Below are 72,089 nucleotides of genomic sequence, written 5' to 3'. Positions count from 1 at the left end.
GGAGAAGAGCTGTGAGGTTCCATTAAAGAGGTGCAAGCAAGTCGAGTGGGGTCTCCCTACGCCCGGGGTACAGGTGGCAGAAGGAGACAGCAAACCACCACCAAGCGCGGGTGTTTCAGAAAGTTGCCCCGCGAAGAGTGACACTTTCCTGAAGAGGTCGGTCAGACAATGTGTTTGTTGGTGCAGAGCAGCGTACTACGACGATGAACAGGCAGGGCTTTGTAGCCGAGGTGAGTGAACCCTTGAGAGCAAATTTGCTCATGTGTGAAGATATCGCCCCTTTTGTGGAGAAAGTGATCAGCCTCTCTGAAGCCCTGATGATCTTTCTGAAAAAGGGCAACGCGGCGGTGCAAAAGCCGCAAAAACAGGAGGGCTGCGCAACAAGAGGCAGCCAGTGTCATGAGTGTCATGACAGACTCAGCGTGTAGCGAGGTGGTAGAGGCGTGAGCGTCAAGCCGGGAGATCTGCCTGGGCCCTCTGCAGAAAGTTGACTAAGCTGCAAAATTCGCAGCGAGACAACCGGGCATGCAAGAGCGGTGTTCGCCAAAGCTGGGACAGCGCAGAATGTCTGCGGGTAGTCGATGAAGTGGTCCTATGAAAGCCAGTCAGCTGTGGGGAGCACTAGGTGGTTGGTGAGGACCACGTTGGCACCACAAAGCCTGGCTATGTGCGTGTGAAGGAGCTGTGCTGGGACCAAGGCCGAGCAGACAAGGGACTAGGGTGGCTGCCTCGGCCCCCGAGAATGCCGCCATGGCGGGCTACTTTGATTGTCCCTGCCCCAGCAACCAGCGCTGAGCATCCAGGACCTGAACTCCTGACTGGAGGCACATTTGGGACAGCGTTGGACAGTGGGACATTTCTAGGGCAGGTCGAAGCAGGGATGCTGCTGTTTTTTTGATGGGGGGAATGTAATGACCCACGTTAAAGTCAAACCCTGCCTTCCCCCTCTGCACATGACCAACCACATCCAACAGCTGCAGTACCCCTTTTACACTTTGAACCATGTCTCTAGGGTTCCACCCCCCTACGTGTCCTTACTGACAGTGTCAGTGTTATCTCCAAGCCCACTTAAGCATGCTTATACTCTTTGACTAAACTTGTCACTGGCTTTTTGCATTGATGTATCAATCAACCTGCCTTCAAATATGCCACCAAACTCCTTGCCACAAAGCTAAACAAACTTTTTCCTTCCACATTGACAAGGATAATTGGCCTAAACTAGTCTATCCCAACAGCCTTGTTCTCCTTTGGAATTCAAATGCCTCCCGCTCTGTGCCATGATCTCAGAAGAACTCGTTTCCACACAACAGCCATCAACCTCCACAAAAACTTCAGCACAGTGCATTCCAGTGCACTTTTGTACACCCGGTAGGGAACTCCATTTGGGCAAGGTGCCAAAGAGGTCCTTGCTCACCGTACAATATCTGGCACCACTATCCATCTTGGTGGATACACATCCATCTGCCATACTATCTCCCATACTTAAGCTTGCTATCCTGTTTTCCAGCTCAGTACATCTTATGCAGATAATCATCCAGCTCCTGCCTATCTACATCCAATGTTCCAGATTTTTCCTTAGCAAACAGAGCCTTTATAAACTAAAAAGAATCTCTGAAAAACGTCACCCTGGGCTGCTTCTTTTTCCACTTCCTTCTAAGAGCCTCTGCTCTTCTTAATATAGTTAAGACATATGTTTACTTTTCCATATCAGTTAGCGATGTAATTCCTGTTTTCTGTGTTTCTTTTTTTATTCTGTATAAAAGTCTCTAATATCATTATGTTATCAGTTATTAACCCTTTTTTTTCTTGTTGAGCATTGTTTCTCATGATGAGCCCTGAGGAGGCTGGCTGTGATACCAGCACTCCATGTTAATGGAAGCTGATAACTGCATGATAGGGTGAATGAGCATGCTGATATGCAGGGCACAGTCCGTTTCAATGGGTCAACGTCTGACGCTTTTAGCATCAAAAGTGGTGTCAAGCAGGGATGAGTGCTCGCTCCAACTCTTTTTGGGATCTTCTTCGCAGTGCTGCTGAAGCAAGCCTTCGGAAATTCCACAGAGGGGGTTTACCTACACACCTGAAGTGACGGGAACCTGTTTAACCTCGCAAGGCTTAAGGCCCGGTCGAAGGTACGAAAGGTTTTCATCCGTGATATGCTGTTTGCTGATGACGCTGTTCTGGTGTCACACACACAGGAAGAGCTTCAGCGGCAAATGGATTGCTTCTCTCGCACAGTTGAGGCCTTTGGTCTCAAAATAAGCTTGGAGAAAACCAATGCTATGGGACAAAGTACCCCTCAACCTCCATCAATCTCCATCGGCAACTACACTCTTGAGGTCGTTCATGCATTCAATTACCTCGGGTCGACCATCACAGATACCATGTCACTGGAGCCTGAGCTCAATAAAAGAATAGGAAAAGCCGCCATGACTCTGTCCAGTCTCAGCAGGAGAGTGTGGATGAATGGCATGCTCTCCAGGCGTACTAAGATCAAAGTTTACTGCGCTTGCGTTCTTGGAGTTCTGCTCTATGGAAGTGAAACATGGACTTCGTATGCCCACCAGGAGAAAAGATTGAACACATTCCACCTGCGTTGTCTCAGACGCATCCTCCAGATCTCGTGGAAGGACAAAGTTACTAATGGTGATGTCCTTAATCAGGCTGGATTGCTAAACATGCAGACCATCCTCAGGCAACGCAGGCTACGGTGGCTAGGGCACGTCTGTCGGATGGATGATGGAAGGATTCCGAAAGACATCCTGTATGGGGAACTGGCCTTTGGTGTACGTCCAACCGGACGGCCCCATTTGCGCTTCAAGGATGTGTGCAAAAAGGATTTGAGAGAGCTTGACATTAATGTGAACGGCTGGGAGGAGCTGGCAACTGATCGTTGCAGCTGGAGGCGGGAACTTCATCAAGGTCTGAGACGTGGCGAACAAAAGCTGCGACTACAGGCTGAAGAGAGGCGAAGACGCAGGAAGGTCAGGCTTCAAGTGGAACATATGAACAGCACCCAGCACATCTGTTGCAACTGCGGCAAGGACTGTCATTCTCGTTTGGGCCTTCACAGTCATGGCTGGCGATGCAAACCACCGTGAAGTGGACAAAACCAAGGCGCAATTCCATGGTCTTTCTAGACTGATGGATGCCAATGATGATGATGAGGGTGAATGAGATTTGCCTATGTGAACCGGGATATCAAGTTATTAAAATTTAACTAGAATACCATAAATAGCTGTAAATTGGCTTAGAAGTATTTTGTTTTTAATGTACAACGCCCGGGAGGAGTGGTCTGTCATGGTGTTACCCCGGCGCGGTTGCGTCGGACCCAAGTGTGGAGCACAGGAAGCTTGGTCATGGGGCGGTTCAGTAGACATTGTCAGAAAACAGGCAAAATATGTAAACAAAAACCAAAGGGGCAAATCCGAGAATTATAATCCAAGAGACAGGCGAGTGATCGAGGTAAACCAAGGGGTCAGAGGCGAGGAGCGAGGAGGCTGAAGAAGGTTCCGCGCCTGCGTGTGCTCTGGGGCATCTTTTTATGCAATCGCTCCCTGAGCCACCGCAGATGCTCCTCGTTGCGCTGAGGGGGGCGTGACATGGTCAGCCGCTGGCACTCTAATCACCAGAGATTCTTTTTTTTAAATGTATAGCCATTTATTTATCTCTCTAATCATTTCTTCATTTCTTCTTCAGCACTACGAGCCACTGCGTGAGAAGAGTGCTCTGTAAACATAAACTGAATAATACACTAATAAAGGGAGGCTGTGGTGGCATGATGGGTTCAGCTGGTGCCTGCTTTGGGGCAGGTCTGGGATTTGAACCCTGCTTGGGCTGCCTTGTGACAGACTAGCATCCCATCCTGGGTGCGTCCCCCTCGGCCTTGCATCCTGTGTTGCTGGCTGGGGCTCTGGCTTGCCTTGACCCCACTCAGGACAAGCAGTTGACGACAATGGCTGGATGGGTGGACTATACTAATAATATATCAATTTAGGACTCTACTGAACTGATATATTATTAACTTTGATAACAAAGTTATACAAAAGACAGGAAGAGTGACATGAAGGAAAGTCCAAAGAAAACATTGTGTGATGCTACGAGACAGATCATAAATAACACATGAGATATGGTTACTCAGTTTTAAGACAGAAGCCAAAAGAAAGTCAGAAGACTAGTTGTTACACTCCTGATTTTGGCTGCAAGTTCGCAGAAGAGGAAAGAAGCTATTCTCACATTTGTGCTTTGGGAGAGGAGGCACATAGTGAAGATAGGTAGAGGTGAAGGAGAGGTTAATCTAGAGAGAGTAGGCAAAAATAACATACACAGACAATGCTTGGCTGAAATTCTGTTGTACATATCTTGCCACAAGCATCGACAAAGAAAAATCCAGTGTTTCATGTGTATGTGACTTCAACAGTCCCTTGCATCTTAGATTTTAAAAAAAAAAATGCCACCGAAGGTATTACAGGTATTCCGATTTGTTAAGGATGTGAGTTAAAATCGAAAACAGGAGTAAAGTGGCATGCATACTCTTTGACTGATTCACAAAGATGTGTGATGATAATTTACTTTCACCTTGGAATAAAATAATGTGGGAGGGCTTGTTTTCTCTAGTTTAACAAGAAAATTGTTTGCGGATCTGTGAATTTCAGATGTTTCTTCTAGAAAACTTTACACAATGTTTTATATTTGTGTTTTCATACTGTGGTTTGTTTGTTAGAAATTAATCATAAATAAGCACTGACAAGTCTGTTTCATCAAAGCAAGTCAGCACATCATTGAAATATGTTCTACTTTCACAGCTGCCATACACATGTCTTCTGTGGGCATATCTATTGATGCAGTGCCCAGATAGCTCTCTGGTCCTTTTTCTGGCTGCTGGCCCAGAACTAAAGCCCTCACAAGCTCTCAGAAAATGAAATGTTGTCTTGGCAGGGGGGGACTTTTCAATCTCATGGTGTCTATCATGGCATCTGGTGTTCTAGCTATTTGTTTTAAACTACTCTTTTACCTCATGCTAAGGTTCTGGTGATCATCCAGGCCCATTTCTTGAACAAATCACAAATCTGTCATATACGGACCACTATAGATAACACAAATTCTACACGAGGAAACTGAGCAAATTTTAGACTATACAAAAACAATTAGCTTACCTCAGACCTTTCTGAATGCTATATGTATATATATATATATTTATACTCCTCCGCGAACTGCCACCTTAACGTGGTGGAGGGGTTTGAGTGCCTGAATGAGTCCAGGAGCTATGTTGGCTGGGGCTATATGTCCCTGGTAGGGTCTCCAATGGCAAACAGGTCCTGGGTGACAGACGAGACAAAGCACGGTTCAAAACCCCCTTATGACTATAAAATCAAGGCTCTCATTTACTCCGCCCGGTATGGGGTCACCGGGGCCCCACCCTGGAGCCAGGCCTGGGAGGGGGCTCGCATGCGAGCGCCTGGTGGCCAGGTCTATACCGACGGGGCCTGGCCGGGCTCAGCCCGAAGCCAAGACGTGCAGCCACTCTTCGGTGGGCTCACCATCTGCCAGAGAGACCGTAAGGGGCCGGTGCATTGTGATTTGGGCGGTGGTCGGGACCGAGTGCCCGGCCGACCCAAACCTCGGGCGCCAACTCTGGTTTTTGGGACTTGGAATGTCACCTCATTGGTGGGGAAGGAGCCTGAGGTAGTGCAGGAGGTTGAGAGATGCCATCTAGATATACTCGGGCTCACTTCCACTCACAGCTTGGGTTCTGGAACCACTCTTCTCGACCAAGGGTGGACTCTCCACTATTCTGGCGTTGCCCAGGGTGAGAGGCGGCGGGCGGGTGTGGGCTTATTAATAGCCCCCCAGTTCAGCCGCCATGTGTTGGAGTCTACCCCGGTGAATGAGAGGGTCATCTCCCTGCGCCTTTGGGTCAGGGAATGGTCTCTCACTGTCGTTTGTGCTTATGCGCCTAGCGGCAGTGCAGAGTACCCGGCCTTTTTAGAGTCCCTGGGGTGCGTGCTGGAAAGCGCTCCCACTGGGGACTCTGTCATTCAACTGGGCGACTTCAACACCCACGTGGGCAGCGACAGTGACACCTGAAGGGGCATGATTGGGAGAAACGGCCTCCCTGATCTGAACCCAAGTGGTGAGTTGTTATTGGAATTCTGTGCTAGTCATGGTTTGTCCATAACGAACATCATGTTCATCCATAAGGGTGTCCATCAGTGCACTTGGCACCAGGACACCCTAGGTCAGAGGACGATGATCGACTTTGTAGTCGTTTCTTCTGACCTTCGGCCATATGTCTTGGATACTCCGGTGAAGAGAGGGGCTGAGCTGTCAACTGATCACCACCTGGTGGTGAGTTGGATTCGATGGCGGGGGAAAAAGCTGGACAGACCTGGCAGGCCCAAACGCATAGTGAGGGTCTGTTGGGAACGTTTGGCGGAGGCCCCTGTCAGAGAGGTCTTCAACTCCCACCTCCGACAGAGCTTCAAGCAGGTCCCGAGGGAGACTGGGGACATTGAGTCCGAATGGACTATGTTCCACGCCTCCATTGTTGGGGCGGCAGTTTGGAGCTGCGGCCATAAAGTCTCCGGTGCCTGTCGCGGCGGCAATCCCCGAAGACGGTGGTGGACACCGGAGGTAAGGGATGCCGTCAAGCTGAAGAAGGAGTTCTATCGGGCCTGGTTGGCTCATGGGACTCCTGAAGCAGCTGACGGGTACCAGCGGGCCAGACGGAACGCGGCTCTGGCAGTCGCCGCGGCAAAAACTCGGGCTTGGGAGGAGTTCGGGGAGGCCATGGAGGAAGACTTTCGGTCGGCCTCAAAGAGATTCTGGAAAACCGTCCGGCGACTCAGGAGGGGGAAGTGGTGCACTGCTGACCTCAGCTTAGGATGTCCTCGGGCGGTGGAAGGAGTACTTTGAGGATCTCCTTAATCCCTCCGACACGCCTTCCGTAGAGGAAGCTGAGGCTGGGGACTCGGAGGGGGACTCGTCCATTACCCTGGCTGAAGTTGCTGAGGTAGTCAAAAAACTCCTCGGTGGCAAGGCTCCGGGGGTGGATGAGATCCGCCCCGAGTTTCTCAAGTCTCTGGATGTTGTGGGGCTGTCTTGGCTGACACGCCTCTGCAGCATCGCGTGGAGTTCGGGAACGGTGCCTCTGGACTGGCAGACCGGGGTGGTGGTCCCTCTTTTTAAGAAGGGGGACCGGAGATTGTGTTCCAACTACAGGGGAATCACACTCCTTAGCCTCCCTGGGAAAGTCTATGCCAGGGTACTGGAAAGGAGAATCCGACCGATAGTCAAACCTCGGATTCAGGAGGAGCAATGCGGCTTTCGCCCTGGCCGTGGAACACTGGACCAGCTCTATACCCTCACTAGGGTGCTGGAGGGTTCGTGGGAGTTTGCCCAACCAGTCCATATGTGTTTTGTGGACCTGGAGAAGGCATTCGACCGTGTCCCTCGTGGCATCCTGTGGGGGGGTACTTCGGGATTATGGGGTTCGGGGCTCGCTGCTACGGGCTGTTCGTTCCCTGTATGACCGGAGCAGGAGCTTGGTTTGCATTGGCGGCAGTAAGTCAGACCTGTTCCCGGTGCATGTTGGACTCCGCCAGGGCTGCCCTTTGTCACCGATTCTGTTCATTATCTTCATGGACAGAATTTCTAGGCGCAGCCAGGGAACGGAGGGTGTCTGTTTTGGTGGCTGCAGGATCTCGTCTCTGCTTTTTGCGGACGACGTGGTCCTGTTGGCTTCATCGAATCAAGACTTACAGTGTGCACTGGAGAGGTTTGCAGCCGAATGCGAAGCGGCGGGGATGAGAATCAGCACCTCCAAATCCGAGGCTATGGTCCTCAGTCGGAAAAAGGTAGATTGCCCCTTCCGGGTTAGGGGGGAGTTGCTCCCTCAAGTGGAGGAGTTTAAGTATCTTGGGGTCTTGTTCACGAGTGAGAGAAAAATGGAGTGGCAGGTTGACGGACAGATCGGTGCGGTGTCCGCAGTAATGCTGTCATTGTACCGATCTGTTGTGGTGAAGAAGGAGCTGAGTCGTAAGGCGAAGCTCTCAATTTACCGGTCGATGTACGTTCCTACCCTCACCTATGGTCATGAACTTTAAATCATGACCGAAAGAGTGAGATCGCGGATACAAGTGGCAGAAATGAGTTTCCTCCGCAGAGTAGCTGGGTGCACCCTTAGGGAATAGGGTGAGGAGCTCAGTCACCCGGGAGGAGCTCGGAGTAGAGCCGCTGCTCCTCCGCATCGAGAGGAGCCAGCTGAGGTGGCTCGGGCATCTGTTCCGGATGCCTCCTGGACGCCTCCCTGGTGAGGTGTTCCAGGCATGTCCCACTGGGAGGAGGCCTCGGGGCAGACCCAGGAGACGTTGGAGAGACTACGTCTCCCAGCTGGCCTGGGAACGCCTTGGGGTTCCCCCAAAGGAGCTGGTGGAGGTGTGTGGGGAGAGGGAAGTCTGGGGGGGCTCTGCTCGGACTGCTGCCCCCACGACCCGGCCCCGGATAGCGGAGGAAGATGTTATGTGATGTTATATTATGGTTACACAACTTCAGATTTTTTAAAGTCAAGAGTTATGTGATGAAAGTCGAGTCGACCTTGACTAATCGCTGATGGCGTCAGTGCAAATCCCTATTGCGCTGAATGACCCCAGTCTCACCGTCTCTGTGGCACTTGTGAGAAAAACTTTCAGGCAAGTCAACGTTCGCAAAGCTGCTGGTTTGGATGGAATTTCAGGGCGAGTTTTAAAAACATGCAGTGAGCAACTGGCTACTGTCTTCACAGACATATTTAACACCTCCTTAAAAAGCTCAGCTGTACCCACCTGTTTCAAAAACACCACCATTATCCCCGTTCCTAAGAAAAACAAAGTGAACTGCCTTAATGACTATCACCCAGTGGCACTGACCCCCATTGCAATGAAATGCTTTGAGAGGCTGGTGCTGGGACACATTAAGGACACCGTCCTAGACACTCTGGACCCACTGCAGTTTGCCTACCGCCACAACAGATCCACTGAAGATGCAATATCACACACCCTTCACACCACTTTGGCTCACCTGTACAATAAAAACTGCTATGGAAGGCTATTATTTGTGGACTACAGCTTGGCATTTAACACTGTCATCCCAACCAAGCTGATCTACAAACTGCAAGGACTGGGACTGAGTGCCACATTGTGGAGTTGGATCCTGGATTTCCTTACCAACAGACCCCAGCATGTGCGGATTGGCAGTAATACCTCCTCCCCACTGACCCTCAACACTGACACTCCACAGTGAAGCGTCCTGAGCCTGGTGCTGTATTCCTTGTTCACACATAACTGTGTGGCCAGGCACAGGTCCAACACCATCATAAAGTTTGCGGATGATACCACCATTGTAGGTCTGATCACCAACAATGATGAGACAGCCTAGAGAGAGGAAGTGAGGCTTCTGGAAGAGTGGTGCCAGAACAACAACCTGTCTCTCAATATCAGTAAAACTAACGAGTTAGTGATTGACTTCAGGAAACAGGAAACGGATCATGTACCCATCTGCATAGGAGGGGACGGTGTAGAGAGGGTCAACAGCTTCAAATTCCTAGGAGTCACCCTCACTGCCAAACTCACATGGTCTGAGCACAGAGCATCAACCATCAAAAAAGCCCATCAACGTCTCCACTTCCTCAGGCATCTGAAGAAAGCCAGGATGCTACTATAGTCTTCACCACTTTCTACAGGTGTGCTGTGGAGTCCGTTCTCACAGGATGTATTACATCCTGATGTGGCAGCTGCTCCATACAGGACAAGAAAGCCCTACAGAGGTTGGTCAAAACAGCTCAGGGAATCATCGACACACAGCTACCAGCAGTCCAGGATACCACGCTGCCTCAGAAAGACGATGTGCATCATGAAAGATCATAGTCACCCAGCACAGGCACTTTTCTCTTCTCTGCCATCTGCAAAGCGGCTCAGGTCTATTTGAACCCACACTGCTAGGTACAGGAACAGCTTTTACCCAAGTGCTGTAAGAGTATACAACAATCATCAATGTACCACCTTTAGCAAATAGAGTTGGACTGCTCCTTCCAAGCACATTGGTAAATTACACTGTCACTATAAGCATTCGCATTCTCGCTCTCACGTTCTGAGTTCTCTGGCTGTCTACTGGTATTACTGTTATTACTGTTACCATTATTTATTGTCCTTGCTATTAGCATTACTCACTGTCATTGTCACTGTTTTGTTTGTACAGTATTTGTATTGTCTCTCTCTTGTCCATAGGCTGTGGAGAAGCATTCAAGAAGAATTTCATGATACTTATGCATGGTACTTGTACCTATGACAATAAACTTGAAACCTGAATAAAAACACAGGAGAAGGGAATGCTTTGAAACATCCGACAATCTGTATTCTCTGCATGCATATGCTGACCACAGACAGCTCTAACATAGCCTATATTCACATTTACATTTATTCATTTAGCTTCACTTTTCTCCAAAATGATGTACATCTCAGAGATATACAATTTGTGCATTACATTAGGAGAAAGACAGATGTAGTTTCAGACATGTGATTCTTAAGTAAACCCAGTTTTTATATTTTTTCTGCTAGTTAGTTCATAATCTGTTTTTCACTTTTAAAACAAAAATAGCGAATGAAGGCATCGTAATTCACATTTTGTTTTTTTCAATTTCGAATCAAAAACGATTGAATGCAATGTACACGGACTGATTTGGATCATTACTCTGCTAGTGGTAGCGGATGCCTTTTCAGATAAGTGTGCATTGCACTTGTACTTTTGTTGTACTTCAGGATGGACATGCATATTTTGCGAATGACAGGAGCACAGGCTTCATCTTAAGTGAAGTATTTCCGCACACTTGATGAACTGCTGCTGGTTTGCTACAATGACCCAGCAGGTTCCTCATGTATTGTCTTCTCGGAGCCATCCATGTTGTTAGTGTCAATCATGTGATCAGCGACTAGTCGAAGTTAAGCTTAAAGTGTCATCGCAGAGCAGTAAAGTCGACAAATCAACTAGTTTATGCAACCCCTAGTACACACCTGCATTTGAGAAGTTCAGTACAAGATGACAGTGGGTCCCCATCCTCTAGTGGAATTTTACTAGTAGCAGAAACACTGCTTTCCAAAAACTTCTACAGTAGGCGTTATCAAAGACACAAATTAAGCACATATAGTAAAGTAGAGCAAAGTAGATCATTAAATAACAATCAAAAGTAAATTGTATTACAATAAGGGAAGTAAACTTTGTAAGAAAAAAGTTACACTTCAACAGTACATATCATTATTTACATTATGTACGCCCATCCCCCATTATACTTATTTGGACTTCTACCAGTCATTTCAGTATAAGGACTCTGTCCCTGGTTATACAAACTTTCCATAAATGCATACAATCTAACTTTCTTCAATTCCAGAAATTAATGTTAGAAGTGCATGATTATTCAGATAAATTCTGGAATGTCTGGTCTATTTTGGGACTTCTTGTGTAGTGTTACATGACCACGTAACTGTATGCATTAGCATTTTCTCAGTATACCGTTTCTGTCCCTATGCCGTTGTGGCCCAGTTCTGTATTGTTGTTGATTAATTTAAAAACAAATGATGAAGATCATGTGACACCATTTTAGCCTATCAGAGTCACCTTTTCAAAATTATTCAGAAATTCAATTAAATTCTAACCCTTGGCAATTTGTGAAAGACTGCTTGTGTGTTGAAATATAATTCAGAGCAAGTTGTATTCACGAATGACCCCATAATTCACTGAAAAGCACTGGCTTTCTGTTTGATGTAAAGCATCAGTCTTGAAAATTAAACTTGTAACTATTAAACCTCATTTCTACTCTGTACTGCATCTCCATTTGTCTCTTTTGAAATCAAGGATCCCAAGTGTCTCTAAAATTCCCACTGAGAATGTCTGGCTTGTGGAAAGAATACAGATTAAAATATGTATATTTTATAGTAATTGGAAATATAGGACACAAATAAATTTAATACATTTTCCTTTTAAATTGTTCAGAGTAACAGAAAAGACATCTTCAGTAAAATCATTAAAAATTTTATTTGCATCTTCTGAACACTGAAAGTTTTTGAGGTTTTGAAAGCTGGAAAGTACTAGTGTAGTATGCCTCATTATGTTAACATGAAATCTACCATCAAAAGAACTTTAAGGAAAAATATTTTAAGCACCAGTTTCCCTACTGGGCAAAGCGCTCCACAGAGGAATTCCACCACAACAGCTCTGCACACCGCTCTGAAACACTTAGAGGAACCAAATTGTTATGTGAGGATGCTATTCGTGGACTTTAGCTCTGCATTTAACACTGTCATCCCTCACAAACTGGTCAGCAAACTGAACAACCTGGCCTAGGTTCCTCTCTCTGTTCATGGGTCATGATCATGAACTTCCTCACAAACCGACCACATCAAGTCAGAATTGGCAACCACACCTCCTCCACCCTGATCCTAAATACAGGTGTAAGGACAAAAACCTGGTCCTTAACACCTCTAAGACAAAGGAGATGGTTTTGGATGTCAGAAGAACAACGGAGATAGACTACCTCCCCCTCCGCATACATGGAGAAGCAGTGGAAAATATAGAAAGCCTAAAGTTCCTTGGAGTCAATGTGTCAAAGCAGCTGACGTGGACCTGTAATACCTCATGTCTGTTCATAAAGGCCCAACAGAGACTCTTTTTCCTCGGGAAACTGAAACAGGTCCAGCTCCCACAGAAACTGCTGCTGAATTTTTACAGTACCACCATTGAGAGCATCCTGACTCACTGCACCTGCTAGCCAACTGAGGAGGAAGGCTGGCAGTATCACCAAGGACACCAAACACCACAGTCACTCCCAGTTTGAGCAGTTCAGGACAATAAAATCCTGCACCAATAAGCAGAGGAACAGCTTCTTTCCCAGAACTATGGACTCCATCACACCCTCGCTGCCCAACCAGAGAACTGATCACAAAAGCCAGTTGCCCCTCCATTACTCCCCCACATCCACCCTCCCAAGGAAGTTTTAAAATAATTTTTATTTATTCATATTTTTATTTATTTATTTATTTATTGAAGTGTTCTTTCTGCTGCTGCTGTTATGAGAGCTGCCATACAAAATTTTTTGTATTGCATACATTGACAATAAAGGATCTTATCTTATCTGAATATTTTTTTCTTTCCTGGCACATGCATTTTTTTATGTTTTTCAAATGAAAAATGCCTAACGCACACAAACATAACATCACTTTTTGATACAGTTCTTATTAAACCCTGCTACTGTAGTGTTTGAACCTGTTATTTTCAGATCCAGAGTTTACAGGTTTTAGTTTCACCAAGGGCTATAGGAGTCTTGAGCCAGGAATGCACCTTAAATTGCTCCTATAAAAGTAAAATCGTAGTGTATGAAATTTGAACAAATATTTATAATTATATTTTACAAATGCAAATTCCAGTAATGTGCTATTAAAGAGAAAATTCAACTTTTAAATCTGGACTTGTAACATTTAGACACTGCAGTCAATAAGTTCCAAAGCTAGTCACCATGTGATGCTGCTAGGCCACATGCCCTGATGGCTTTTCATCCAGAACAGCAGCACATGATAGCCAGTCTTAGAACTTGAACCATGTAGATGTGTCTCATTTTTATCTGGGTTGATCTAACAAACTTCAATAATCTTAGGCACAAAAAAAACTAGGAGAAACTTTAAGGCAATATCCGAAAAATCCTCGTCGCCAACTGTCGTGTTTTACGGGTGTATTAATTACACTCGAACATGAATAAAAATAAGACACTATGGATTATGTTTTCTCTTTCTTTACTGAACCACGTGTAGCCACAACTCTTCTACACTTTCTGTATATATTACCTGGCCAACCAAACTCTAACCCACGTTACTATTAAGAGTGGCCTATTTACACTTATCACTGGGTTTATACAATATTCAACACACAACAAGAGCACCTGATTTCATGGTCGCAAATCTGCACAGAGAAAAGAAACTTGATTTGCTTTTCATATGATTATAATGGTGAGAGGGAATACATCATGCTAAAATGAATAAAAGTGTCAGAGAACAAGAAGAAAAATAAATAAATAAATAAATAAATAAATAATGTCAATAAAATCTAGCTTTGTAAGTCACATTAGGTGAATAAGGTGTTGGCTGATAACACTACACAGTGTTCATTGGAAGTTGCTGTAGAGAAAAGCAATGTAAGTCACTGACAGCTGTACCAATCAATTCAGCCTACAGAATATGTTAACATCTTGCTGCAGGTAATGTCAACCTGTAAAACAGTAGTTGAAAAGATAAAGAACAGAACTGGTTTTAATAGGAGCTGAAGAAGAAATAAGCCTCTTCATCGTATAAGCGTTGAGAGTTATTTGATAAATATGCTCACCTTTACTAACTGAAAGCATTTAAATTAAGACCAGACAATGACATCTTCAAATATTTTTTAAAAAAAATTAAACTTTCATGAGGATTTTTTTTGTTTTTTTTTTGAGATGTTTAAAATGTGGGGGGTGCGGTGGCGGAGCAGGTTTGGCTGGGTCCTGCTCTCTGGTGGGTCTGGGGTTCAAGTCCCACTTGAGGTGCTTTGTAATGGACTGGTGTCCTGTTCTGGGTGTGTCCCTTTTGCCCTGTGTTGCCAGGCTAGGCTCCAGCTCACCACAACCCCACTTGGGACGAGCAGCTTCAGCAACTGTGTGTGTTTCAAATGTTTAATTAGCAGTTTTAGCATTACTGTCTGAAATGTATGTCACTTTGGATAAAAGTAAAAGCTAAATGAAAAAAAACATAAATATAAATAGCACAATTGAAGAGGCACATCATGTTGAATATTTCTTGTGGTGCATTTTATATATCATTGCACAGCCTTTGTCTCGCAGGTTGATTATTATTGAACAATACTTGACTAGATTTTGTAGTTCAAAATCAGCTGTGGTTGCAGAAGCAAAATACAGAGCATGGGATAAATTTGGAAAGGCTATGAAAAATTACTATCGGTTGGCTTCAAAGAGGTTCTGGAGAACCATCCGGCAGCTCAGGAGGGGTCAGAGAAGCTTTGCTCAAGCTGTGCTCAGCAAGAGTGGAGAAGTTCTGACCTCTAATGAAGACATTGTCAGGAGGTGAAAGGAATATTTTGAGGAACTCTTAAACCCAAGAGATATGCCTCCCTTACAGGAGTCAGGGCCAGAGGCTTCCGGGCTATCAGAGTCCATTTCAGTCAGGCTTGTTCAGTGTGGGTGTTGGACTCCGCCAAGGTTGTGCCTTGTCTCCACTCCTGTTTGTGGTTTTCATGGACAGGATATCAAGGCGTAGTCGAGGTCAGGAGGGCATTCTGTGTGGGAGTCAGAAGGTGACGTCTCTGCTTTTTTGTAGATGATGTTATCCTTTTGGCACCGTCACATGGCTGCCTCCAGCACGCACTGGAACAGTTTGCAGCCGAGTGTCAAGCGGTGGGGATGAGGATCAGCACCTCAAAGTCTGAGTCCATGGTTCCGTCATGGAAAAGGATGGTCTGCCCCCTCCTGGTAAAGGGAGAGTTTTTGCCCCAGGTGGAGGAGTTCAAGTATTTGGGGTCTTGTTCATGAGTGAGGGAAGAAGGGAGCGTGAGATCGACCACAGACTGGGAGCAGCGGCAGCAGTAATGCGGTCGCTGTACAGGACTGTAGTGGTGAAGGGGGAGCTGAGCCATAAGGCGAAGCTCTCCATTTAACGGTTGATCTCCGTGACAGGGTGAGGAGTTCAGACATCCGGGAGGAGCTCAGAGTAGAGCCGCTACTCCTTCACATTGAGAGGAGCCAGCTGAGGTGGTTCGGGCATCTGATAAAGATGCCCCCTGGACGCCTCCCTCTGGAGGTATACCAGGCACGGCCAACTGGGACGAGGCCCCAAGGTCGGCCCAGGACCCACTGGAGGGATTATATCTCACAGTTGGCCTGGGAATGGCTGGAGATCCCCCAGGTTGAGCTGGAGGAAGTTGAGGGGGACAGGGGCGGCTGGGCCTCTCTGCTCTCCCTGCTGCCACCGCAACCCTTTTAGGATAAGCAGGACAGAAGATGGATGGATGGATACATCTTATTTCTCTGTAATTCTTACTTTTCACTGACTTATAGCAGCTGATGAAAAGACATTTCATTAAGCATATGTTTTTAAAATAGCACTGACACAGTTGCTAAAATGATAAAATCTTAGTCTTGACGTTTAAGGTAATAAATGAGATTACTCCAGCTTACCTTAGTGAGATTATTGATTCTTAGGTCCCATAATATTGTCTTCATTCATCAGATGCAGGTTATCTTAAAGTACCTGTAGTCCTTAGTTACAGAGAGTTGAAACTTTGGAATAGTCTGTCAGAAGTTTTGAGGAATCCCCCATCTGTCTCAGCCTTTAAATCCAGACCTAAGACACATCAAGTTCAAATTCAAGTTGTTTTTATTGTCATGCCTCTGTGCAGCTTGTGTACAGTGGAATGAAATGTCGTTTCTTCAGAGACCATGGTGCAACACAGAACACATCTGTTCACCTTGGGATATGAACTTGAAGAATTTTGATTACTGTTTGCTGCATCTCTGTGTCTTCTCTTTAAGTGTAGAATTGTCTAAAATGTCTTTCTCATTACATCACATTAGGGTGGCACAGTGAGTAGTACTGCTGTCTCATAGCGCCTGGGTGGTGTGAAAGGATGTGGGTTCAATTTCCCCACCCAGTCTATGTGGAGTTTGCTTGTTCTCCCTGTGTCTGTGTGGGTATTCCAGTTTCCTCCCCCAGTCCAAGACATGCTGTTCAGGTTCACCTAGTGTGTGAGTGACAGAGAGTGTGTTTCATTGCTGTATAGATGAGTGACCCAGTGTAAGTAGTGTATCTAGCATTGTCAGTCATCTTGGTGAATAAGGTGTGTGAGCTGATAACACTACATAGTATCCATTGGTTGTTGCTTTGGAGAAAAGCATCTGCTAAATATGTGAATGTTGTCAGTTGCTAACCCTGTTTTGTTTTTTTTTGAACATTGTTTCCGGGGGTGTGGTGGCGCAGTGGGTTGGACCACAGTCCTGCTGTCTGGTGGGTCTGGGGTTTGAGTCCCGCTTGGGGTGCCTTGTGACGGACTGGCGTCCCGTCCTGGGTGTGTTCCCTCCCCCTCCGGCCTTACGCCCTGTGTTGCCGGGTAGGCTCCGGTTCCCCTGCAACCCCATATGGGACAAGCGGTTCTGAAAATGTGTGTGTGTGTGTGTGTGTGTGTGTGTGTGTGTGAACATCGTTTCCCTCTCTGACAAGACTGATGAGACCAGCTCTCCATGCTGACAGGAGCTGATGACTCCATGCCATGGTAGACAAGATCATCATACCTGTGCTTAGACATCAACTTATTAGTTTCTTGTGACTGTAGCAATGTCATCAATAGCTTTATTGGTTTTCTTCAGTTAGCTGTTTCTACTGGCATTCTTTTTCTATGTAGAATCCTTAGGTTTGGCACCCACTGCCACTTGGACCCTGAGAGATTTACTTTTCTCATTGCCTTTCATTTGGAGGCTTTTTGTTTTCCTTTCCTCCATGGCCAGTTGGCATAGTCACAGCTTTAATAATTGCACAGCAATTGAATGTATAGCCAGCATTTTATTTACATTATGCCTCTGATCCTTTGTTAAGTGCTCTGTGTCACTGTGTCAGAAGAACACTCTATTAAAATAATTTGCATTGAATTGAATTCATATATTGAGACTAATAATTAAATAAGTAGCACAGGTTTTTAAGCTCCAGGCTTAAAGCTTCATTGCTCAGCTCTGTGAGAATTCAACCCCAGCCCTGCCAGCATCCTGCTTCCACAATCCTTAGTTCAATTAAAATAAGATCTGCCCTCCTGCCAGCAGGAATTCATCCAACCATATGTACATTACTGCTGTTTATTCTCTGGCTTCAGGGGAATGAATGCATACCTTTATGCAATAATGTGTGTGGTACAGCTGGCTAATGTTACTGGAGCAATTTTAGGATAAGTACTGTGTTCAGGAGTACTACAGTCGGAGGTGAGAATCAAACCAGCACTTTTTGGGTCTCAAAACAACAGTTCTCTCCACTATGCTATCAACTGTCCCTATACAAAATCCATATATTGAAATAAATATATGCTCCATTGTTACCTTAAATTTTCATGACACAGACATAGAAATGAGCTATTCCTGATAAAAACACAGTGGAAAATAAATCACACATCGAAGACTATATCAGAATTTGTACTTAAGCAAACTGTATGCTAAAGTAAGTCTTTCCTCTGTTACTGCATTAATTAGTATTTCTTGCATCCATCAAGAATTCATTTGTTGCAGTATCTCGCCCTTGTTTTACAGATTTCCACATTTGCAGACAGAACAAATTTTGTAAGGTTTGCATTCATTCACATTCTTAGGAAATAAAAAGCTTCTAGAAAGTGTGCTAGCACAGGAGAAGGATATGTTTTACCAGAGGTGCCACCATGTCTTTAGATGCAAACAGAAGAAATGAGTGGGGTGCAGGTCTGACGGTGCCATAGTTCTTCAGGCCCATTACCCATTCATAGATGCATTTAACTGGTCCCCTGCCCCCTAGAGGGATGTGCTGATATCTCGTTGTAGTGAGAGATAAATTTACTTGATTGGTTGGAATTTTCCTGCCTGAGACTGCACAGCAAAGACAGCTGCTAAACATTTATCTATGGAATTTCTTTAACAGAGATTAAGACTAAGAAATACATGTCACCAGGAAAGGGAAACAATTACAAATAAAACTGTATGCTACTTTGAAGGAAAATGCATGCTAAATGAATAAATGTAATGCAAATTAACCTCAGTGATAGACTTAAGCCCCATCCTCATAGGCTGTCCTATTCTGTGCAGGGCTCAGAGAACACTGGTTGTCTGCACTCACAAAATCTCCACCAATTTCCTCTTGAAGACAGGGCTGTAGCCTGTCATATAGATACACCAGTAAACTTGAGTGATTATGACCAATATATACTTGTAGGCAAACTGAATATTAACAATAGCATTTACATCAGGTTGTACTTTTACCATATCAAAGATGATAATATTTTTTTCTACACAGTGGCACAGAGAGTAGCGCTGCTGTCTCACAGTCTCTGGGTGGTGGGAGAGGAAGTGGGTTTGATCCCGACTCAGTCTGTGTAGAGTTTGCATATTCTTTCTGTGTGGGTTTCCCCCCACAGTCCAAAGACATGCTGTTCCAGCTCACCCATAGTGTGTGAGTGACAGAGAGAGTGTGTTCCACTGATGTATGGATGAGTGACCCATTTTAAGTAATGTATCTGGCAGTGTAAGTCACCTTCGTGAATAAGGCGTGTGGGCTGGGAACATTACATAGAGTTCATTGGGAGTAGCTTGGGAGAAAAGCATCTGCTAAATAAATAAATAAATATATAAATATATATCCATCCATCCATCTTCCTCCGCTATCCGGGGCCGGGTCGCGGGGGCAGCAGTCCGAGCAGAGCCCCGCCAGACTTCCCTCTCCCCACACACCTCCACCAGCTCCTCTGGGGGAACCCCAAGGCGTTCCCAGGCCAGCTGGGAGACGTAGTCTCTCCAACGTCTCCTGGGTCTGCCCCGAGGCCTCCTCCCAGTGGGACATGCCTGGAACACCTCACCAGGGAGGCGTCCAGGAGGCATCCGGAACAGATGCCCGAGCCACCTCAGCTGGCTCCTCTCGATGCGGAGGAGCAGCGGCTCTACTCCGAGCTCCTCCCGGGTGACTGAGCTCCTCACCCTATTCCCTAAGGGTGCACCCAGCCACTCTGCGGAGGAAACTCATTTCTGCCACTTGTATCCGCGATCTCACTCTTTCGGTCATGATTTAAAGTTCATGACCATAGGTGAGGGTAGGAACGTACATCGACCGGTAAATTGAGAGCTTCGCCTTACGACTCAGCTCCTTCTTCACCACAACAGATCGGTACAATGACAGCATTACTGCGGACACCGCACCGATCTGTCCGTCAACCTGCCACTCCATTTTTCTCTCACTCGTGAACAAGACCCCAAGATACTTAAACTCCTCCACTTGAGGGAGCAACTCCCCCCTAACCCGGAAGGGGCAATCTACCTTTTTCCGACTGAGGACCATAGCCTCGGATTTGGAGGTGCTGATTCTCATCCCCGCCGCTTCGCATTCGGCTGCAAACCTCTCCAGTGCACACTGTAAGTCTTGATTCGATGAAGCCAACAGGACCACGTCGTCCGCAAAAAGCAGAGACGAGATCCTGCAGCCACCAAAACAGACACCCTCCGTTCCCTGGCTGCGCCTAGAAATTCTGTCCATGAAGATAATGAACAGAATCGGTGACAAAGGGCAGCCCTGGCGGAGTCCAACATGCACCGGGAACAGGTCTGACTTACTGCTGCCAATGCGAACCAAGCTCCTGCTCCGGTCATACAGGGAACGAACAGCCCGTAGCAGCGAGCCCCGAACCCCATAATCCCGAAGTACCCCCCCACAGGATGCCACGAGGGACACGGTCGAATGCCTTCTCCAGGTCCACAAAACACATATGGACTGGTTGGGCAAACTCCCACGAACCCTCCAGCACCCTAGTGAGGGTATAGAGCTGGTCCAGTGTTCCACGGCCAGGGCGAAAGCCGCATTGCTCCTCCTGAATCCGAGGTTCGACTATCGGTCGGATTCTCCTTTCCAGTACCCTGGCATAGACTTTCCCAGGGAGGCTAAGGAGTGTGATTCCCCTGTAGTTGGAACACAATCTCCGGTCCCCCTTCTTAAAAAGAGGGACCACCACCCCGGTCTGCCAGTCCAGAGGCACCGTTCCCGAACTCCACGCGATGCTGCAGAGGCGTGTCAGCCAAGACAGCCCCACAACATCCAGAGACTTGAGAAACTCGGGGCGGATCTCATCCACCCCCGGAGCCTTGCCACCGAGGAGTTTTTTGACTACCTCAGCAACTTCAGCCAGGGTAATGGACGAGTCCCCCTCCAAGTCCCCAGCCTCAGCTTCCTCTACGGAAGGCGTGTCGGAGGGATTAAGGAGATCCTCAAAGTACTCCTTCCACCGCCCGAGGACATCCTAAGCTGAGGTCAGCAGTGCACCACTTCCCCCTCCTGAGTCGCCGGACGGTTTTCCAGAATCTCTTTGAGGCCGACCGAAAGTCTTCCTCCATGGCCTCACTGAACTCCTCCCAGGCCCGAGTTTTTGCCGCGGCGACTGCCAGAGCCGCGTTCCGTCTGGCCCGCTGGTACCCGTCAGCTGCTTCAGGAGTCCCATGAGCCAACCAGGCCCGATAGAACTCCTTCTTCAGCTTGACGGCATCCCTTACCTCCGGTGTCCACCACCGTCTTCGGGGATTGCCGCCGCGACAGGCACCGGAGACTTTATGGCCGCAGCTCCAAACTGCCGCCCCAACAATGGAGGCGTGGAACATAGTCCATTCGGACTCAATGTCCCCAGTCTCCCTCGGGACCTGCTTGAAGCTCTGTCGGAGGTGGGAGTTGAAGACCTCTCTGACAGGGGCCTCCGCCAAACGTTCCCAACAGACCCTCACTATGCGTTTGGGCCTGCCAGGTCTGTCCAGCTTTTTCCTCCGCCATCGAATCCAACTCACCACCAGGTGGTGATCAGTTGACAGCTCAGCCCCTCTCTTCACCCGAGTGTCCAAGACATATGGCCGAAGGTCAGAAGAAACGACTACAAAGTCGATCATCGTCCTCTGACCTAGGGTGTCCTGGTGCCAAGTGCACTGATGGACACCCTTATGGATGAACATGGTGTTTGTTATGGACAAACCGTGACTAGCACAGAATTCCAATAACAACTCACCACTTGGGTTCAGATCAGGGAGGCCGTTTCTCCCAATCATGCCCCTTCAGGTGTCACTGTCGCTGCCCACGTGGGTGTTGAAGTCGCCCAGTTGAATGACAGAGTCCCCAGTGGGAGCGCTTTCCAGCACGCACCCTAGGGACTCTAAAAAGGCCGGGTACTCTGCACTGCCGCTAGGCGCATAAGCACAAACGACAGTGAGAGACCATTCCCTGACCCAAAGGCGCAGGGAGATGACCCTCTCATTCACCGGGGTAGACTCCAACACATGGCGGCTGAACTGGGGGGCTATTAATAAGCCCACACCCGCCCGCCGCCTCTCACCCTGGGCAATGCCAGAATAGTGGAGAGTCCACCCTTGGTCGAGAAGAGTGGTTCCAGAACCCAAGCTGTGAGTGGAAGTGAGCCCGAGTATATCTAGATGGCATCTCTCAACCTCCTGCACTACCTCAGGCTCCTTCCCCACCAATGAGGTGACATTCCAAGTCCCAAAAACCAGAGTTGGCGCCCGAGGTTTGGGTCGGCCGGGCACTCGGTCCCGACCACCGCCCAAATCACAATGCACCGGCCCCTTACGGTCTCTCCGGCAGGTGCTGAGCCCACCGAAGAGCGGCTCCATGTCATGGCTTCGGGCTGAGCCCGGCCAAGCCCCGTGGGCATAGACCTGGCCACCAGGCGCTCGCATGCGAGCCCCCCCCAGGCCTGGCTCCAGGGTGGGGCCCTGGTGACCCCATACCGGGCGGGGTAAACGAAAGCCTCCATTTTATTTTCTTCATACGGGGTTTTTGAACCGCAATTTGTCTCGTCTGTCATCCAGGACCTGTTTGCCTTGGGAGACTCTACCAGGGGCATGTAGCCCCAGACAACATAGCTCCTGGACTCATTCAGGCACTCAAACCCCTCCACCACGGTAAGGTGGCGGTTCACGGAGGGGAAGTTGTGTAACCCCTAGTGTTTACTCCTTTTTGAGAATCCACAGTGTGTGCATTTTGAACTCCTTTTATCTTAGACGAGCTAAGGTGAGCAGGTGATAAAGTGCAGGTATAAGGGGCTGGTCTTGTAGATCTACAGAAAATGTCAAGTTGAGTTTGTGACAATATTTGAATTTAAGGAAATAAAAGATTTTGTACATGCATAGCCTTCACTTAATTGCTAATGTCTGGATAACTTTTAAAATTTATTTTATTTAGAAGTTTTGCATAAAACTACTTTTTTGCGATGGGGGGCGCGGTGGCGCAGTGGGTTGGACCACGGTCCTGCTCTCTGGTGGGTCTGGGGTTTGAGTCCCGCTTGGGGTGCCTTGCGACGGAGTGGTGTCCCGTCCTGGGTGTGTCCCCTCCCCCTCTGGCCTTACGCCCTATGTTACTGGGTAGGCTCCGGTTCCCCGCGACCCCGTATGGGATAAGCGGTTCTGAAAATGTGTGTGTGTATTTGTGTGTGTGTGTACACGTGTACTTTTTTGCATGCTTACATAGAAGCGGAGTTAAATTAAAGGCAACATTTGCTGCGCAGTGGAAGCATTCACTCTTCTCCCAAGAAGTTCCAAATTTTTCCTTAACTCTCACTGAACTTCCCTTGGAGCATCTGCTTTCCTTTAAGTGCCTTCTGTAGAGGACACAAGATATATACCCCAGTATGGTTTCCTTGATACAGTTGAGTCCCAGTTAATGGCTGGCTCTTCCAAAAAATTCCCTACTGTCTTTATGCTTCTACCAGGATACGAGTTTCACTACCTCTTCACCTGTAAAGAGAAGTGTGAGATTTGGTATTAAGAGCATTCTTTTTGTTTCTCAAGTCTTCTTGGATATGATGTGACAAGCTTCACACATCTGAATTAGGGGATTTTCTGATATTCTTCTCTATAGATCCTCTCAAGCTCTGTCAGGTTGAATGCAGACCATTAGTGGACAGCTATTTTCCGGTCTCTCCAGAAAGGTTTGATTGGGTCCAAGTCCGGGCTCTGGCTGGGCCACTGAAGGACACTCACAGAGTCTTCCCTAAGCCACTCCTAGGTTGTTTTTGCATTGTTCTTAGGGTCATTGTTCTGTTGGAAGGTGAACCTTCAGCCCAGAGCACTCTGGAGCAGGTTTTCATTAAGGATATCTCTGTATTTTGCTCCATTCAGCTTTCCCTCAACTCTGACTAGTCTCTCAGTCCCTGCTGCCAAAAAGCAACCCCGCAGCATGATGCTGCCACCATCATGCTTCACTGTTGGGATGGCATTGGACAGGTGATGAGCAGTGCCTGATTTCCTCCAGACATAATGCTAAGAATTGAGGTCAAACAATCAAGTCTTGGGTTCATAAAGTTTAATTTCAGTTGCTTCTTTTCAACCAGATAATCTTGTCTCTCACAGTCTGAGAGTCCTTTAGATGCCTATTTGTGGTTTTTGCTGAAAAGAGGCTTCAATCTGGCCACTTTGCCATAAAGCTCAGATCACTGGAGCGTAGAAGTGATGGTTGTCCTACTGGAAGTTTCTCCCACCTCCACACAGGATCTGTGGAGCTTCGCCTGAGTGACTATCAAGTTCTTGGTCATCTCTTTTACAAAGACCCATCTCCCCCAGTTTGTCAGATGTTTCAAACGTCATCCATTTAAAAGTTATGGATGCTGCTGTGTTCTTTGGAGCCTTCAATGCTATAGAAATTTTTTTTTGTAGTCTTCCAAATATCTATGCTTTAGCACAATCCTGTCTCCAGGTTCTATAGGAAGTTCCTTTGACCTCATGGCTTAGCTTTCACTCTGACACACATTGTCAGTTGTAGGACCTTAAACAGACAGATATGTGCCTTTTCAAATCATGTCCAATCAAACTCAATTTACCAGAGGTGGACTGCAAACAAGGTGTAGAAACATCTCAAAGATGATGGGATGCACTTGAATTAAAGTTTCATAGTGTTACGGCTATGGTCCAAAGGCCTGTAATATTTTATTTGTTGGTATGTGTGTCACAGGTAAAGCTGGGAAGACTAAGTGACTAATTGACTGTTATTGCCCAACAAAAATGGAAGAAGGCTAAAAAGTCACATGGCCACCTGAGTGATTTGTGTTCTTTCTGTTGCTACCAATGTGCTGTGGTTCAACTATATCTGGGCATTAGAACCTGTATGTTTTTGCAGAGGAAATGTAATGCTTTGTAAATGGTGGTAAAAGCCTCAACTTTGTATTTTGTATAAAATGTATGTAAATTGTTCATTGTAAATAAGTATAAACAAGCAACTGCCAGACAGGGGTGAGCACCGTTTCTCCTATTTTTCTTTAGTCATAAGTCAGGTTAGACTGGTGTATTTTTGTTTGTTATACAGTATTTTAATACGGTACAGAGTGTCACAAAGGACAAGGTTCACTTTTGTCTGTTGTGTTCGCATGTCTCACCCCTGCAGAGATGGCTTTTGGTTATCAATGGTAACTAAAGCAAACTCCTTTGCTTTCTGAAAGAACTGGTGTGCATCTTTCTAAGGGTAGTCAATCTCAATAACCCTGTGTTGCAGCCAACCCTAGACTGATCTTTAACATGTAGCACAAGGTCTGAATACTTTTGTCAATGTGATATTTCAACTATTTATTTCCAATAAATTTACTAAATTTCTAAAAATAATCTAAAATCCTGTTTTCACTTTGTCATTATGATGAAGTATTGTATAGGTTGTTTAGGGAAGAAATGATATATTATTTTAGTATAAGGCTGTAGCATAAAAAATGTGAAAAAGTGAAGGAGTCTGAACACTTTCTGAATGCACTACACACACACACACACACACACACACACACACACACACACAGATTGTACATGAGGAACGTAATGATTCTTAAAAGCTAAAAAGGACAAATTCCAACAGATCACTCTTTAACTACAAAAATTACAGCAGAGTATTGAGGAACAGTGGCCTTAAATCCATGAAAAGAAACTACAAATAAAAAATCCTTCGGAAGATAAAAGAAAGGACCACTTCAGTACTCCCTACTCTGGGGATTCATTTGATATTTCTGCTTTCTTTCCTTTGTTCATTTCTCACTTTATCTTCTTCCCACAGCACATTAATTATGATTTTTGAGTAGCAGCATAGTGTGCTACATTTTATGATAATGCCACATTTTATGGACACATCATCAGTCTTTCATAATGTCTTTGTTAATGTGTCATTAAATCTGCATTTAAGATTTGTACTTTTAGATTTCTGACCTATCTGAGTCATTCCATCTTAGATTTAAAGTACTGAAATTGCTAAAGAACTAAATTCCAGATTTGATTTTTTTTTTAAATAAAGAATGGAACACACACACACACACACACACACACATTTTCTAAACTGCTTGTCCCATACGGGGTCGCGGGGAACCGGAGCCTATCTGGAAACTCAGGGCGTAAGGCCGGAGGGGGAGGGGACACACCCAGGACGGGACTCGAACCCCAGACACACTGGAGAGCAGGACCCAGTCCAACCCACTGCGCCACCACACCACCACACCACCACACCACCACGCCCCCCCTAAGAATGAAACAATTCGAAATATTTATGATTCAGTAGTGCCTCACGTATATATTTGCATGACCAATTGTGTCTCGGGCATTGCAAAATTATATACCTTTAATCAGGTACTCTCTTTACTCCTTGAATTTAATTCTCATCTTATTGTTTTGTAAATGATACTTCCATTTTATTAATTACAGTCCCATATCCATCTGTCCATCCATACCTTTCGAAGACACAATGGAGGACGGCTTCGAGCGGAAGAAGTTGAAGTACGCTGACTTGGCTGCTGAGGTGAGGGAGCAAGGCTGGCAGTCCTTTATTAGACCAGTGGAGGTAGGTGCAAGAGGGTTTGTTGCAAAATCAACCATGTCGCTGTTGTTGGACTTGGGTTGTAGTGGTCGGTCATTAAAGACAGCACTAATAAACTTGTTTAAGGCAGCGGAAAGATCTTGCCAGTGGTTGTGGAGCAGAATGCTTGGAGGAAGCAGACCTAAGCTTGTGGGTATTTGCTTCTGCGAATATTGAATGTCAGCTCTTGTTCTCACCTCCATGCGCTTATGTTGTGGGTTGGCTGTGTGCTGCTTGGAGTGTGGCAATGGGTGGTTGGTATGGGAGGATTTTGGTGGATTGAATCATTGGGATTGCGCCGTGAGCATGGAGGGGGGTGGGTCTGGGATGTTAGAGCTCGCTGTTGAGCCTTCTAGAGATGTCGTAAACTCAGTTCAATGAAACACCGACGAAGGAAGGTACCCACCTGACAACCCCTGCAGAGTGCTCCCACTGATCCCCGGTGAGGAGGGTAGCATTTATCCATAATATGTGCTGGTCTGCAGGTGGATGGAGATATTCTGAAGAGGTATGAGTGGTGTGGATAGTTAGTTAAAATCAAATAAGACAGTTGGTGTATTGAGGTAGCTGGTATAGGTATTCAGAAGAAAATGAGTACTGTTGGCATGGTTAGTTTGTGTCCAGGCCCCAGAATTTTAGCACAAGGGTTTTAACATCTTACCCTGTGTATTATTGTATCAGCAATCAAATCAAATACAGAAGGAGTGTATCAAATAATCAGCAAAATTGTCAACCACCTTATACCAGTTAAAGACAGTATTCTTCGTAATAGCCCTAATGAAAATATAGTTTGTTGTGGTAACCATTCTTTTAAAATTCATGACACACACACACACACACACACACACACACACTTTCTGAAGCGCTTGTCCCATACAGGGTCACGGGGAACCGGAGCCTAACCCGGCAACACAGGGCATAAGGCCGGAGAGGGAGGGGACACACCCAGGATGGGACACCAGTCCGTCGCAAGGCACCCCAAGCGGGACTCGAACCCCAGACCCACCAGAGAGCAGGACCAAGTCCAACCCACTGCACCACCACACCCCCAATTCATAATATGTAACATTTTTTAATATACATTATATCTTAAATATTACACTTTTTTTTTTGGTAAAACTCAAGAGCCAGTCCTGATTATTTCTTTTGATGCAGAAATGGCATTAAGCAAGGTTGAATGGAGCTTTTAACTGCTGCTATGAAATACATAAGCTATTTAAAGAGAGAGGGAAAAAAAAAATTATTAATCTAGTGAATTTTTTTTTCTCCAGTCCTATGAACAACAAGTAATAGAAATCATTTACTCTAGGTATATTTTATGGAGGAAAGGGCTGTCGGGGGGTGTTCTGCTTTCTTCATTACTATTTACACTATTGAAACTTTGGTTGAAGCTTTTAGAACCCATAAAACCTTTTTGCTCCTTATGTGTTCACATTTTCTATAATCTGAATTTATATTTGGGTGTATTCAGAAGTGGAGACCAAGCCCCAGGGGTTTTCCTACCCATGTCTTCATCTCAATTTAGACAGTCTCCCATTTCTGTAATGTTTTCATCTGTCTTGCTATAAGCAGTTCTTTCATTTGAAAAAGTCCACAGAAACCCACTCTTAAAACAAAAACAATAAATGAATGAATTGGAAAAAATATGATGTAGAATCAAAAGTTCTTGATTTTGTTTCTCTCTTCTGAGTGTTCTTACTATTTAATCATAAGGAAATACATTTTTCCGTTTAGGCTTGATTAACATATGTTACTCATTACGCCTTCACAGAAACCGAAAATATTCATTTTTATTTACTACTTTATTCCTACTAGGAAAGCAATAACAGAAAAAATGACACACACACAGAGAGAGAGAGAGAGAGATCATGAGAACTGTAATCCCGTTCTGTTGCAGCAACTGTATTCACCGTACCTTTACATCAGGGACTATGTTTTTGTGAGTGCTTTCTGTTAAATATTTATTAGAAAGCTGTCAGCATTGTGTTCTAACTCCTTCTCCTTGCACTTCACTCTCAAATGTATTTCTCCATTTGGAAGTAGCCTTTTACTCAGAGTGCCTGCAAACGAATCAATGCTCTGGAAGCTTGAATGGTTAAAAGCAGAGTAAACTATATGTCCTGATTTGCAGTAGGAAACAGGCAAATAAACAGGCTGTGGGATTGTGGGACAGTAAGCACATGTCACATCCACACCCTCGTGCCAGACAACTGCACCTGCAGCAAATCAAGAGAACGACCGTTATATAAGGACCACTCCAATGCACTGGTTTGCAGAAACCTTGTTAGAGCCACCAGAATGACCTCGCGAACCACAACCTTGTCTCCTTGCCTACCTGCTTCCCATGCCCCGTGCCTCCCCTCTGTCCCCCTTGTTCTGCTCTTCTGGCTTCTGACCTTCTGGATCATTTCTTGGACCTCATCTTCTGGCTCTTCCCATGTGACAGCGTACGCACCTCGACAATTCCCTGCTTGTTTTGGACCTCAACTCTACCTGTCCCTTTATCACCATCGCCAAATAAAGCTCCTGCACCTGAGTCTGACATCTTGGTTCCTTGCGGCTGCCGTGTCAACGCAGAACTAAACTAGTGACATAACAGGAAATTTAGAATGACCTCATGACATAACATGATGGAAAAATAATGCCCTCCATCAAATCTATTTGTTCACAGTTATAGCAAAAACACTAATCCTCCTTCATTCATCACCAATTCATAACAGTAAGTACAGCTAAACTCATGAGACAAAAAATGTGCAATAGTTTGTATTTTTTTCTTTGAAAAATAAAAACCATGGAAGAAATGAATAAATAAAATAAATGTTAAATAAACAAATTTGTAAGACACAGCTGTTTCCCTGCTAGCATTCCCTGCTAACTAGAATTTACATTTATTTATTTAGCAGACACTTTTCTCCAAAGCAACTTCCAATGAAGTCTATATAGTGTTATCAGCCCGTAAACCATATTCACCAAGATGACTTACTACTTAGATACACTACTTACAATGGGTCACTCATCCATACATCAGTGGAACACATGCTCTCTGTCACTCACAGACCATGGGTGAATTTGAACAGCATGTCTTTTAACCATGGGAGGAAACCAGAGCACCCAGAGAAAATCCACACAGACACGGGGAGTACATGAAAACTCCACACAGACTGAGCGGGGATCAAACCCATGTCCTCTCACACCACCCAGGTACTATAAGACAGCAATGCTACCTGCTGTGCCACCATGCCAAATTTTATTTATTCTCTGAGAAGATCTGAGGAGACCAGCCATGATACCAGCACTCTATGTTGACATGAGCTGATGACTAGATGCCGTGGTGGCTGAGATCAGCATATCTGAACCTGGACATCAACCCATCAACCTATTAGCTTTCAGAGAAAGGCAGCTGGTAGCATAGTGGTTACAGCTGCTGCTTTTGGATCTACAATTGTACTACCCCTGAATACGGGACTCACTCTACATTGGTACAGTAATATTACCCAGCTATATTAACAAGTAAATAATTGTAAGCAGCTTAACATTGTACGTGATTTTGGAGAAAAGCATCAGATAAATGTACTAATGTTATAAATAGTTGAATTTTCTAATAGTTAATTATTAAACAGCAATATAAGTTTGCTCAAAAGTCTTTTTCTATCTAGAATGCCCAGAAGGGTTGGGCAGCCACTGGCACTTGGACCCCTAGAGGATTATTTTTCTCCCTCGTCTTTCTGCTGGGACGTTTCTGTTTTTCTTTGTTTCGTAGCCAGTTGGCTTACTTTGTAGCTTTATAACCTAGTATCATTCTAGTAGTAATTTAATGTATAGCTAACCTTTTATTTGTTTTTATATCTCCATATTGCCATGTTCCGTTCCCGGAATGAGAAGACGGACCCAATTGCAAGGCGACTTGACTTTTACTATGGAGGATCCGAAAATCATGGTCACTGACAGGCGGAAGTCTTCGATGTGCAATCGTCGTTTATAGGGAAATCCAGAAAGCGAGGTCAAGTATCAGGCAAAGATCAAGAACACAGGTAAGAAACTCAGGTAAGGAGTTTCAAGGAGCAGGGACTAGGACAGGGAGACTAGCAGGTCAACTCATTAGGCGCAAGGCTAACAAGGTTCTGCATCAGTCATAGTCCTGCCATGGCTTTTTATGCCTCCATCCTTGCCAAGCCCCAGGTGTGCCTCGTTGCTCAGGCGGTGTGGGCGTAGCACATTTCCTTGTTTTTCTGTCTCCTAATCCTGTTCAGTACTCTGCATCATTGTTTGAGAAAAGTACTCTGTAAAAATAGAGTTGAATAAACAATTTTATATATTATTACTTTCAAAACTCAACAAATATAATGTTACTTGAAAGCTTTATCTATCATGTTTTCATGTGAATTATAGAAAACAATATGGAGTTGATGTGACCGGGTGGCTGGTGCAGGGTGTGTGGGTAAAGGCAAAAAAGATTTAAAATGGAGCTTTAGAGAGTCAGACACGGAGGAGGACACAGGCAAGGTATAATTCGGTGTCATGGGTGTCAGTCCAAGCCGTGATCCAGGTAGTGGTCCAAAAAACATTAATGAAGGTTCCAAGGAAATGGGTGAGGTCTGGTGGTCATGATACAAAGAGCTATGGTTGTGGTCTGAGACACAAGGGTTGAAATCAAAAGGGTCTTTGTCCTAAAAGCAAGGGATATGATCCAAAGGTGGTCGTCTGAAAAACAAAGGTCTACATCTAATGATCAGGGAACACAACAATGAATAATAGGATGTGCAAAGAAGGCCATATGCTTTCAAAAAGATTCTGCAACCTGTTGTGGTTGGATCTCATGCTTGCATAGTACTGTAGTGTCCCCCCACGGAGCTACTAGAAACCGGCTCAACATACGGGGTAAAAGAAACGTGCTCTTTAGTAGAAGCGTACATGTCTCCAGCAGCAGTCTTAACACAAAATGCTTCAGACAGTACAAGACACAGAACACCTCAGAAACCCCCTGGGTCACTCCTAGCCCCCCTGCTGCACCCTATGGTTAAGGGGTTCCCCCCCCCGGGACTCCCCAGAATCCCACTCTCGAACACTGAACATAAATAGGACGATAACCAATTAGAAACCACACACAACTATGTACACACACACATTAACACTAATGCCAACTATTTACACATTTACTCCCCTCAGCGCTGTTACATTGCCCCCAGTTTAGCAGTCGGCCATCCTGGCGACTGTCGACCCCGAAAGCACAAAGTCCCTGAGGCGCAGGGGCAACCTGCGCACCCTCCTGGGTCTGTGCGGAGACGGTGAGCCCGCTGGACCTGGTGGACTCTCTCCGGGAGGCCCTGGTGCAGGTTCCTTGGGATGGTAGGGGGCGAGTCTGTCACGGTGTAGAACCACCGGCGGACGCCCTGGCCCCATCCGCACCCTGTAAACGACGTCCGACAGCCGATCCAGAATCACGCAGGGACCCACCCAGCTGTCTGCAAGCTTAGGGCAGAGCCCGCGTTTCCTCCGGGGATTGTATACCCACACCCGGTTTCCTGGGGCCAGTGGGCACCTGCGACACTGTGTGTCGTACGCGCGCTTCTGCCGCCCCCCGGCCTCCGTCAGATGGCACCTGGCAAAAGCGTGCACGGACTCCAAACGCCACCGCAGTTGCTGAAGATACTCCGGACCCGCTTCACCCCCCACCTCGGGCTCCGGCGGGCTGCCGAAAGCCAAGTCTACCGGAGTCCTCAGCTCGCATCCGAACATGAGCAGGGCAGGGGTGCAGCCGGTGGACTCCTGGACGGCAGAGCGGCACGCCCACAGGACCAGGGGCAGGTGTCTGTCCCAGTCACGCTGATGTCGGGAGGTGAGCACAGAGAGCTGCGTGGTGAGTGTCCAGTTGAAACGCTCCACCAGCCCGTCGCTCTGTGGATGAAGGGGCATGGTGCGCGTCTTCCGTACCCCCAGCCAGTCGCATACCTCTTTCATAACTTGTGACTCAAAGTTCCTGCCGTGGTCACTGTGCAGCTCCTCCGGCGCCCCAAAATGGCAGAACATCTCCTCCACCAACCGCTCCGCTGTGGTTGCGGCACTCTGGTCCAGTACCGCGTATGCCTCGGGCCACTTGGTGAAATAGTCCATGGGCACGAGCACGTAGCGGTTCCCCCGATCAGTGCGAGGAAAGGGTCCCAGCATGTCCACGCCCACGCGCTCCATTGGGGCGCCCGACTGAAGTCCTTGCAGGGGAGCATGCGAGCGGTCACTGGGGCCCTTAAGCGCCGTGCAGGCATCGCAGCAGTGCACGAACAGCTCCACGTCTTCGTGACACCCTGCCCAGTGAAACCGCTGGTGCAGCCGGTGCAGCGTCTTCGCCACACCGAAGTACCCAATACCAGCGGGACTGTGCACTCGCTGCAACACGTTTTCCCTGAGGCTATGGGGGACGAGGAGCTGCCACAGAACTTGGCCAGGCACTGGCTCCTCCCAACACCAATACAGCAGCCCCCCCCCCCTCACCTCAAGGCTGTCCTACTGTGAGCAGTACGACTTGACGGTGGGTCCGTGTGGGGCCACAGCAGGCCAGGGTGGGCGCTGCCCCGACTGCAGGAAGCCCCGCACCACAGCCAGCTCTGGATCGGCTTCCTGGGCCTGGCAGAACAGCTCTGTGTTGTCAGCAGATCCCCCATCGCTCGCCTCATCTGCCGCCAGCACAGCGCAGGTCTCGTCTGCAATCGCTCGCCGCTCCTCCAGCCGAACGCAGTGCCTGCACAAGCCTGCGCTGCAAGGGCGCCGAGAAAGTGCATCGGCGTTGGAGTGCAGGCATCCTGGCCGGTGTTGGACCTCAAAGTCATACCCCTGCAGCAGCTCCAGCCACCGTGCTATCTGCCCCTCTGGCTCCTTGAAATTTAGGAGCCACGTGAGCGAGACGTGGTCGGTCCGCAACAGGAACCTGGTCCTGTAGAGGTAAGGACGAAAATGTTTAATCCCTGCCACCCCGGCCAGGAGCTCTCGCCGTGTGACACAGTAGTTCTTCTTTGGGCAACTCAGCCGGCGGCTGTAGAATGTGACCGCCCTCTCACCTCAATCTCCCGCCTGCAACAACACAGCTCCAATGCCTTGATCACTGGTGTCCGTGTCCACGATGAAAGCCCTCCCAGAGATCAGGAGAGCCAGGACGGGGACAGACGCCAGAGCCTCCCTCAGGCGGTGAAAGGAAGCTGCGCACTCAGGGGTCCATTCGAACGGGATGCCCTTAGCAGTGAGGCGGTGCAGCGGTGCTGCGATGTCTGCAAAACCACGCATAAAGCAGCGATAATACGAAGCCAGCCCCAGGAAACTCTGCAATTCCAACACGTTCTCTGGGGCTGGCCAGTCTCGCACCCGCCGCACCTTGTCGGGGTCCGTGGACACTCCATTTGCGTCCACGACGTGGCCCAGGAATTTCACCTGCCACTGGAGGAGGTTGCACTTCACGGGGTGCAGCTTCAGCCCAGCCGCACGGATGGCAGCAACACCTCCTTCAGATTTGCCAGCGCAGACTCAATGGAGGAGGCATGCACCAGCAGGTTGTCCAGGTAGACAATGCACCGGCTCCTGGGCATATTTGACAGGACCCCCTCCATCAGCCGTTCAAAGGTAGCGGCCATGTTACACAGGCCAAAAGGTATGACCGTGAAGTTCCAGAGGCCCTGCCCCAGGGTGAATGTGTCTTCTCGCGGGCCTCTGGTGCCAAAGCAACCTGCCAGTAGCCACTCCTCAGGTCCACCATTGTGACCCCGCGATGCAGTACAACGCATCATCAATGCGTGGCAGGGGGTAGGAGTCCTGTTTGGTTAGCGCATTCAGGTGACGATAATCCACGCAGAACCGCCAGCTGCCGTCCTTCTTTTGCACCAGGACTGCTGGCGCCGACCAGGGGCTGCTAGAGGGCTCAATGATGCCTGCTGCCACCATCACCCTCACCTTTTCCTCCGCAATCTGCCTCTTCGCCAACGCTAGGCGATGCGGCCGCAGGCGAATGGGGGCCGCGCCACCTGTCTCAATATGGTGCTGCACCAGGTCCGTCTTGGTGCAGTCTTCATCCCGGGCTGCGAAGATGTCCGTATTTTGAGGTTCTTCCGCCACTGCTGCGTGTGAGTGAGGGCAATGTTCTCACCTGCCAGCTGTAGCAACCATCTGCCCAGGTCCAGCACCACCCCAGACTTGGCCAGGAGATCCATTCCGACAATGCACGGATCCTGGATCGCCACGAGCCAGAACTCGTTCTCCAACAGCTGGTTGCCCACAGCCACGCGCAAACGTCTTTTCCCCCACATCGCCACGGTCTCTCCTGTGACCTTGCGCAGGCTCGCTGACACCTCGGTCCATCCCTTGGGGGGATGGCGCGCCGTTCCAGGCAGCACCCCGGTGTGGACAATCGAGACTGTAGACCCCGTGTCCACAAGGGCTTCGCAGGGCACGCCCTCTATTAGGCAGGGCAGCCGGAGGCAGCAGAGTTTCCCCAGGCATCCCACCTGGAACGAGGGTACACCGCAAGAAGGGGCGGACTCACAGGATGAAACCCCCCACACGGCTCCGCCCCTCTGCCGTTTCCCTGAGACGACGCGGGGGCAGGCTCTCTGCAGTGGCGCGCCTGGTGACCTCGCTTCCGACAACGCCAGCAGATGATAGGCGGCCGTTGGCGCGCAGGTGGTGCCTCGACTTGGCGCGTAGCTTCTCCCTCCACCTCGTCATCAGTGACATCCTCCAGGGAGCAGCAAGGATGCACGGGCTCCTTCACCTCCCTTAGGACGGCTTCCGCGCCTTCCGCCTCACGCTGCGCCGCATCCAGGTTAGCCGGGGCAGCAAGCGTAATGTGCTGCTGCAGGCGTTCTGGGGCGAGTGCTCGGAGGAATGCCTGCAGCGCCAAGTCTCCTTGGATAGCTGTGGGGTATTGTGGGTACGCCCGCCGCACCAGGAGCTGGATATCCGCAGCCAGCGTTCCAAGGGCTTCTCCTTTGCCACATCGTTTCGCTGTGAGCTGCCCACACTAATAGTCCGCTGTTTCTTGTTGGCTGAAATGGCACCTCAGGGCAGCCGTGAGCGCGGGCAGCTCGTGGTGCTGGTCCGCTCTCACGTCTAGCAGCACGGTCAGCGCTTTTCCCTCCAAGGCTAGCACCAGCTGTGCTGCTGTAGTTGCTGCTTCCCAGCCGTTGTGCCAAGCTGCTAGGCAGAGCTGCGCCTCATAAGTTTCCCACAGCTCCACCCCCGAATACCGCAGCAGGCAGAGCTCTGTTTGTTGCTGTGTTTCCCCCGAGGCTGGCATGCTGGGGGGTGGTTGGGGAATACCTCCTTCTCCGCACATCGTCGCGAGGGAAGCCTCTCGCCGGCGTGGTGGTGATCCTCACAGCTGCTCCAGAGCGGTCAGCAATTCCGAAGTCTTCTGCTGAATGTCTTTTAAGGGGTTCCCCCCGGGACTCCCCAGAATCCCACTCTCGAACACTGAACATAAATAGGACGATAACCAATCAGAAACCACACACAACTATGTACACACACATAAACACTAATGCCAACTATTTAAACATTTACTCCCTTCAGCGCTGTTACAGTATGTTTAAATGTGGCACAGGTGTGTGAAATGAACTTAGGAGTGGCAAGAGCGGTGTCCTCTGTGCTTTTCTGGGGTATTGACCCCTGGGGCTGGGACATTATCACATGCATTCCAATGTATGTAGTTCTTAATATTTGTGAGATTTACATTCCGAGATGAGGATGGAATCACTGTTTTGTTATCATTGTATATAATATCATCAGTTAGTTAGTTCAGCTGTACAGTTCCAAAATTTTAGAACATCTGGGACACATTTATGTTTTGCATTTGACCACTCATTCATAGCGGCATATGTTTTATTTCTTTTGTCATCCCATCTTTCTGTTCACTTCAGATTTTCTGCATTTTAACGTTTACAATGACCAGTGCCCCAGTTACCATTCTCACATATACATTTCTTTAGTTTCTTTCAACATTCAGTTCTTAACTTTACAATTTAATCATAATTTTTTAGATTCTTTGTGGTCACTCATGGACTTCACAAATAACAATATGAAATGATTGTCGTTAGTTTCCATCTTAAAAGCTTGTCGATTCAAACTGGAACAACTTTTCACGTACACAAGCAATGACTAGGAACTCTTTTTTATTTTGGCCATATCTTGTTCATCAGTCATAAAATGAGATGCATATTTTTAAAGTCAAAAAGCTTCAAGGATTTCCTGAGATTCAAGTGAAATGTTTACAGGTTGAGGGGGTGCGGTGGCGCAGTGGGTTGGACTACAGTTCTGCTCTCTGGTGGGTCTGGGGTTCAAGTCCTGCTTGGGGTGCCTTGTGACGGACTGGCGTCCCGTCCTGGGTGTGTCCTCTCCCCCTCTGGCCTTAGGCCCTGTGTTGCTGGGTAGGCTTCAGTTCCCTGTGACCCTGTATGGGACAAGCGGTTCTGAAAATGTGTGTGTGTGTATTAAATACTAAACAGGTGAACTTTATGATTAGTGCAAAAATATTTTTTATTTTATTTTTTTACCCAGATTTGTATGTGAACATTACAGCCTGAGCAGAGGACAGGCAGTCATGGACATTAGCTAAAGTCACTGAGGACCACTGCAGGGTCTGGGGCAGATTGCTGAGCTGAGTCGAGTCAGCACATCATGAAGAAAGCAGAAAAATTTAATGTCTGCTCCATCCTTCATGATACGGCATGTGAGACAACCACCTGCAAGGTCCAACATGGGTATTGGGTGCAATGCCTCCCAGGCAGCAGGAGGGGGCAGGGTGGTGCATGGCATCACTGACACTGATGGCAGAAACTAACTCTTGGCATGTGGAATGTCACCTGATGGGGGAGAAAAGAGCCAGAACTGCTGCAGGAGGTTGAAAGATACCAACTAGATATAGTTGGGCTCACCTCCACTCACAGTGTCAGCTCTGGAACCAAACTCCTTAATAGGGGGTGGGCTCTCTCCTACTAAGGAGTTGCACAGGGTGAGAGATGCCAGGTGGGTATGGGAATACTCATAAGCCCCTCGCTGGCTGCCATATAGCTGGACTTTGTCCCTGTGGAGGAAAACTGTGACTGTTGTGTGTACTTATGCACTAAACAGTAGTTCAGAGTATTCAACCTTCTTGGAGACAGTGGATGGGATTCTGGACAGGGCCCCACCTACAGACTCCATAGTCCTGCTGGGAGACTTCAACGCTCACATTGGCAATGACTGGGAAATCTGGAGGGGGGTGATTGGGAAGAACGGCTTCCTCGATCTAAACCCAAATGGTGAAATGTTGTTGGACTTCTGTGCTGGTCATAATTTGTCCATAACAAATACCATGTTCGAACACAAGGATGCTCATAAGTGTATTTGGTACCAGAGCTCCTTAGGCTAAAAGTCAGTGATTGACTTTGCAGTTGTTTCATCTGACTTGAGACCACATGTTCTGGACACTCGGCTGAAGAGAGGTTCTAAGCCGTCAACTGATCACAGTCTGGTGGTGAGCTGGATCAGTTGGTGGCGACAACTGATGGACAGACCCGGTAGACCCAAGCATATAGTGAGGGTGTGCTGGAAACAACTGTCGGAGGACCCTGTCTGGAATAATTTTAACTCGCAGCTCCATCAGAACTTATCTCAGGTCCTAGATGAGGTAGGGGATATGGAGTCTGAATGGACCCTGTTCAAAAGTTCCATTGTGGAAGTGACCAGGCACAGTTGTAGCCAAAAGCTTGTGGGTGCCAGTCACGGCGGCAACCCAAGAACCTGTTCTTGGACACTGGTGGTAAGGGAAGCCATCGAGGTGAAGAAGGAGGCCTTTATGGCCTGGTTTGGCTCTGGGGACTCCTGACTTAGCAGATAGGAACCGGCAGGAAAAAAAAGGTGGCAGCAACTGCGGTTGCAGAAGCAAAATCTAGAGCACTGCAGTGGTTTGGAGAGGCCATGGAAAACGACTTTCGGTCAGTCTAAAAGAGGTTCTGGAGAACCATCCGGCGGCTCAGGAGGAGTCAGAGGAGCTTTGCTCAAGCTGTGCTGAGCAAAGGTGGAGAGACTGTGATCTCAGATGAAGACATTGTCAGGAGGTGGAAGGAATACTTTGAGGAACTCCTAAACCCGAGACATATGCCTCCCTTAAAGTCAGGGCCGGAGGCTTCCGGGCTATCAGAGTCCATTTCCCTAGTGGAAGTCACTGAGATAGTTGGAAAGCACCACAGTGGCAAAGAACTGGGGTTGGATGAGATTTGTCCAGAACTGCTTAAGGCCCTGGATGCTGTGGGGTTGCCATGACTGACACTCCTCTGAAATGTTGCATGAACCTCGGGGACAGTGCCTTTGGATTGGCAAACTAGGGTGGTGGTCCCTATTTTTAAGAAAAGGGATTTGAGAGTGTGTGCCAACAATCAGGGTATCACACTTCTCAGTCTCCCTGGGGAAGTCTATACCAGGGTACTGGAAAGGAGGCTCTGGCTGATAGTTCAAGCCCGTTCAGTGCGGGTGTTGGAGTCCACCAAGGTTGTGATTGTCTCCACTCATGTTTGTGGTTTTCATGGACAGGATATCAAGGCACAGTCAAAGTCAGGAGGGCATTCTATATGGGAGTCAGAAGGTGATGTCTCTGCTTTTTGCAGATGATGTTGTCCCTTTGGCACCGTCACACAGTTGCCCCCAACACGCACAGGAACGGTTTGCAGCCGTTTGCAGCAGTGAAGCGATTGGGATGAGGATCAGCATCTCTAAGTCTAAACACATGGTTCTCTCATAGAAAAGGATGGCATGCCCACTTCAGGTAAGGGGAGAGAATTTTCCCCAGGTGAAGGAGTTTAAGTATCCTGGGGTCTTGTTCACGGGTGAGGGGAGAAGGAAGCGTGAAATCGGCTGCAGGCTGGAAGCAGCGGCAGCAGTAATGCGGTCGCTGTACCGGACTGTAGTGGTGAAGGGGGAGCTGACCCATAAGGCAAAGCTTTCTATTTACCGGTCTACGTCCCTACCCTCACCTGTGGTCATGAACTCTGAGTAATGACCGAAAGAATACGATCATGGATACAAGTGGCTGAAATGAGTTTTCTCCGCATGATGGGACTCACTCTCCGTGACAGGGTGAGGAGTCCGGCCATCCGGGAGGAACTCAGTGTAGAGCCATTACTTCTCCGCATTGACAGAAGCCAGCTGAGGTGGTTCGGGCATCTGGTAAGGATGCCCCCTGGGCGCCTCCCTTTAGAGGTACTCCAGGAAAGGCCAACTGTATAATAATCTCTCCTCTTCTTCTGCACCCATTGTCACCTTCTGCCGTAAAATCTCTCTTGCCTTCCTGCCTTGCATCTGCCATGTTGTCTGCTCTCCTTCTGCTGCACAATTCTCAGATCAATCAATCGAAAATGCTAGTAACATTTTTCTCTCTGCCCCATCTTCCTCTCTTGACTCTCTCTGTCCACAAACTTCCAGACCAGCATGCTCCGGTGCCACCCTATGGCTGAATGATACATTATGTACTAACAGGACCAAACTCCGGGCTGCAGAGGGAAGACAGCATAAATCCAAGACTCGCAGGAGCCTGGATGTCTACAAAGAATGCTTATCTACTTTTCACTCTGCTGTCTCCTTAACTAAAACAACCTTCCGCAACAAAATACAGTTTGCAAGTCTAAAATAACACAGACTCTTTGCCACCTTTTAATCCCTACTGTTTCCTCTGCAACCTTCTCCTCCGTCTTCTCTCACTGCTGATAAGTTTGCTTTGTTTCTCAGAGACATAGTCAATGCAATCATGGACAAGTTCTTGGCATCACCCTGCCCTGTTCATGCTGGACTTCCCTGCTAAGTAATGCTCTCTGAATTCAAGCTACTCCCAGAATCTGAAATCACGGACCTCCTAATATCACACAGACCCACCACCTGTCCCCTAGATTCAATCCCATCCTCATTCCTGCAGACCATCTCCCTGCAACTCTCCACCTTCATCGCTAAGATCATCAACTCTTCGTTCTCTTCCGTCTGCTTCCCATCTGCCTTCAAAACTGTTCTCATTTCATCTCTGGTAAAGAAACCTCTCTGGATCCTAACTCGGTCCAGAACTATAGGCCAGTCTCTTTCCTCTCCTTTCTGTTTAAAACTCTAGAATGAGTGGCCTGTCATCAACTATCTGAATTCCTCAACCAGAACAGTTCAGTCGCCATGGACAACTTTGATGTTCAACATGTTTGACGCATGATCTCTCTGGGGACACGATGGTGACGGTAGAACTAACATAGTCGCAGAGGCCTCCCTCAGTGGACTCCCGTTGGTAGACTCCCTTGTCTTTGCACCCCAAGTCTTCGCACCTTGAGGCTGCTGCTACGTGTCACCTGCTACTATTTTAACAGGGGTAATTCATAATGGTTGAACAAAATCTTTCCTTTTATATTTTTTTCTTTAGAAATGTGTATAAGTTATGGCAGTAAACAATAAAATAGACTAATTATTACAGTAGTACAGTATGTACTACAGTTAATTTTATGCAGTTATGATTTAATACTGCATCTTTACGTTTGTTTACATTTCTCTCGACTGCTAATAACGCCATGTATGCGTAAGTCTTTGTGTCCATAACTTTTGATAAATGTTAACTTTTATAATAGATTTGTGTATACTTTATGGTAGTAAATGATAAAATAGACTAGTGTTTACATATATTTTATGTATTCATGACATACCTAACTTTTTCTTAATTTTTTCAATATTTCTAGGCTACGTGGTTTGTCTGCGAGTTTTATCAGTGTTGCAAATCTCAAAAAAAATTTCCAATATATTTCTTGAAAAAATCTATGTATAAGTGAACCCACGCAGTTCAAATGCGTGTTGTTCAAGGGTCAACTGTATTTATATCACAGTCACTTGTTCTTAGTGACATGACCATGAAAATTTTGTTTCTTCCTCCATAGGCTCTAAGAAATGTATTCCATTGTCATCATTATGTAGCGTCCGGACAGGAGTCCGCTTCGGGAGTCCGCGTTGCTATTACGTCCGAACACGGATGAAACGTAAAATGACCTTACGTGCAGGGTGATGTTAAAAGTGCACTGTGCGTACTGTAAGACACTCGGTGGAAGTGAAACAGGAAACACGAGACCAGGAAACACACACGGTGTTTGAACTACGGTGAACAGTGAAACGCTACTCTGTGAGCATGACTGCAACCCCGAGACGTGATGAAATACCGGACTGGAACACTGGACCAGGACTGGAGAACAAGAGGCAGGAACTGACAGGACGGGCACTCAGGACTGGAACATGAACACCTAGGAAACAGACTGAGGGAACAAGGGACTACTGATCGCCAAGAGAGCACAATAGAACCGCTGATTAAGAATCCGCAAGTGGTTCTGCTCCGCTGGCTCCTTTTATACCTCCGTGTCCTATGAGACTGTGAGGTGATAGGTGAGTGTTACCTAGCAGCACTGAGTGGCGCCACCTCTGACCAGGAGGGGCAGTGACCCCGTGGGACGTGACACATTGCCTGCCAGTGGGGAAATTCTTGGTTGAAGCAAACTGTATTTGTGTCATGGCTGGTTCCAGAAGGCAGTGGCAGACCCAAATGCGGAGCGGAATAAGTGTTTTATTCAGGAAAATCCGTGAGGCTTTGTCACAGGACAAGCAAAAGGTCTCCGAGGCGCAAGCGTCCTTGAAGGGGTAATCCAAAAGACAAGGTTGGTGCACAAGCAAGAGGTCGAAGATCATAAGGAGATACTAGGACTAGGGATTAGGAGTAAGGAACTGGGAAAGGACTCAGGGATCAGAAAGGAGATGAGCAATAGCAAGGAGGTCACGAGTAGCGAGGCTGAACAAGGTTCCGCATCAGTCCCTGCTCTGATGCTGCCTTATATGCGTCAGTCTGTGCCACGCCCCAGGTGTTTCGCGTTGGCTTGGCACTGTGAGCGTGGCAATTTGTGTATTCTGACAGTCTTGCCATAATGCATAGCATCAACACAGGTTGATACAATTCTCTGTCATAATCACTGGTGGTTCTAACTTGTATGGTGCCCTGGGCGAAACCCCCGCTCAGCGCCCCCCCCAACTCCCCCCAAAAAAACCTCTCTCGCTCACTCCACCTCCCCTACTGCTCTCTTTGCAGATGTTACCTCAGGTGTCGTCATTGGATGCCCTGAGGTGATGTCAACTAACCCCACTCCTCCTTCTCGTGTTTCTTAGTAAGAGTACAGGTGTGTGTTCGACTTCAGAGTGCCTATGTTGCGCAGTCAGAGTCGCGTATGACGGCAAGAGCGATTCGAAAGCATATGGAAGTGCAGTCTGCTCGCGAGACGCTCCCACGGTACTTTGATGTCATACGCCGAACAGTCTGCGCAGATGTGATGTGCAAATAAGAGGTAAAAACCTGATCGCACATTCTTTTTTTTTTTTTGAGCAGGTGCCCCGTGCCGCCCCCGGTAAGATGCTGCCCTGGGTGGCTACCCAAATGTTGCCCATGCCTAAATCCGCCACTGGACATAATGAAATTTTTTGCCAACAAATATGGCTCTCTACCATGAATTAATTTATACTCAAACTCATCATATGACTGGTAATAAAAATGCCTCAGCTGATGCTCTTTCTTATTTGCCGTTGCAGAAACTGAAGACCTTGGCTTTTAATGTAAATCCAGCACCTACTCCAGAACCTCTTATTTCAGAATTAATCTTCCTGTGAACCACCCTCTCATACCTCTGCTATTTAGCACTCAAAATTCCATCTTATCAGTAGTATCTTCCATCATATTGTAGTTATTTTGGTCTGACTGGAAAATATTTGTGATTTCTGCCACTAAATTTTCTTAAAACTCCCATTTACATTACATTTATTTATTTAGCAGATGCTTTTCTTCAAAGCGACTTCCAATGAACTCTATGTACTGTTATCAGCTCACACACCTTACTTACCAAGGTGACTTACACTGCTAGATACAATACTAACAACGGGGCACTCATCCATACAACAGTGTAATGCACACTCTCTGTCACTCAAACACTATGGTTGAACCTGAACAAGATGTCTTTGGACTGTGGGAGGAAATCAGAGCGCACCCAGAGGAAACCCATATAGACATGGAAGAACATGCAAACTCCACACAGACTGAGTGGGGATCGAACCCACATCCTCTCCCACCACCCAGGTACTATGAGACTCCCACTCTATTATCATATTGATCACTATAGCATGGTAAAAACTTGAGCATCCAACATTCAATCCTGCCTCAGCAGACTAAAATTTTTCACTAAATTTAGAACTGGCAAACATTATGCCTTATTTCAAAATCCTCAACTCCTGCTTCTGTTAAAAGATTTGCAGCTCTTTAACGTCAATCAGATATGTCATTGCCATAACAATCCTAACCTCTTTCCTAGCTCGTATCCAAGCTGGCTATATTTAGCCACACGTCAGCATCATTATGGAATCAATTTTCACTCTCCTTTTTGTGGATCAATAATTTTCTACCTAAAACATAGCAAAATTACTCAACTGGCGAAAGGGCACTCCATACACTACCTTAACTTTAAGAATTCAAGGAAGGATGTATTGGACTGAAACTTTTTATATTGTATCCCCTCAAAACGAATGAGCCAAAGAGGGAGTAAGGCTGGAAGGGACACACCAAGGACAGGATGCCAGCCTGTTGGAAGGCACTCCAAGCAGGACTCAAACCCCAGACCCACGAGCAAACCGGACCCAGTCAAACCTGCTGCGCCACCACACCCCGTCTCCACATTGAACTCTTTGGCCTCGATTCTAAGCATCATGCATGGAGGAAACCATGCACTAGTCATCATGTGTGCAATGCCTTCCCAATGGTGAATAATGGTGAGGGTAGCATCGTGCTGTGTGGTTGTTTTTCAGCATCCGAGACTAGGAGACTAGTGAAAGTCAAGTTGAATGGAGCAAAACAAAGGTATCTTTAATGAAAACTTGCTCTAGAGACCTCTGGGTTGAAGGTGATCCAATGACATTAAGCACAAAGCAATTTGCAAAAATTTCTAAAATCCTGTTTTCTCTATGCCATTATGGGGTGCTGAGTGTAATTTGAGGAGGAAAAAGAAATGATTTTAGCAAAAGGCTGCAACATAAAATAATTCTGAAAGAAGTGAAGAGTCTGAACACTTCCTCAATGCACTATATATTGGTATAATCAGTCCATTTACAGCTTTAAGTGAAATTTTTTTCTGTTAATACTGAATATTTAACTGCCTTTGTGTCCTGCTGGAAAATTTGCAGACATAACCTTTTTCTGTTGCTGACCTTTAAATGACCTTTCACTGAGCTCAAGTATTTTTCAAAGTGACTTGTTTTTTTCCACATTTCCAAATAAAACATTTTGTGGCCCCTGCTATTTACAAAGCCCTCAAGTATAAACTATTTCTTATTGCTAGTGGGTCACTGTACATCAGCGTGGTGACCTTCACACATTTTTCATTCCTTGCACACAGTGTCCTGAATGTGCAATCAGTGGGCTCATGAGGAAGTGTCTGATTCTTTGAGAAAGGTCAGTCTGAAACCTGCAGTTTTAACCCCAGTCTCACTGATCTCAAAGCACTGCCATGACTTACTGATTGGTTCCAGTACTGCACTAAACTTTAATGCTACTTTCTTCGTACATCTTGGCTTCTTAGACTCTTTTAGCTCCTCTGTGATGTCAGATGCAACCACAGGCAATAATTATGACATTTATGATGTTTTCTCTGACATTTGTGACACTTCTGACACTCTGGTATGCTGGTATGCTTTGGAAGGAAGACAATTTGAGCTATTTTTTTAATGATTAAACACAATTATGATGTTTTTCTTATGTTAAAAATTAACAATAATTACTGAGCAACAGGGGGGTGCGGTGGCACAGTGGGTTGGACCACAGTCCTGCTCTCCGGTGGGTCTGGGGTTCGAGTCCCGCTTGGGGTGCCTTGCGACGGACTGGCGTCCCGTCCTGGGTGTGTCCCCTCCCCCTCCGGCCTTACGCCCTGTGTTGCCGGGTAGGCTCCGGTTCCCCGTGACCCCGTAAGGGACAAGCGGTTCTGAAAATGTGTGTGTGTGTGTATTGAGCAACAAGGGGGTGCGGTGGCACAGTGGGTTGAACCACAGTCCTGCTCTTCGGTGGGTCTGGGGTTCGAGTCCCGCTTGGGGTGCCTTGCGACGGACTGGCGTCCCGTCCTGGGTGTGTCCCCTCCCCTTACGCCCTGTGTTGCCAGGTAGGCTCCGGTTCCCCGTGACCCCGTATGGGACAAGCGGTTCTGAAAATGTGTGTGTGTACTGAGCAACATTAAAAATTCTATATACTGTGTGTATACCTGTATATATTTTCAACAATTAAATGCCTCCATGCCTCAGTTACAAAATGTCTTTCGTGGAATATGACCAGTTAATGCCATGTTTGAAACAACCACCTTTATTACGATTACAATGTCCAACATCAGAGAGCTTAGGTATATTTTTAATGCAACAGCACATGAACACTTTGGACACAGAAGGCTTTGTTATGCAGATAAGGTGAAAGGTGAAAGAGAAATTGATGAATATTTCAGAATTCCTTGTTAATCAAGCCCAGTTTTTACATATCAATTGTCTGCACTTATACAAAATCTGTATAGGACTGCAGAACAGGTAATAATCACAACAGTTGAAAACCTTACCCTGCAATAGTACAAAAGTTGAGGGTAGGAAGAAAAACAACTGATCAGAGTAACTCTAAATACCACTAAAGACCCCTCTGTCAAACTCCTGAAGTTTGCAGACGACACCACACTCATTGGCCTCATCCGGGATGGTGACGAGTCTGCTTACAGACAGGAGGTCCAAGAGCTGGCTGTCTGGTGCAGCCATAACAACCTGGAGCTGAACACACTCAAAACAGTGGAGATGATTGTGGACTTTAGGAGAAACACCTCAGCATTATCCCCACTCACCATCATGAACAGCACTGTGGCAACAGTGGAGTCATTCAGGTTCCTGGGTGTTGTGTTTACGTCATCCTCTCCAGTGACTATAATATTATCAAGGTAGCACTGGGCACCCCGACATCCTTGAAGTACCTGCTCCATCGCTCGTTGCCATAATGCTGGCGCTGAGGCAACACCAAAAACCAGTCTATTGTATCGATACAAGCCTTTGTGAGTGTTAATGGTCAGGAATACCTTTGAGTCTTCCTCCATTTCCATCTGCAAATATGCTTCTGCCAGATCTATTTTACTGAAAAACTGTCCTCCTGATAAGGAAGCAAAAATATCCTCTATTCTTGGTAGTGGATATTGTTCCGCTTGCAGTTCAGAGTTGATGGAGACTTTAAAATCCCCGCACAGTCTTACAGTTCCATCCTTCTTGGCAACAGGAACAACTGGTGTTGCCCAGGGGCTCCAGATCATTGTACCTTACAGTCACTGGCATCACACCCAGAGGAACTATGGGCTCACCAGTATATGTTTTCAATTTAACAGGCGATGGCTTAAGTTCTGCTTTTGTGAAATGTCCTTCAAACTCAGTCTGTGACATGACAGATACGGCAGAGCCTGTGTCCAGCTCCATTCAGATTGTCTTTCCATTCACTCGTGGTGTTAGCCAGATCGCTTGTTTCAAGTCACCTCTCAGACTGTAGATTTCCAGAGTTGCCAACCCTGTGTCACTTTCTTCATCAGATTTTTGAGCAACCGCATGCACATCTCTACTTTTCTTTCTCTGAGCCTTGTACTGTTTGTTTTTCTCGTGGTGTGAAAGATCGGAGCGACAAGCTCTTTGTATGTGTCCAACTTTGTTGCATTTTCTGCACGTTTCAGTTTTATATCTGCACTGGTTTGCTTTGTGCCAGCCCTTGCCACAATGGTAGCACAATTCTGCATTTTGCACTGTCCTTTTTAAGTTACAGACAGTGGTCACTTTCTTCACCGACATTTTTACTCCAGATCGCAACTCTACAGCGTCTCTGGCTGCTGTTTCCATGGCGACAGCAATTTCAACTGTACGCTTGAATGTGAGATCCGACTCCGTAAGCAATCTTTTCTGGATACTCTCTTGTAAAATACCACAGACTAGACGGTCTCTCAGCACATCACTCAGTCCATCTCCAAACTGACAGTGTTCTGACAGCTTCTTTAATTCAGCCACATAAGCTGCGATAGACTCCCCTTCATTTTGGTTACGTTTATGGAACCTAACGTTCCGCTATAAGCAGCGGTTTTGGCGCTAAATGATCCCGCAGTGTTTGCACAATATTATCAAAGCTGAGGTCTGCCGGCTTTGTGGGGGCAGTGAGGGTTCTCAGCAACGCATACGCTTTTCCACCCACCGCACTTAACAGCACCGACACCCGCTTGTCGTCGGCAATGCCGTTGGCTTTGAAATACTGTTCGATTCGCTCACAGTACATCGGCCAATCATCTGTAGCACTGTCAAACGCATCAATTTGTCCGATATATCCAGCCATCTTTCCTATATATTATTTCACTTACAGGTCTGTATTCACTCAGTATTGCGCTTCCCCCTCGGAGCCGGAGCCGCCGCACGTCTTCGTCACGTTCGTCTCCCAGGAAAGAAAATGTCCATCCACAAAAAAAACTAGGAGAAACTTCAGGGCAATATCCAAAAAATCCTCGTCGCCAACTGTTGTGTTTACGGGTGCAATAACTACACTCGAACACAAATAAAGATAAGACGCAATGGATAATGTTTTCTTTTTCCTTTACTGAACCACGTGCAGCAACAACTCTTCTACCCTTTTCTGTACATATTGCCAGCCAACCAAACTCTAACCCATGGTGCTATTAAGAGTGGCCTATTAACACTTAGCCCGGAGTTTTCACTATAATCAATACACAACACTGGGCACCACCATCTCACAGGACCTGAAGTGGGAGCCCCACATAGACTCCATTGTGAAGAAGGCCCAGCAGAGGTTGTACTTCCTTCGCCAGCTGAGGAAGTTCAACCTGCCACAGGAGCTACTGGTGCAATTCTACTGCGCAGTCATTGAGTCTGTCCTCTGCACCTCTATAACTGTCTGGTTCGGCTCAGCTACAAAATCAGACATCAGAAGATTACAGCAGATAGTTCGGACTGCTGGAAGAATCATCGGCACATCCCCCCCAGCTCTCCAAGAACTGCACTCGTCCAGAGTCAGTAAAAGGGCTAGCAAAATCATTCTAGACTCCTCACATCCAGGCCACTTCCTCTTCGAACCTTTGCCATCTGGCCGGCGCTACAGAGCACTGAGCACCAGGACAGCCAGGCACAAGAAAAGTTTCTTTCCTCAGGCCATCTACCTCATGAACAGCTAAATCCCCCCCAGAGAGTAAACCAGTGCAATACATAATGCTATTTATATTTATAACTTTTTATCACATCATATCTCTTACTCACACTCCCTAGCATTTGTAACTAGTGACTATTTTTGTATATAATATTGGGTACTGTATATTTTTCTATATTTTTCATCCCTTATTCACATACTCTATCTTCTTATCTGTCTTGTCACTGTCATTCTGTCTGTGCTGTGGAAGTTCCTGTCACTAAGACAAATTCCTTGTATGTACAAACATACCTGGTAATAAAGCTCATTCTGATTCTCACACACACATTTTCTGAACCACTTGTCCCATACAGGGTCACAGAGCCTACCCGGCAACAGAGGGCGTAAGATCAGAGGGGGAAGGGACACACCCAGGACAGGGCACCAGTCCATCACAAGGCACCCCAAGCAGGACTTGAACCCCAGACCCACTGGAGAGCAGGATCCAGTCCAACCCACTGCACCACCACACCACACCACACCACACCACACCACCACACCCCCAGTCAGAGTAACTCAATATTCATTAATACAACACACATTTATGCAACAAATGAACTCACCTTTTAATGCCCATAAAGCAATGAGAAGTCACAAAGTGATGTGAAGTGATATGACACTACAGCACTTAGCATGGCCTCTAAAGCAGTCTTCTTTTATTGCCCAGTATCTAAAACCCAGTACAGTTTGGTTTAAGAACAAATATAAGTACAAATGCAGAAATGCTGTATTAGTTAGATTCTGCTGAGACACTGGATATAATGCTGATTTGAAAACCACTTCAATAAATTAATTTTATTATCTTTTATTTTTGGTAACAGATAAAATATAGTGTTTTCTTCCAGTTTTTAAACTGGCGTTAAAATTAACATTAAATGTGACCAGTTATATTTATATACTGCTAAGAATATTCTCAAAAATAAAAATGGACAACCCGAAAAAGACGGAAATTACAAAAAACCTTTCCCAAAATATGAATGTAATAAGCAATACTTAATCAGGGTGCTGTTTAAATATTGACCCAGTGTACACTCTAAGGACAAACAATTTCTTCACTTGTCATATTTATTGTCAGGACTGTCTGCTGTAAAACTAATTCTAATTACTGCTGTGCACAAACAACCCCTGATGGAACTGGCACTATGTTCCGGTGTTTCATTTATTGAACAGATAAAGGGGGTGGGGGATATTGGCAGAAAATCAAAACAAGAATCTTTATTTTCTAAATGTTAATATTTTCAACAGCTCAAAACCATGAATATGCATCACAGCAAAAACCAGTTAGAAGATGACTCATTCTAAAAGCTTTTTGGAATGGGTCTTTGCATTATTTCCATATTTCACTAAAGAATATGCAATGCAGTCTTATACTTTGTAGCCAGCTTTCAGTCTGGAAGGTTGCTGTGCCAGATATTCCTTCAGTAATTTAAAGAAAGATGCTTTTATGCTGAAAAAGGACCGTATTGAAAGATATGCAAGGGTCCCCTGCCAAAGGGGTAAATAAAGATACATATTAGGCCATTCTAAAAGCAGTTCAGAATGAACGGACATTATTCCTGTATTGCAGTAAAACACATGAAAAATAACCATAAATATTTTCTTATGGTTTGTTCTCTGGTTGTGACATTTCCAAATATTTCAGTAGCAGTGGGATATACAGTGTTATGTCTTAAAGGTAAATATAATTAACGCTCAAAATATTTAACATTATGATTATGAAAGTTTAGCCAAATTATAAAATTACTAGGCTCCATGCTGTATATATATTAATTGCCACACAACTGGATGTGAGATCACAAACATCCATAACTAAAAAAATTCAGCAACACCTGCTCAGTGGCATACATTACTGATAAGCATTTGTGTCTTTCTAGCTTTCATTCTTTTTGGAGCTTTCTAACATTACATTCTATCAAGTCTTTTCATTAGTTGTAGAAGTATATAAATGAAGCATCAAAAGAAAAATTGACACCAGTATTGATGATGACACACACTGTCCGAAACTACTTAACCCAAGAAGGGTCATGGCAAACTGGAGCCTAACCCGGCAACACAGGGCCAGCTCTTTAGCTCTGTGCAATATAATTTTAACTACTTAAATTCATTCCAGTGGTGTAAGTATTGTTGAATTAATATTATGGGATGTCACTGAATAGAAACTGATACTTTATATCCACTAATTCTGAAACTGTATATTACAAACATTAAGCCTTGTAATGATTCTAGCAGAAGAAAAAAACACAAAATCATTGCCTAAGGATTATAACACATGGGCTGTGGCTCACAACTCCTCAGATCAGGTTTTGAAACTGGGCTGTATTATTTGCATAATGGGTGTTGTATTTACCGATCTACCTTGTCACTCAGTGCATGAAAAGAAAGGCACGTAGGAATATGAATCAGTTGCCTTGTACTTTCTGGAAGTCATGAAAATGTTGAGTCAACTGAATGTAATACAGAAATGGATGACTAAGCTGTGTAAAATGAGAGAAAACTAAAAAAGAAAAGAAAGAGCTTTAATAATGGTAAGTGCTCAGCTCCAAAATGCTGAGCTCCATTAAGTATGATTGCTAGTGTATCCTACCACAAACTCACAGTGAAACATTGTAAATGAACCATGCATACAGTCAGTAAATATACTGAGAAACTGTTGAACTTTATTATCATACTCAGCACACAAAATTATACATATAGTATTTTCGACCTTTGTTTCATTAGTTTAAACTGTATTTGTAAACTACGTCTTGAAAAAAATGTACTCTTGACAATCCTGTATGTCTATATCAGCCTATTTCAGTTATTTCCTTCACCACCAAAACCTGCAGTCATATTTAGTTGTCAGTCATGTGCATGCAGATGCAGGTCTAGTGTTCTCGTCAAGGTGTAACAACCACAGACTAAACACCAAGCTAAACTCCATTCAAGATAAAGAGACGAGCTGTCGTTGTATTTTTTGAGACTTTACTGATGACTCCTTCACCAAGACATGGAGTGAAAACTATAACCAAAATACAAAAAAATGACAGAAAATCAATTTACAAAAATAATCTATATCATTATTTTACATAACAAAACATTATATACATGTGGCAAACATTAACATAACCATACAGCTTACATGTACATGTTCATTTGTAAAAACATTCTTAGAACGTAAATTATTCTATATTTTTATAAAATAATTCTTAATATCCTATCTTTAAACTCTAAATAATAAATTCCAGTCACTTACGACATTGATTTCTCAGTCCTTAGCTGTGGATGCAATCAGATCCTTGTGCTTCTGGCCATGTGGCTTCCTTGTTTTTCCTGGTCTGACAACCGGAAGTGATGCGCTCGGAAAAACAGGAAGTGATGCGCTCAATTTTGAATGAACTTTATCGACAAAGGAAAACATTCCAAACCCCAAAAATGAACTAATAATGTCTTCTAGACATGACACTCTCCGTCTGACCTCAGTGAGGTCACTACCCATATGTATACCACAGGTCAACCTAAACATCTTCAGGGAGTAAAACAACTTCTGTAATTGGTCTGCGAAATGTCTTCACAGTACCCTACTCAATTGTTTTAACCTCGACTTGTCTAACATGACCATCGGTTCCAGGAAATGTGGAGCTTATTCTTGCCATAGGCTAACAATTGCGTTTGGCCTGCTTGTCTTTGAGCAGGACCACATCTCCAACTTGCAAGTCTTTGCGATGGGTGGTCCATTTTTGTCTGCGCTGTAAATAAGGCAGGTAGTCTCTGCGCCATCGTGTCCAGAATTGGTTTGCCAGTACTTGTACTTGTTTCCACTGTTTAGTGTACATACCCTTCTCCGAGAAGTCACCAAGTGGTGGTGGAGCACCTGACTTTTGGGTGAGAAGCATGGATGGAGAAAGAACCTGAGGGTTGTCCGGGTCTGTAGAAACCGGTACTAATGGTCGCGCATTCATAATCACAGCAACTTCCGCCATTAATGTAGAGAGAACTTCGTGGGTGAGGCGGGCATTTAGCAACATAGAGTCCAAGATCCTTCTAGCAACGCCTATCATTCTCTCCCAACTGCCGCCCATATGCGAAGCATGAGGAGGATTAAACTCCCAAACACATCCTTTCTCGCTGAGGTATCTTTGTATTCCCGAGTCCAGTGGGTTTTTATCCATTCCAAGTTCTTTGCTTGCGCTGATGAAGTTCGTACCACAGTCGGACCTCAACTGCTTAGCTGGTCCTCTGATGGCGAAAAAGCACCTAAGTGCATTTATGCAACTTGATGCATCCATAGACTCTATCAGCTCTATGTGTACTGCTCTAGAACTTAAACAGCTGAACATGATTGCCCATCTTTTACTTTCTGCGTGTCCTCCACGGGTCCTCCTAGCAGTAACCATCCATGGACCGAAAACATCTAGTCCGACATAGGTGAATGGAGGGCATGTTTGGAGACGCTCTGTAGGTAAGTCTGCCATGTATTGTTCCTCAACTTTACCTCTAAGCTTCCTGCACGTCACACAGTTATGAATGACTGTGTTGATGAGCCTTTTGCCGCCCAAGATCCAGTACCCTGCTGCTCGTATGGCTCCCTCCGTGAAGTGGCATCCTTGGTGTTTCACTTGCTCATGGTGATGGCGTGTCAGCAGTAAGGCTACATGGCTGTTCCTAGGCAAAATCACAAGATGCCTTTCATTAGTTTCTAAGTTCAAATGTTGTAGCCGGCCTCCAATGCGCATCAAGCCATCTGTGATGATTGGGCTAAGCCTTTGGAGACAGCTATCCTTTGGAATGGGCTTTTTAGCATGCAGAGCCACAAGTTCCTTTTGGAAGGCTGATCTTTGTGCAGCTTGGAGGATAACATTCATAGCTTGGTCAAGTTCCTCGGGTGAACGTGGTTGTTTACACCAGTGCCATCCTTTGCACGCCCTAACTTTGCCCAATTGTTTGCAGGATTTAGCTATGTGAGTCAGGCATGCAACAGCTCTAAGGAGTGAATGAAGACTAGAGAAGCGCTGGAAGCGATCTGGATTGAGTATGTTCTCCATCAGGTGTGTACTGTAAGTTTTTATTTCTGGCCTGATTTCAATGTCCTTTTCCGGTTGTATTAAGTCAAATCTTTCACATGTGTGCTTGCTTTCTCCAGGGGTATTTCGTAGGAATGATGGTCCAAAGAACCAGGTTGTTTACGCTAGACAAGAGGCGGGCAGGAATCTTGAAACGTGATCCGCTGGATTTTCTTCAGAGGGAACATAGTGCCATTGTTCTGGTTTGGAAGAGTGGCGTATAAGCTGAATCCTGTTGTGCACATAGACGTAGAACCTTTTAGTGGTATTATGGATGTATCCGAGTACTACCTTGCTGTCACTGTAGAAATTAACCTTATCAAACTTTACATCTAGCTCCTCTTGGATGAGGTCCGCCAACTCAACAGCTAAAACAGCCGCACAGAGTTCTAGAGGTGGGATGGTAGGTTCGGATTTGGGTGTTAACCGTCCTTTAGCCATGACAAATCCGATCTCAGTGTGACCATCTTTTGAACGGTCTTGAGATATGCAACGGCTCCAATCGCCTTTGTCGAGGCGTCTGAGAACACACTAAGCTCAATGTGCTCACTGTTGCAAAGTGACATGTCCGTATAGGTTCGTGGTATGTGCATATGCTTGAGATCGTGAAGCAATTCGCGCCATGAGTCCCACTTATCACGTTTTTCTTCTGGGAGAGGAGTGTCCCAATCAGAGAGGTCAGCAGTAAGCTCTCTAAGAAGGGCTCTCCCACAGACAGTGACAGGGGCCAGCAGACCTAGAGGGTCAAAAATGCTGTGTACAGTGGATAACACACCATGACGAGTGAAGGGCTTTGGATCTGTTGATACAGAAAAGGTAAAGGTGTCTGTCGATATCTCCCACAGGAGGCCCAAACTGCGCTGGATGGATTGTGTCTCTCCGCTGAGGTCTAAGTCCTTGACAGTTGTTGCACAGTCTTCTGGGGATAAGGCCTTTAAGACGTTTTGACTGTTTGTGGTGAACTTATGAAGGCGAAGGTTTGATTCCGCTAGAGAGGCCTGTGTCCTTTTGAGCAGGTCAATTGCTTCATGATCGGTTGGTACAGATATGAGACCATCATCGACATAGAAATGTCTTTCCACAAACTGAACAGTATCATCGCCATAATGTGGTGCACCTTCTCTAATGGCTCTTCTCAGCCCGTAGATGGTGACGGCAGGCGAAGGACTATTGCCGAAAACATGAACTTTCATTCGATAGTCAATGATGTTTTTGTTGATATTTTCTTCGTACCACAGGAATCTAAGAAAGTTTTGATGGTTCTCGCTTACCTCAAAACAGTAGAACATTTGCTGGATGTCTGCTAACACGGCTACTTTCTCCTTGTGAAAGCGGAGCAGAACACTGATCAACGTGTTGTTTAAATCTGGGCCAGTCAGTAATACATCATTTAGGGAGATTCCTTGGTATTGTGAGCTTGAATCAAACACCACCCTAATCTGGTCGGGCTTCCGAGGATGATATACTCCAAATATAGGAAGGAACCAGCATTCCTCATTGTCCCTTAGTGGTGATGCTACTTCAGCGTGTCCATTTTGAAAGATTTTGTCCATGAATGCAAAGTACTGTTTCTGCATTACTAGGTTCCGTTTGAGCATTTTCTGCAGTGACATGAATCTCTTAACAGCCTGCTCTTTATTGTTAGGAAGGTGTGGTCGTGGCTCCTTAAACGGAAGTGGTGCTACCCAGGTATTCTTACTGTTTCGGTAGACTTCAGTATCCATCTTTTCCATAAACATTGCATCTTCGATTGATGGAGCAGGTCTGTTGTCTTGATCAGTTCTGTTGAACACTGTTTTTCCTAGTGTTTCCTCTGTTATCTTAGTGGCTTGGTTGAGGTTGGGTAATGATTCCTTTATGTGCATGTAACTTGTGCATGGCCGGAAGATGGAGTGACGGCCACTTTCCAGCACGGTGGTCTTGAAGTTGCTGATGATTGGCTTATGAATGTTTCCTAGGCACACTTCTCCTATTACTACCCAGCCAAGGTCCAAACGTTGCGCAAACGGTGCATTGTGTGGCCCGTTTACCTGCTGTCTTACTTTGTGTAGTCTTAATACATCTCTACCCAGAAGAAGTAAGATCTCTGCATTCGAGTCAAATTCTGGGAGATGTTTAGCAATATGTTGTAGATGGGGTGAAGAACTCTGGTTTGGCCAATGAGCGGTTGCTCTGGTCATCTATTATCACATATGCATTTACCACTTTGTGGACAGCATCATGTGGGTATATTTTTGCGAGGCATATTTTTGCACGAGCGGCTGAATTGTCCCTTGCCACATACCTCCGTGCAGCTTGAACTTATGACAGCTGTGTCTGCATTAGTGGTTTCAGCCTCCTCGTCGTCCACCTTTGGTGTTCGAGGGGCCTTTGATGATTGACTCGATGTGCCTGGATGCATGGCTGTGACATGGTAGGTGGTGTCACACTCCAGACACTTTACAGATGCCTTACAGTCCTTGGCCAGATGCGATGTCGAAGTACAGCATTTAAAACATATGCCATTTTTTTTGAGAAAGGCTTTTCGTTCCTCTATAAGTTTGTTCCGGAATGCTCTACAACTTTGTAGTGAGTGCGGTTTGTTGTGCAAAGGGCAGGTTTTTGTGAGATCAACATTTGTTGCTTTGTTAAATTGTGGTGAAGAAATATCTGTTTTCTGTACTGAGAAAATTCTGTCGTTTTTTCTTGAAGTTAGCCTGTCTTGTTTTGAGGAGACAGTGGCGCTCCCTTGGTTCAGGAAGCTGGGATCATTTCGCTTTTTTGCTTCATAACACACAAATGCACAGAAATACTGAAAAGGAGGAAAATGTCCATTATTTTCCTCTTTGTATTGTGATCCAGCAGAAAGCCATTTTTCTTGGAGGCCAAAGGGTAGCTTGCTTACAATTGGTGAAATGCCACGTGAGGTATCCAAATAAGATAAGCCGGTAAGATAGCCGTCTTCTTGGGCACCAAGTATTTCTGTCAACAAGTCTCCAAGCTCACGGAGCTTGACATGATCTCTTGCGCTGAGCTTTGGAAAATTCTCAAGACGCTCAAAAAGTGACTTCTCTATTATCTCTGGAGCAGCATAACACTCCTCCAGCCGTTCCCATGCTTTGTTTAGTGCCTCGGATGGATTGCTGACATAAACTGCCCGTATGCGTTTGACATATTCACGGGATTCTTTCCCAAGCCACTTGATCATGAGGTCGAGTTGCTGAACTGCACTTAGTTGAATGTCACTGGTTATACTAGTAAATGATGCGTACCATGCACGATAGTTCTCAGGTTTGTCATCAAACTGGTACAGGCCCGAGTTTGTGAGATCTCGTCTGGCTAAGTACTGTGCTAAAGGGTCTGTTGCAGGTGTTGGTAAGACTGCAGGATCCTTACTTGGGAAAAAAGGCTGAGCATGCACATTGAACTGTCTTGGAGAGTATGGTTGAAAGTTTTGATTTATGTTTCCTTCTTGTTTAATATCACTTGATCACTTGACCACTTGACCGACCAGACTATCGGGCGTCGAATCGACTCCGCTGGTCACAGCACGCTTTCCATTCCTCTCTGGATCGCGCCTTCCTCATCCACCTAGCTCCAAACGTTTTTCTTATGTCGTCAATCCATCGTTTTGGAGGCCTTCCGCGTGGCCTTTTCCGCTCACGCGGATACCACTCGACAATTGCGCGAGTCCACCGATTGTCGGTGAACCGAGCAACGTGTCCGGCCCATCTCAACTTTTGCTTCTCGTACTCGTTGATGACGTCCCTCACGCCGGATTTCTCTCTGATCGTCTCACTCCGGATATGTTCTCTTAGTGATATTCCCAGCATAGATCTCTCCATCGCCCTTTGAGCAGTTACCAACCTTTGCTCTTCTCTCTTCGTGGTGGCCCAAGTTTCACTGCCGTATAACATTGCAGGTAAAACTGTGCCATTGAAGAGGTTCGCGCGGGTGGTCTTATCCAACTTTCCTTTGAGCACATCCTTGATGGAGTTGAACGCTTTCCATCCGGCCCTTATTCTCCGCGAGATTTCCTTCTCCATGTCTCGACGCATATTTACTTCTTGTCCAAGGTAGACGTATTCCTCCACCTCCTCTATTTCATCGCCTTGAACCACTATTCGGCCCCTTGTTGCGTAATCTGACCGCATAAACTTGGTCTTCATGTGGTTCATTTTGAGGCCTACTCTCGAGCTTCTGATGTCTAGCTCGGTTAACATGGTCTGAAGTAGATCTGTGGTTTCGGCGACGAGGACGATATCGTCAGCGAAACGGAGGTGGGTCAGTAGCTCGCCGTTGATGTTTACGCCGCCCTTCCAGTCGATGTCTCTGAAGATCTGCTCGAGACATGTGGTGAAGAGCTTCGGAGAGATGATGTCTCCTTGTTTGACGCCCTTCTCGACTGGTATTCTAATCGGCGACGACAGCAGAGCGATGTCGGTGGTACATCCGGAATTCGCCTCCCGTAGGAGTTCGATGTATTGCGCCTCGACTCCTTGCATCTCCAACGACTTTAGCACTGCGTTGATCTCGACGCTGTCGAAGGCCTTCTCGTAGTCCACGAACGCGACGCATAGTGGCAGCCTGTACTCTTTCGCTCGCTCCAGCAATTGGGTCAGAGTGAAGATGTGATCCATCGTGCTGTAGGTTCTTCGGAAGCCTGCTTGTTCCCTTGGTTGTTGTCCATCCAAGTGTTCTGATAATCGTGTTAGGATTATCTTCGTGAACAGCTTGTAGATGTGGGACAAGAGGCATATGGGACGATAGTTCTTCAGGTCTTCTCTATCTCCCTTCTTATACAGCAGGATGGTTCTCGACTCTTTCCACTGCGATGGTATCTTGCACGTGTTCAGATAGTGACTGAACCGTTCGGCGAGGATTTTCCAGAGCTGTTCTCCGCCCAACTTCAGCATTTCAGATGTTATGCCATCTTTCCCTGGTGCTTTTTCCCTCTTCATCAAATTGACGGCCCTTTCAACCTCACTTACGAGAATGGGGGGCACATTCTCTTTCCTTTGAAGTGACGGTGGTGGTTCAATCTTCACAGCAGATTTGAAAAGCTTAGTGTAAAAGTCTTTACAGATCTTTACCACCTCGCCTCTTTCATCGGCTGTAGCACCATCCGAGTTCTTCAGCTTCGTCACTTCCGATTTATAGAGTGCCATCCCCCTTTCACATTTCTTGAGGCTCTTCCTTTCCTCGGCAGCCTTCAGGAGCTTTTCCATCCGGTATTTTTCGAAGTCTCTCTTCAGCTGCAGTCGTATCACCCTGCTGAGAATGGAATATTCAAGGTGATCTTCCGCAGTCCTCTTCATGTTCTTTCTCTTCTCGAGAAGTTTTTTGGTTTCTTCCGAGATTCTTCCCTTCTGCTCCCTTGGGCCCGCCTCCTTTGCCTCCCTCAAGCATTCCTTCAGTTTCTCGATCAGTGAGTCATAATCATCGTCAATTCCGTCAATTCGGCACCAGGATTTCCTCTCCATCGCTTCCTGCAGTCGCTTTCCATCGTAGACCTTCACACGTTCTTCCCTCGATGTCAGATGCAGTGTCTTCTTCTCCTTTGTCCTGTCGATGACGATCTTGGCCCTGAGCAGGCGGTGATCGCTGCCGGTGTTGAATGGCGTTACGACAGAGACGTCTTGCAGAATGCGCCGCTTGTCGACCAGGATGTAGTCGATCTCATTGCGATGTGCAGCGTTAGGGGCTATCCAGGTCCATCTTTTCTCGCTGTTCTTCTTGAACAGGCTGTTCCCGATGTAGATTTTTCTCGCCTCTACCATAGTGACCAAACGTTCCCCTCTTTCATTTCTTTCTCCAGTTCCAAACTTTCCAACGTACCTTTCACCTTGCCTCCCTTTTCCGACCTTTGCATTGAAGTCTCCCATCACGACGGTGTAAGTGGATTTCCGAGCTAGCACCATGTCTAGCTGGCGATAGAACTCTTCCACTTCATCGTCGTCGCTGGCACTGGTGGGAGCGTAGGTCTGGATGATCTTAAGGGTAGCCTTTCCCGAGAGGTTCACGTTGAGCACTCCGATACGCGATGACACAAAATGGCATGAGGCGATCTTCGTAGTCCATTCTTTGCTTATGATGAACCCGACACCCCCAACTGATCTGCTACCATCCGCTTTTCCTAGTCTTACAGCGCATCCATCTTCCCACCTCGCACTCATCTCCTTCTTCTGCCGAGTCTCGCACAGACCCAACACGTCGCATCTGATCTTCATCTTCTCCTCCATCAGGTGGTTCAATCCATTCCCCTTGCCAAAGACCTGCAGTTGTAGGTGCAAATGGCAAGGTTAGTCCTGTTCCGCGGCGGCTTCTTGGAACCTGAGATTCTTAGCGGCCTCTCGTCGCTCGGATGGCGTACCGCCGCCGTGGCACGGTCCGATTGACGTGCAGGGTACTGAGGCCCATTTCTTCGTGCTGTTTTAGCCAGAAAATGACGCCACCCCGCTGGCTAGGCGGGCAGGCCATTGTACCTCTTCAGTTTAGCTAGCTTCCAGCCTCTACAGGATGGACCATACGCCCGCTTCTGCTAAGGCGATCCATCTGCATGACCGATAGTCCGGTACCAATGCGGCATGGTTGAACCTGCCAGGATATACAGAGTATATCCAACCGCCATAGCTACCAGACAGCCATTGCCACTGTTGCGCCACTTTGAGGCACTGAAGCCGGGTTTGCAACAGCTTGTTTAATATCTGTCTCTTTAATCTTCTTCTTCATTTTCGTTATTAATGGTAAGTACACGTCGTCCCTTTTTTCAAAGTCTCTTGTAATGCTGCCTCGTGAAGGCTTTGCAGCGTCATCCGCCAATGTCTGATGGGTTAAAAAGCTTTTCTCCTGGTCTTTGTACGATTGGCTTTCAACAGGTAAATGTGGCGGAGAAGCGCTTTCTTTAAGAGCGTTTTGTGAACAAACATATTCACTTGTAAGTTCCCTTTTATCTTGAAGCTCTGTTGCCACTACTTCATTTACAATTTGTAAATCCTCAGGCATTTCCAAAACCTGCGCCTCACAGGCTGTTGCTTCAGCTTCACATTGTAGACGTAAGGCTTTGAGTTCTGCTTGTAGTTTCGTTCTTTCAAACTGTATTTCTGCATCTCTTTTAGTTGCCTCTGCATCTCTTCTAGTTGCCTCTAAATCCTTGTTAGCCGCTGCCAGCTTTAGCTCTAGTTGTTCAGTTGCAGATGTGGGGGGTGCAGTGGCGCAGTGGGTTGGACCGCAGTCCTACTCTCCGGTGGGTCTGGGGTTCGAGTCCCGCTTGGGGTGCCTTGTGAGGGACTGGCGTCCCGTCCTGGGTGTGTCCCCTTCCCCCTCCGGCCTTACGCCCTGTGTTGCTGGGTAGGCTCCAGTTCCCCGTGACCCCGTCAGGGACAAGCGGTTCTGAAAATGTGTGTGTGTGTGTGTGTTCAGTTGCATATTCCGCTCTTATCTTAGCTGCTTCGGCCTTTGCTCGTGCACGTCCTGCAGTACTGGCAAAAGAGGTTGAAGATTTTACGCTTGAGGCTACCCTTTGAGATTTTCCACTTGCAGCTGATTTTGAACTTTTGGAAGCCATCCTGATAATTACTGATCCGTTCTTGTCTTTTCACTCTAGTGTTCTCGTCAAGGTGTAACAACCGCAGACTAAACACCAAGCTAAACTCCATTCAAGATAAAGAGACGAGTCGTCGTCGTATTTTTTGAGACTTTACTGATGACTCCTTCACCAAGACATGGAGTGAAAACTATAACCAAAATACAAAAAAATGACAGAAAATCAATTTACAAAAATAATCTATATCATTATTTTACATAACAAAACATTATATACATGTGGCAAACATTAACATAACCATACAGCTTACATGTACATGTTCATTTGTAAAAACATTCTTAGAACGTAAATTATTCTATATTTTTATAAAATAATTCTTAATATCCTATCTTTAAACTCTAAATAATAAATTCCAGTCACTTACGACATTGATTTCTCAGTCCTTAGCTGTGGATGCAATCAGATCCTTGTGCTTCTGGCCATGTGGCTTCCTTGTTTTTCCTGGTCTGACAACCGGAAGTGATGCGCTCGGAAAAACAGGAAGTGATGCGCTCAATTTTGAATGAACTTTATCGACAAAGGAAAACATTCCAAACCCCAAAAATGAACTAATAATGTCTTCTAGACATGACAGCAGGCATTCTTGAAGTTCTTATCGTATTAGATCTTAGAGCAGGATTTGATACCATTCATTGCGGCATTTTATTATGATGATTGGAAATGTGCTTGAGTATGTCTGGAACTGTTCTTTAATGGTTTGGTTCCTGTAGAACATGCAGCTTTCAGTATGTATTTGATGATGACAATTCCGCTCCTTCTTCTTTAGCAACAGCAAAGTACAGAATATTCCAAGGTTCGGTGTTAGGTCCACAAATCTTTTTTTTTTCTCTATAAATGCTACCTTTACAGTATATTATCCAAACAATACGAGTTTCCACTCTTGTGAAAATGAAACATACTTCTACCTGTCCAACCAAGCCAGTAGACACTTTCCCTATAAAACACCGACAACATTCTTTGTCTTAATGACATTGAAGTCTGGATTATGAAATTATCTTTTCTCAATGCTGACAAAACAGATCAAGTAGATATTACAAAACGGTAATTTAAGTCAGCTAAGTGTCTTAAGTGTTTGTGTCTCTGTAATATCTATTAAATCTTATTCAGACTACACATTCTTTGAATCTGAAGAGCTTTACCTTTACCTCTGAATAAGATTTAGTAGATATCACAATAACTGTTAAATTCAGTACAAACAATCATCCTGAGTAGGTTTGATTATTTCGGCTCCCTGTTAACCATGAGTTCAACATGCATTATTACCCTTGAATTTGTTTAAATAAAACGGAGCAGCTAGAATTTTCAGTGACACTGAAACAATAGTTATATCACGCTTTTCCTTTATGCTCTTCACTAGGTACCTGTCATGCCGGAACAAGGGACGCTGGAGCAAAGGAGAGTGGGACCCAAACGCGGGTTCTGTTTAATGAGCAACAAATCCAAAGCACGACACAAAGGCAGTAGTCGGGGACAGGCGTGGGTCAGGCGATGTGGGTTTGGGGTTTCGAGGACAGACAAAGAACGAAGTCGATGAAATGAAACAAGGTCAGAAGCCAGGAAGAGCAGGATGTTGAACGGATGGAAATCACTGGAGAGACTGAGGTCGCGGTTGCTTGTGAGAGGTTCCACAATCAGGCTTGGACTCCTGGTCTTTTTAACCCTGGCCTCCTTGATGGGGGCAGGTGCGGCCTGGGTGCATGTGACACTACCGATCAATTAGAAATATGATTTTTATAATACTTGTAAAAAATGTAGGTCATATGATCTAAGAAGAAAGATGGCCACTAAAGGCTGAGAAACCCACAGCAGCCCCGTTTACCCCAAATGGATTTTAGTATGTCACATTTGGAAGAGAATGGCACAGTCACAGCACCTGAGCTATTATATGGCATAGATATTGGTATTTCAAGTACAGGTGTTTGAATCCAGCTTGGTATCAGCCACAGGTCCACAAGCAAACATACTAAAAGCCATTTACTGTCATGAAACCCATGTCTTTCTAGCATCTGTCTTTCCTTTGTGATGGATTCAAATATTTGGAGGATAAGTCACCCCTGTGAGTAACCTTCTCCTTGCATGATGCTCAGTGTCACCAAGAAACATATTTTGAGTTGATGTGTCTTTTCTCATAAGGTGCTTCTTGTAAAAGAAAAGTTGACATTTTGTTATGAAAATTTCCAGGTAGAAATTACATATTCTCAGAATCAGAATCATATTGAGTTTTATTGGCCAAGTGTGCTGACACACACAAGGAATTTCCTATGGTTCTAGATGCTTCCGGTATTTACAGACAACAAAGAGCTGACATAGAATTAATAAATAACATATTTATAGAATATACAAATATGATACTATAAATAGTAACATAAAAACAAAAAAGGTAAATAAATACGAAGTAAATTACAAAAGTGATGGGATATTGTTGTACTGACAGGAGACCTATAGGGGAGTGTTAACTGTTCATGAGAGTGATGGCCTGAGGGGAAAAAAAAAACTGTTCTTGTATCTGGTCGTTCTGGTGAACTGTGCTATGTAACAGCTGCCAGAGGAGAGAAATGTAAAGAGTTTGTGACCAGAGTGTGTGGGATCAGTGACGATTTTTCCTGCCCATTTCCTCATTCTGGACTTGTAGAAGACCTGAATGGTAGGCAGGAGTACACCCAATGATCCTCTCAGCTGTCTTGACTGTCTGTTGTTAATTAATTGTGCATTATATTTTGTGTTAGAGGTGTGTCACTGCTGTTCGTGGTGTTTCGGGTAAGTGTAGTTGTTTTGCTACTGCTTTTTCCGTCACGCATTCGTGTCGTGTAGCTGTGGGGGTTGATAGATATAAATGGTTGTATGTTTGTGTAGTGTTGCGTGGCACTGTAATTATTTTGTTTGTTAAGTAGTATTTAGTGGTTTGTTCAGACTACCGTTCTCCGGATCGTTTCTGTGTCCCGTAGCAGGAGTGGGCGTGACTCCGTGAGTTTGATTGGTTGTTTGTTTTGGTCGCCATTCTTGGTGTAGTTTCGGTTTCGATTAGGAAGTCAGCTGATAGGCAGTAGCTTAGTTTAAATAGCAGCTGGTGACCTGTAGCGGCAGCGGTTGCGGCAGCCTCTTGGTGCGAAGACTCGGGGTGCAAAGACAAGGGAGTCTACCTGCGGGAGTCATTCCACCGAGGAAGGCCACCGTTACAGTTGTCCTCAAGGGAACATGCGTCCAACATATCAGCCATCAAAGTCTTCTATGGTAAGTGAGCCGTGCGATTTTGCCACCGCCGAAGACCTGGGCGCTCTCGCTGCTACAGCAATCTGGTTTATCCTCACATTTCAAACCTTCCATCTTGCTTTACTTTCTCTATGGGACTCTGGAACTGCCAGTCCACTGTGAGAAAAGCTGACTTTATACCAGCCTATGCCTCCCATCTCTCAGTGGACCTCCTGGCGCTAACTGAAACCTGGATCACCCCAGACAACTCAGCCACACCTGCAGCACTCTCTACTAACTATTCCTTCTCTCATAACTCTCGCTCCTCTGGCAGAGGTGAAGGCACTGCCTGCTCATCTCTCCCCGGTGGGAATACTCTATTCTTCCTCTTCACTTGCATGATCTGTCCTCCTTTGAATGGCATGCTGTCTCTATCACTGCCCCAATCACTGTTGTTGTGGTTGTTCTTTATCGCTCTCCTGGTCCTCCTGGCTGCTTCTTGGATGACCTTGAGATCTTGTTGAGCTCTCTGCCAGGGGACAACTCTCCACTGATTCTCCTAGGTGACTTCAACCTGCATGTCGATGACATTCATGCGAGCGGCCTTCTGTTGCTACTACAGCCCTTTGATCTCTCCGTCCCAGTCCCCTGCTACTCACAAAGAGGGCAACTGTCTTGGCCTTGTATTTTCCTGCAACTGTGGCAGTCCTGTCCTCTCTGTCACTCCGCTACATGTCTCTGACCACTTCTTCATTTCCTTCAACCCTCCCTCACCACTAACTCCTTGCCTCTTCCTGCACCCATTATCACCTTTTGCAGCAACTTAAAATCTCTCTCACCTTCCTGCTTTGCCTCTGCTACTCTGGCCGCTCTCCCTTTTGCTCCACAGTTCTCAGGTCTATCTACAGATGACGCCACTAACACTTTCCTCTCTGCCTCATCTTCCTCCCTTAATTCTCTCTGTCTTCTAGACCAGCACACCCCACTGCTACCCCATGGCTGTCTGATACATTATGTGCTAACAGGACCAAACTGCGGGCTGCAGAGCAAAAATGGCGTAAATTCAAAACTCCATCGGACCAGGATGCCTACCAGTCACTCTTTGCTGCTTTTCAGTCTGCTGTCTCTTCAGCTAAAACGTCCTTCTTCCACAACAAAATACAGTCTGCATCTAAAAAACCACACAGACTCTTTGACACCTTCTCATCCCTTCTGTGCCCCCTGCCACCTCCTCCTCCCTCTCCTCTCACTGCTGAAGACTTTGTTTTTCAGAGACAAAGTCAAAGCGATCACTGATAAATTCTCACCATCAATCTGCCCGGTTCGAGCTGGACCTCCCTGCGAAGGTATTCTCTCCAACTTCAAGCCGCTCTCCGAATCTGAAGTCGCTGACCTCCTGATATTGCACAGAGCCACCACCTGCTCGCTTGACCTGATCCCATCATCATTCATTCAGAACATTTCCCCGCAACTCTCCTCCTTCATCTCTACTATCATCAACTCCTCACTCTCCTCTGGCTGTTTCCCAGCTGCCTTCAAAACAGCTCTAATTTTACCTCTGTTAAAAACATCCTCCCTGGACCCCAATCTGGTTGAAAATTACAGACTGGTATCTCTCTTCTCCTTCCTGTCCAAAACCCTTGAGCAGGCAGCCTGTGATTAACTGTCTGATTTCCTCACCAAGAACCATCTCCTTGATGGTTATCAGTCTGGTTTCAAAGTTGGTCACTCCACTGAGACCACCCTTCTGGCGATATCTGATGCTCTCCAAGCTGCTAGAGCTGCCTCCCTCTCTTCAGTCCTTATCCTCCTTGATCTGTCTGCAGTGTTCGACACTGTCAATCACCGGATTCTACTCTCCTCTCTTAACCAGCTTGGGATCAAAGGTGCAGCACTAAGATGATTTAAGTCCTACCTCTCTGACAGATCCTATGAAGTGCTCTGGCGGAGCTCTCGTTCTTCTCTCTGCCTCTCTCAACCAGTGTTCTGCAGGGTTCGGTATTGGGTCCTCTTTTATTTTCCATCTACACCTCCTCCCTCGGTCCGGTCATAGCCTCCCACGGATTCAAATACCACTGCTATGCTGATGATACCCAGCTCTTCCTTTCCTTTCCGCCTTGTGCGTCAGACATCTCCACACGCATTGCTGCCTGCCTGTCGAACATCTCTTCATGGATGTCTGATCACCACCTCCAACTCAACCTCTCCAAAACAGAGATTATTTACCTCCCAGCTCGCCTGTCCTATTGTCACGACCTCTCCATCAAACTGGACAACTCACTCATTTCCCCTGTTTCCTTTGCTAAGAGTCCGGGAGTAATGATTGATGCGAGTCTGTCATTTTTTTCAAACATATCGAAGCCACAACCCAGTCCTGCAGATACATCCTGCATAACATTCATAGGATCCGTCCCTACCTCAATACTGACTCCTGTAGTGTTCTTGGGGTTATAAGATGCTTCACATTTAAGCTCTGACACAGACATTTCTTTAATACTGCTTTATTATGTGGGTGCCGCCATGTTGGTTTTTTATTATACCAGAACGAAGCAATATAAAAGAAGAACCTCCCACTACATCCCCCTCATTATACAACGAAAACAAATATCACATTAGACAAAGTTACTTACAAACTTTGAAAAGATCTTTCAACTGGAATATACAACTGCAAGACCCATCAATAATATCCCTCAACATGACGATGCTTTCACAAACAGAATATACAAGCTCACTCTCCCCCCCCCAAGTTACACTGCTAAATGAAAAGTGTGAACAGAACTAATATACATAACGTAAGACAGCAAGAGTTTGTGCCCTTTTACGTCTTCACAATGGAACAGAAATATTCTAAGAAGTTATCAGTAAAGTTACCTAGGGGCAGACCGTCTTACTTGTGTTGAGATGTTCTCTTCATCGTGTTGTGTTCTTTTCCTTTATTGATATCTGTCTGGTTTCTTAACGGTACGGCCAGATCGTGTACGGATCACATCAGGGTGATTTCCCACCTCAGTTTTGGTAACCGGGCACTCTTGCGTGGTATCATCAGTGATCAGGGGTGTGTCATTTTGTGATGTGGTTGAACTTGGTGGTGGGCACTCTTCTCTCAAGTGTCTCCTGTTTCTCCTTAGGGACGCGCCGCTGGAAGACAACATATGACCTTGGTTCCGAGCATTGAGTTATGACTTTCCCTGGAGTCCAGGTTTTCGTAGAATCGTCCAGGACCCTCACTTCTTGGCCTTGGTACAGTGGTGGAAGTGGATCTTTCCTGGCATGGGCATCATACTGGTGCTTCATCGTCTCATTTCTCTGCATGAGCTTATGTTTGACATTGTCATCCGCGTCTCCTTTTCGTGATGGCAGAAGGGTGGCAATAGTTCTGCCAAAGAGCATTTCTGCAGGGGACGGGAGTTTATTGTCAACTGGAGTGGCGCAAATGTTGAGAAGAGCCTGTGATATGCTTTCTCTGGCTTTTATGCACTTTTTAATGCATGATTTCACTGTTCGGACTTGGCGCTCAATAAAACTGTTGGATTGGGGATAGTGGGGCAACGATGTTGTGTGTGTTATACCCCATTCTTTGCAGAAGTTAGTGAATTCTGTTGCTGAGTATTGTGGGCCGTTGTCAGATCTTTTTTGGTCAGGCCTTCCGAGCATGCCACATAACTCTTTGAAAACGTTTGTGACAGACTTGGATGTCACTGGACTTTGTAGTTCCTTTACGAATGGATACTTTGAGTAATAATCCGCGATGATGATGAACTGCCTTCCTTTAATCTCAAAAAGGTCCGTCCCAATAGTCTGCCATGCCTTCAGTGGCACCTCGTTCTCGATCATTGGCTCTTTTCTGTTTTGGTCTTGATCCTCTTGAATCGACATGCCTTTACAGTCCTCTCTATATCCTTCTTCATGTTCGGCCAGTAGACAGAATCCCTCGCAAGCAGTCTTGTCTTCTCGATACCAAGATGGCTCCTGTGAAGCTGTGTAAGGATGTCATGCCTCACTCTTTCTGGAATGATGACTTGCTTTCCTTTAAAGAGAATGCCATTATCGATGCCGATTGTGTCTCGATATGGCCAGAATATTCGCAGATCACTGGGTAGCTCTGTGAGTTTCTCAGGCCATCCCTGGTACACCACCTCAGCAAGTACATTGAGGACGGGGCACTGTCGAGTCTCGACCTTCAACTCGTTTTGTTTCACGAGGCTGAAGTTTATGAGGTCAAAGGTGATTGCGTGGACAGTTGGTTCCACCTCCACAGCGGTGTTGTCCTCTGGGTTTGGCAGTCGTGATAGCGTGTTGGTCAGAACCATTAGATGCCCTGGCTTATATGCGACAGTGAAGTCATATCCTTGGATTCGGAGGAGCATGCGCTGCAGTCTTGGTGGGGCTGTTATTATTGGTTTCTTGCAGATCATCTCCAAGGGCTTATGATCTGTGTTGATCTAGAAATGCCGGCCATATAGGTAAATATGGAACCTCTCTATTCCATGCACAAGTGCAAGCATTTCCCGTTCGATGTTGCTATAATTAGCTTGAGTAGGAGTTAGGGTCTTAGACACGAATGCCACTGGGCGCCCGTTTTGTAGGAGTGCCGCACCCAGTCCTTTCAGCGAGGCGTCAACTTCAAGTGTTACTGAAGTCGTGGTGTCAAAGTATGCCATACTGGAATGCTCTGATATTGCATCTTTGAGCATATTGTAGGCTTGTTGGTGGTCTTCCGACCAGTCGTATGGCGTTTCCTTTTTCAGTAACTCACGCAGGCTTGCAGATTTCTGGCTCAAGTTTGGTATGAAGGAACCCATGTATGTCAGTAGTCCTAGAAAGCGTTGGAGATCTTCCTTGTCCTGTGGGCTAGGCATGTTTTTTATATCTTTTACCTTATCTCGGTCTGGTGAGATTCCATCTTCGCTGTAAACATTCCCGAAGAATGCAATTCGTCTCTGCTTTATGAAGCACTTGTCCGAATTGAACACCAGCCCTGTCTCCTTCGCCCTTTCAAGGAGTGACAATAGGCGTTTGTCATGCTCTTCTTCTGTCTTGCCAAATACACAAATGTCATCTGCAATTCCAACACACCCTTCCAGGCCTTCCAAGATTTCGTCCATGCGTTGCTGGAATATGTCTTGGCTTATGTTGAGGCCAAAAGGTAGGCGTGTGAAGCAATAACGCCTTAGGGGTGTGCGGAATGTAGTAAGCGCCTGTGATTGTTCATTGAGTTGTACACTCCACTACCCAGCTTTAGCATCGAGCTTGCTGAACCACTTTGCTCTATGGAATTCAGGATTTACCTCTTCTAATGTAAGGGTTTTGTGGGGACATCTCTTGATCGCTTCATTAAGCCTCTTAGGGTCCAGGCACAAACGGAGTGACCCGTCTTTCTTGAGGCTGCATACTATACTGGAACACCAGTCTGTGTGTTCTCTCACTTTCTTGATGACCCCTAGTTTCTCCATACGACAGAGCTCATCCTTAATTTTCAATTTAAGGTTGATGTTAAATTTTCTTGGGCGATCAACGTGTGGCTCTGCATCTTCCTTCAAAATGATTCGTGCTGGGCCTTCTAATTTACCAGTCGTGTCAAACTGCATTGGGTATAATTTTACTAGATCCTCTGTAGCGCTCACTTTAATTGGAGCCTTTTCTAAGGATTCGAGACGGCAATTGAAAGTGAGCAAATTCAGGGCAGTGCACATTGGTAACCCGAGTAACACTGGGCCATTAGCATCTACGACATGGAATTCTGTACTCACCCACCCGGACGTGTCATATTTGCATTGCATGGGGAGCTTCCCGAAACATGGTATGGAGTGACCACTGTAAGATGTCAGCTTCGTCATACCCATCGGTTTCAGGACCTCTGTCGGCTCAATATTGCCATACATCTGTCGGAAGGTACGGAGTGGGAGTGCATTCCCTTGTGCACCCGGATCTATTTTTATTTTCATGAGTTTTGACTTGTTGCAGCCAGGATATTTGATTTTAACTGTTGTATAGGCTTCATCTTGGGTGTGAACCTCTGTGCTGTGTATGTCTATGCTATGAAACTTTTCGGCAAATTCATCTTCGGAGCTTTCGGAGCTGTCATCGGTTGCCTTGGAGCAATCATTGCTTGCCCTCACAGCATCAACCTTCTTTGCACCCTTTTTCCTCCTGCCATCTCTTTTCTCAGGCCTGTTTCGTCTCTCATTACATTCTCTACCTTTTTCAGATCCACACATCTCCTTCCAATGCCCCTTCTTCCCACAGCCCTTGCACACATCCATATACGCCGGGCATGCGCGGGGTTTGTGGTGTAGCCCACAACGGCCACATGGCTTTTTCATCCCGATGTGATCGATTTTCTTATCCTGTAGAGTCTGTAACTGGCGGGTGCCGATGAGCGCAGCTTCATGTTTTCTGCCTTCCATGAGCATGTCCTGAAGCGTGAAGCCTTTTTCTTTTCCCAACAGCTCTCTGCGGAAGTTATCCATGGGCGTGCTCATTATGACAAGCTCCACGATTTTCTCCTGCATTTCGTCATCGGAGAGTTCACATAACTGTGCTTGTGCTAGGGCTCTAGTGACGAACTCATCAAAGGTTTCATTTTCCCACTGTCGATACTGCATTAAGCTTAATCTGTGAATCCTGAAGTTCACAGCAACCTTTAATTGCTTTTCAAATAACTCCCATAATTTTTCGGGACGTTTCTGCTCGTCGTCAGTCAAGCCGGACGCATTCAGTCTCCATAGTCCTTCATTGCTGACCCCTATTTTAATTTTCCTCGCAACATCGGGACCGTCCGCGACGCCATTATCCTCGCACACCAGCAGCATCTTCTGCTTGAGCAGCTTAAACGCTTCCGCGAGATCAGCAGCATCCCACTGCATAACTGGATATCTCGACGCCATTTGTACGGGTGATTATTGCTGAGTGGCGACAGTAATATGAAGCGATTTCGGCTTGAATGCGCCTACGGCGGCGGTGCACTTGCTGCCACACGCGGTGAATTTCAATACTGGAAAAAATGCCTTACTCACAGCCTACAACTAGCTGGTACCTCCGCTAGGACTGTATGTTCGCTGGTCCTTTCTATCACCGCTACCACCATGTAGTGTTCTTGGGGTTATAAGACGCTCACATTTAAGCTCCGACACAGACATTTCTTTAATACTGCTTTATTATGCGGGTGCCGCCATGTTGGTTTTTTATTATACCAGAACGAGGCAATATAAAAGAAGAACCTCCCACTACAACTCCGCCCAACTTCTTGTCCAGGCCATGGTGACATCCCGTCTGGACTAGTGCAACTCTCTCCTGGGTGGCCTTCCTGCTACTGCCATCAAACCTCTGCAGTTTCTACAGTATGCTGC

Source organism: Scleropages formosus, chromosome 13, assembly GCF_900964775.1.
Source record: "Scleropages formosus chromosome 13, fSclFor1.1, whole genome shotgun sequence".
NCBI lineage: Eukaryota > Metazoa > Chordata > Actinopteri > Osteoglossiformes > Osteoglossidae > Scleropages > Scleropages formosus.
This window is presented reverse-complemented; position numbering follows the sequence as displayed.